The 72,089-nt window shown below is 32.2% G+C and overlaps 3 protein-coding genes across 3 annotated transcripts in view; all 3 read left to right on the top strand.

Annotated features, from left to right (window-relative positions):
* Positions 1–7,450, top strand: part of LOC127701014 (ras-related protein Rab-13-like) — a 21,877-nt gene extending 14,427 nt beyond the window's left edge. Inside the window, exons 4-7 of the mRNA XM_052204773.1 lie at positions 1,521–1,568; positions 2,215–2,310; positions 3,709–3,840; positions 6,605–7,450. Of these exons, the coding sequence (XP_052060733.1) occupies positions 1,521–1,568; positions 2,215–2,310; positions 3,709–3,840; positions 6,605–6,850 (522 nt within the window). The 3' untranslated portion in view covers positions 6,851–7,450. The remainder of the gene's footprint in view (positions 1–1,520; positions 1,569–2,214; positions 2,311–3,708; positions 3,841–6,604) is intronic.
* Positions 7,451–12,200: 4,750 nt separating this feature from the next.
* LOC127701416 (ras-related protein Rab-30-like) lies at positions 12,201–32,408 on the top strand. Its single transcript, XM_052205278.1, has 7 exons — positions 12,201–12,379; positions 15,874–15,946; positions 17,875–17,922; positions 20,234–20,281; positions 21,677–21,772; positions 22,616–22,747; positions 31,458–32,408. Exons 1-7 carry the CDS (start codon positions 12,351–12,353, stop codon positions 31,698–31,700), a joined length of 669 nt encoding a protein of 222 aa, XP_052061238.1. The 5' UTR covers positions 12,201–12,350; the 3' UTR covers positions 31,701–32,408.
* A 4,366-nt stretch (positions 32,409–36,774) lies between these two features.
* LOC127703162 (complement C1q-like protein 3) lies at positions 36,775–43,618 on the top strand. Its single transcript, XM_052207689.1, has 3 exons — positions 36,775–36,898; positions 42,506–42,571; positions 43,089–43,618. Exons 1-3 carry the CDS (start codon positions 36,808–36,810, stop codon positions 43,490–43,492), a joined length of 561 nt encoding a protein of 186 aa, XP_052063649.1. The 5' UTR covers positions 36,775–36,807; the 3' UTR covers positions 43,493–43,618.
* Positions 43,619–72,089: the final 28,471 nt, after the last annotated feature.

Consider the following 72,089-nt stretch of genomic DNA (forward strand, 5'->3'; position numbering starts at 1 on the left):
GTGCTCTAAAACGATTGATATGTTTTTGAGAGTGTCTGATAATGGTAATCAGCGCTTATTACCGGCATTTTACTTGTCATGACCACCACGACAGGTGCCGTTAGTTAAGCAGGAATTGTCTACTATTTCGAAACACTTGTATCAAACTTGGATTTTTGTTCTGTATTAATCAATCTTTGCTGTACAGTGTTTAATGGACTGTTGTTTGTCTTTTAGTCGGTTTTCTTTTCGATCATGGTGTTGTTTGATCTTTTCCGACCACGGTTTCAGATATTTTTCGTGGTGTCGTCTTTTGCATTTGCTATTCTTAATCTACCAAAAATTTGAAATAACCTACCGATTTGATACGTTAATAATTGGAATTTAGAGCTAATTGTCTTCGTTGTTGTCTTTCAAAACGACAAAACATGAAGGTAAGCTTAGTATTGTTGAGTTCAGTATTTTACCCCTGAATAAGTTTAGCACACTTATTTTAAATTTAATGTGATGTTGGTATAGCTTCATACCTTCGATACAGACTAATTCCACAGGTACGAAGGTATGCATGACTTTTTTAAAATGGTAGACCATTTTTGTATCTCTATGGAATACTTGAAATGCTGATAGTCTGCATAAATGATGATTTCATAATGCGAAAAAACATTGGTTAAAACTGATCAAAGACATTCAGTTTCATTTTCTTTTATGCCAGATACGGGTTTCGTATACATAAGACTCATCAGTAGCTCAAATTGAAAAGCTTAGAAGACCAAATGAATAATAAAGTTGGTGACTATTGAATACCAAATATTCAAAAAAATATATATTTAGAAAAGTTATCCCAAATCAGCCTAAGGTGATCAATGCAAGAATTTAAACGTAGGAAACCCTTAGTATTTGGAATAATATTCATATCTTAAGAACAGCAAATTTACACATAACTACCGTATCAGTTATATTGTATGTCAGCTCATCAGAATTAAGTATAGGATTGTGATGACTTCGGGGACAGAACGTACAACTGCAGAAGCATACGTCTGAACATCAAAGACATCAGTAAGTTTGCAGAACTTTCTTCGTCATTACATGGTTTTTTAAAGCATTATGCTAATGTTTTGAATATTTGTGTCTTGTAAGCGGCGTCGTATTGCTCACAATACATGCATAGTTTTCATCATGGCATAGTATATGGAGACATGTGATATACCAATATTATATCACCATTAACACGCCTCTTCTGCTCAACATCAAAAAGGAAACATTGACATTTTATTTAAGTAAGAGACGGAATGGAATTCATTATTGCATATACTCAAACGACCATACTAGTAAATAACGAAATTAATGAATGAAGGGAGCTTATTAATATGAGATTTTCTCTTTAAAATATGAAAACACATGTTTTCATGATAATTTCAATTTCGAAAAAATATATATTTTTTATATAGTTTGAATTCATGAAAGCCAAATATTACATACGAAACTGAAATTAAATAAAAGACTTTAAACATATAATTTTGTTTTGTTTTGTAATTGAATAGAAGTCACATACTGTTGAAGTAAATGGAAAAGAAATTCGTCTACAGCTTGTAAGTATTGCATTTTTTTATATTCAGTTTTGACGGTTGTTGTCGCTTTTTTTGGTTATGTACACGCTGGGCTTATTTTTTTAAATTTCAACCCTAAAAATCAATGCACTATATTATTTTCGGTCATTTCTGTTTAAAAAATGACTTTCCGCTCTAGGACTTAAGTATGCTCCTGTCATGGGACATGCGCATGAAGAATGTAACGGTGGTAAATATGCTTATGAGTGCTAAAGCCTTTTCTAACCTGGAAGATTGGCGTAACATTGATAACCTTTTTAGTTTCTCTTCAAATTACATGGATCGTATGTAAATGTACGGGCTCTAAAACAACATCATCATAAAAATCAGAATGTGATATCTCTATGTTATAGCTCTACACCTAAACAAATATTTGTATCTATGAAAGAATTGAGTAAAAGTTTCAGTAATTTGTGGTTCCAAAATTCCATGCTTAATTATTTATATTTACAAGATTTATTTTGATATACATAGATTACGATCATCCTTACAGAAACGGGCAACTTTCAATTATTAGATAATAATATTTGACAATTATAGCATCACAATTTCAATCATACGATAATTTCAAATAAATGCTTTACACCACAAACAACTTATTAAAAAAAGAACAACAATTATGTTTCAGAATGACACAGATGGAGATAGAAAGTACGAGAACTATTCTATCAATTACTATGCTGAAATGGATGCAACTATTATTATCTATGATATATCGAAACAAGTGAGTTCTGTTAACATTGTGTTCATTTAAGATGGCATGTCACCTAACACAAACTCATTCATCTCTCAGAGATGATCTGTTCATGCTTTTACTCCTAAATGCAGAGCTTATGACGCAAAAGAAATAACTGCCTATTTCAAAGATTAGTTTGACTTGAAGAGCAGTCATAAGCTCCAATACTCGAGACAAATGCTCCACAAGAAGTCCAAAGATACAAAACAAGAAATGATATAATGATTGAGTAAATGTCGTGATAATAATCGAATAATGAATTTATTTCATAAAGGAAAACGTGTCAAAATACTGTATTAATTTTATTTTTATTAAAGCAAGAAAACCGCATACAGCAACATCAGTAAAAATAACAAAATTAATAGGTGTTATATGGGACTCTTCCTGTAAAATACATAAGAAATTGAATAAAAGTGGACCGTTGTTGTAATGTTCATTGTAAAATATATCAATACAGTGATCAATATATACACATAAACACCTACAAACACCTACAAACACCTTTAAACACCTGCAAACACCTACTATATACTTCAAAAAGTGCAGCTTGAATGACAAGAGAAAAATGAAGTAAAGAATTTGATCAGCCAGTGAGATATTATTCGTGTTTTTTTTTTTCAAACGCATTGTATATATAGTTTTCAATGTCCTGGTAACTGTTTTATCAAACACAACATGTAAAATGAGTTAAAATCTTTTGACGGCCATGACATTTTCGATATGCTTTGTATGCAGATCTTCAAAAGGTGACAGCAAGAACCTCCATGCTTTGTTTTCCTATTGTTCGTCTCGCATACCGTTTAGATGATGGTGATTTTAAAAATTATTTCTTAAAAGCCAAGCTTGCTATCATGAATTTTGAAATGCAAATTATGATCACTATCGTTTTTTTTTAAGTTGAAAAAAAAACAACAACAAATAAATAAAAAACAAAAACAAAAAACAAAAACAAAATAACGCCATTTAAAAATAAGGAGATGTGATGTGATTAATAAAAAAAAACAGATATCCACCAGAGTTCAAATAAGTGGATATTTGAAGGTACAAAAATATAGGTCACGGTAAGGCTTTTAACAATATGACAAACCCATACCGTATAGTCGGCTATAAAGGCCCAGACATGAAAGCAATATGAAAAATTTAAAAACTAACGGCTAATTTATAACAAAACAATTTACGAAAAAAAAATGATTAGTTTAGAGTATAAGACCTTTTTGAAAAAAATGTTTTCTCAGTGAAAGGGAAACATGCTGGTGGAAAGAAAGCTTACATGACCAGAAATCATTGACGTCATGGACAAAAGTCATTCCTAATCTTACCAAAGTGGAATTTCATACTCTATGGCATTAACAGCAGTTTTGTTCAAACCAAATGTTTTTCTTTCAGGAATCTTTAGAGATGGCGAGCGATATATTGGGGCGATGGAAAAAATACAATAAAGGGAATAAGAAGGCAGTTGCATTTCTAGTAGGAAACAAATCTGATATGGAACGTGAAATAAACAAACAGGACGTCGAGGTATATTTTAATCGTTCAAACCTTAAAGTTTCTTACTTCCTGAAAGTTAATAATATTTCTTCAACTCCCATTTTAGATTTTCTTAACTAGTCCATGGGCATGGACTTCTGGAGACCTTTGTCCATGTACGCGTCCTCATCCATTAGTGCACTTTCTAAGACACGCATCTGCAACCAATCGACAGAAGACATATACATATTACTTAATGTGCGGATTTATCTTGGAGTATGTAGGTAGGGTGAAAGTCCAAAATTAAAGTTTTACTGACTTTTCACATTTACTTTATATATCACTTCCATTGTTGATTTTTAATTCCTATATGAATCAAAGTACTGAAGTACTGAACATCGGATGACCGCAAGTTCTTGTGGCTGGTCAAAAGCACTTGTCACAGAAAAAAATCACATCTCTATACCTGAAACTGAGGTTAATGTACAGAGATATATTTTTTCTGAGACAAGTTCGTGCATGGATGATGAATAAATGACAGGAAATTCAACCTCACCGTAATAACTATTATATTGTAGTGATACACATCACTATACACTGGTTTGTTGTTATATATTATATTAATATAACAGTTACATGTACATATAATTTTCATCCATTTGTATATCATTCTATTCTACTATTCTAATGATAGTGAAGTGCAAGTGCATGGTGGACACTCTTCTGTAAAAATCCGATTTTCTAAAAGATTGGATATGAGTAGGAGTTCATATTTTCCCACAAAAACAATTACAGAGTTACCGGTCTTTGCCGGGATTGTCGCAAAACGTTCTTGAAATATTTTTCCGCATGCTCTTAACACAATTTTACGGTACGTGTGCATAGATATTATCAATGATTTTTTACTTATATATATATATATGAATACTGATAAAAATATTTTTGTTTAGAACATAAATTAATAATATGAAAATGTTTTGTCGTTATATATATATATATATTATATTAATATAATATATTATTATATATATATATAACGACAAAACATTTTCATATTATTAATTTATGTTCTAAACAAAAATATTTTTATCAGTATTCATTGAAGAGATGTATTTATAATAAACGATAAGGAATGTTAGTTTGCACTAGTTTAATATCCGCGTATTTATCATGTTTATATATCGGTTACAATCCCAAAACGAAAGTTACGTGTGCAAAATTTAGGCGATAGCAATACATCGGAATGACCTCACGGTCATCTCGATTTAAAAATGAAAACTATACGTTATAAACCATGCGTCCAAAGCGCTTTTCGGGATTTAACTTCATCAGGAACGCTCAAAGCCGAATATTTGAAAGCTGTGATATAAACTTTATCAAGATAATTTGGGTCTACCTCGTCCTGTATGTCTTATTATATTTATTCTTGTCTTTTATAAATACACATCTTTCTAATAGGCCTAACAGACAATAGACACAAGAAGCTTCTTAAGTTCAATCCAGAAACGCACTTTAAAGAGTAAATTTGATACTTTTCTGTAACTCTACAAAAGGGAGGCGAGAAAATGACAAAGGGATATTCAAACTAATCCAAAATTAACTGACAACGCCATGGCAAAAAAAAAAAAAAAAAAAAAGAAAAGAAAAAAGACAAACAATAGTACACCAAACACAACATAGAAGACTTAAGACTGAGCAACACGAACCCCACAAAAAACTGGGGTGATCTCAGGTGCTCCGGAAGGGTAGCCAGTGTACAACTGATTCATTCATAAGCTAAATGGATATGACAGAAATTCTAAAAGAAATAAAAATAAAAGAAAGCATTAAGATGACAGTGTACTACTATAGTAATACAAAAATAGGAATAAATTTAGTAAACAATGTCAAACTGCAAATGATCATGAGATAAGAAGTTTAAAATTTGATATTTTTATCTTTTTTCACTCATTTCTTTCTTACGCCATTAAGAATCCTTCTAAAAGTTCAAAAATAACTTGGAGTCAAGTCATTTCCATCTGATTTTTACGTATACTGTTGCATCATTATCCCAGGTATGGAGAGGTTTGAGAGTTCATGAACAAGTTTAGCACCTCCTCGTTATGTATATGTCTGTCCCAAGTCAAGAGTTTGTAATTCGGTAGTTGTTATTGGTCGCTGTTTGATTTTATTGTATTGTGTTTTGTTTATTGTTGAAGGCCGTAATGTGACCTTTAATTGCTGAAATCCATATCATAAGATAGTGGCGCTTTGTCAATCATACCACATCTCGTTATTTTATATGAATTAAATTATACAAATGTCCTCTTCAAAACAATGTGCACTGGTTTGTCGGATGAGCAATTGAGTCTCATTCGAACATCTAGTTTTTATGTGTACTAAGTTAGTGCTAATACTTTCGAATACACGTTTTACAAAATCACTATTGCAAAAAAAAAAATCATCATTAAAACTTAAAAAATATCAAATTTGCCCAAAGTTGTGAACTTTGTCCTGTCGTGGAAAGTTTTGAAATGTGATTTATTAAAAATTAACATAGTTTGTCGACCTTTATACAAGTGTTAATTCCTTGCTAGTAAAAGATAAATCCTAGTAAACGTTTTTACTAATACATTCTAAAATCTTAAAAATATACGTACCACTTATAAAAGGCTCCGTGTTGAAGACCGTACTTTGACCTATAATGGTTTACTTTTATAAATTTTGACTTGGATGGAGAGTTGTTTCATTGGCACTCATACCACATCTTCTTATATCTATGATACATCTCAAATTGTTAGTTTAAAATGAAGTTATTTTCTTTTGTTTTTTTTAGAATTTTGCAGAGAAGGAAAATTTACCCCACACAGAAACAAGTGCAAAAACAAACGAAAACGTAAACGAGATGTTCATGTCAATTATCAAACGACTTACAGAAAATGGCGATGATGGTGATGGTGATAAATCTGCAGACGACAGCCCGTCCGAACGGAAAGAAAAAGAAAATTCCAGTAAAATTGATAACGTCGACATTGTACCTAGTACCACAGCACAAAACAGCAACTGTTGTGTTATAAGCTGATGGATTATCTAACTTTAATTATCAAACGTAAACACTGGAGAAAGAACTGGCAAACAGGCCAAAAGCTGTTCTACTATATGAACATGCATTGTACCTCAATAATGTTTTAACTGAAAACGTTTGAAGATATGATAAATACTTTCTACGAGCATGGAGTAGATTAAATGAAATGATAGACGAGACACTAGTTTTGATCATTGAAAAGCTTGATTTCACATTACTTATACTTGTTTAGTATGTGATTAAAACGTTCAGCTGATTTTTAAAGAGTTAACTCCCTTAGGTGTTCTGTACCATCTTTAAAAGAAACGAAAGAGTGGAAACAGTGAAATCGGCATTATATGTCTATATGATATGTTTTTATATAATGATATGATTTGATTTGAAAAAGGTCCACTGTCTTTTAGTTTATTTATTAGGCTATGGACTAGAATGTAATGTTTTTTAAATACAACTTTTGCAAACACGGGTATTTTAACATAATTATATTATTCTATATATTGTCAATGATATTTTTTTTTACTTTTCTCATATTTCTTGCCAACTTGTTACAAAGATGTAATTGATAAGTTAAGAGAGAATAAAATCTTAAAATAGTTACTCGTCTTTAAATTCTGTGACTGACATTTTTTTATTTCTTGTAATACTTTCCCTGAAATATAGAGAAAAAAAGTCTTTGTCGAAGAGTACATCTTTGAATTTTCTCCTGGGGCAGATTAGTATAAGTTAACATCAAATTGAACCTGTAAATATGCCAAACCAATATTCATTGACATATTTTCAATTTTCAAAACCAAGCATATTCGTATAACATTTGTTTTGTTATTATTATACCAATGACCTACATTGTTCATGACATAGGTAACGCCTTCTATTTCAGCCAATGACAATAATGAGTGTTCTTGATTGAAGGCTGCTCAAAGATCAGCGGCAAATATTTAATGTATATCCTGGACGAAAATATGTTAATATATGATATGAATATGAGACAGACATACCGAGGTGTTTGTACATATATTGAAGGTATGCGTGTGGTCAGGGTTTTAATTTTTATTGATATTTTCTCTTTTGGGAGATAGTTGAACTTTGTCATTTTTGGAGTATATACTTGCATAAGAGGTGCATAGCGTTTCCGAATAACTCCTACAGTAACTACAGTTTGAATGCTAGGAAGTTTTCACTTTGCTGGCTGTTTGTACATATATTGAAGGTATGCGTGTGGTCAGGGTTTGGATTTTTATTAATATTTAATATTTGCTCTTTTGGGAGATAGTTAAACTTTGTCATTTTCTGGAGTCTACTTGCATAAGAGGTGCATAGCGTTTCCAGATAACTCTTCCTACAGTGAACCATATACCTATGTGCTTCCATGCTCAACTTTGTATATTTTAAGATAACACTTTGCATCTGCGGGGGCCTCATTTATGTCTCCCAGACACAATAATATCTCAAAGAAAGTCCAACATTGACTTTGTTATAATACTCCTACTTCAGAGTGGAGTGCGGGGCATCACTTTGTCTAGTTTGCAACCAAATCACATTTTCTTATTTCATAAACATCTTTAAACGTAATTGCTAAAATATCTATCAAGAATTATTTAGTTTGATCTTTATGAAGATGAACAATAAACTGGAATTCTTTAAAGTGATGAAACATATCTGTGAAGTAAAGGGCACAGTAAATCCCTATTGGAATTCAGAGATACTTGTCACCTCAATTTTAATATATATATATATAAAAACGAAAATAAATATTATCCACAAAGAAACTAATTGCTTAAATAATTTCTTCGCGATTCGCATTGTCGTATTTCTTATAAATTATTTAACTAAAAAGGGAATGGTGTCGACAATCATAAATTAAACTAACCAATCTTTCTCTCAAGTACATTTAACTAAATATTTAAAATTATAGTGTTTGATAAGATTACTGTGTAGTGTAGTTTACAGAGTATACAGACTTCATAAATGTAAACGGACACAACATAACTTAGCATATTTATACAAATTAAACATAAGAAGATGTAGTATACTGCCAATGAGACAACTCTCCACAATAGACCGAATGGTATATAATTTAACAACTATGGGTCACCGTACGACCTTTAACAATGAGCAAAACCCATACCGCATAGTCAGCTATAAAAGGCCCCGAAATGACAATTTTTTGAAATGTAAAACAATTCAAACGAGAAAAATAACGGCCTGAACTTAATTACAAAACAATAAACGAAAAAAAATATGCTATACAGCTACAAACGACAACCACTGAATTACAGGCTCCTGACTTGGGACAGGCATATATACAGAATGTGGCGGGGTTAAATATGTTTCATGGCACAAAACCCTACCCCAAATCTGGGACAGTGGTGTCACAGCACGATATAACAACGATCTATAAAAATCAGTTGAAACGGCTTAACTCGTCAGATCAATACAAAGCACATAAAAACCCTAACTAAAACACAAAAGATTTGAGAGTACTCGCAGTTACGGGAAGCTAGTTGAAAGCCAATAAAAACTAATAAAAAATCTAAACCCATAGACCCTAAGACTAAAATATCAATCAGTACACGCCCAACATCCAACGGATTTAGCGTAAAGACGTCACTAACAGTTAACGAAGAACATGGCCTTGTGCAAAAAGAATTCAACACACTAACAATTGATTATGTTGTTAATATCATAAGCCTTGAAAAAAAAATTATAACATGTTCGTTTGCATTTGTCAAAGCACTGGTCAGAAGAACAAGGACAGATAGATTTGTAGTAAAAATTTACAGGATGTAGACAAATGGCTGAAATCATACATTTATTGAATGAAGACTAGTCTTATTTATGAATGTGTAAAGATCCACATTTAAGTACCACAATTATCCGATATCCTCTTCCATGCGGCACCTCCTTATCGAGTTTCTATTACCCATCACCTAACATGAACTAAAATGCAAGAAGATATTAAATACTAAAAATATGGATTTCAATCTGAAAAAGACATGCTAGATCGCTTCCTATCGCATTTTTCAGTTACATAGACAATAACTGTTTAATGTCTTTAAATATCAGCTGTATTTGTACGAGGCTAAGAAACAGGTGTAATGCGAGCTTTAGCGAGCTATTACTCCTGTTTTTAGCCGAGTACAAATGCAGCTGATATTTAAAGACACTAAAAAGTTATTGTCTTCATCCTGCAATTAATTTTGTACATTTTTTTTCCATCCCAATCGTTGAATTTGTTTTTGAAAGGAATCGACACGACTTAAACGCGGACCCCAATGAGGAACCCAAATTGAACTGTGACGTAAACAGTAATTTGACATTACCGTTCGCTCGCAACAGAAACAGGATACCAGGAGACTATAAACGTCTAGTATACGTATATCGCTTCGTGTTATCTGTACACCTGTATTAGTATATTAGAATATATCAAAGTGCTCTCGACCAATGAAATTGTAGGATTTGATGCCTCTTAATTGTGAAGAATGAATGTAAATCATGTTCTTAGTAAGGGATTATCCTATTATGAGGGTCTATTAACAGTTCAAAACAACGAGTTTCTATAAATGAGTTACAACTACCCCGAAACACATTTATCCGATTGAAAGGATTTATCACACAGTGATTGAAACTGACTAACAGTTGAATTGTGAAACAAACAAAAAACTCAAAATAAATTTAAGTTTACTGTGCAGTAAAATTGGTACCGTGAATGTTATTATGAAAATATTAATAACTTCAAATTACTAAATGATTAAACAATATCAAAGCTTTTGCAAAAAAAGAAAAAAAAAAAGCTTTAAAATAAACAAAATACCTTAATCTTTATAGCTTTCAAAAACTTTGATCACTGGACCAGCGGTTTGGAAGAATAGTTATTTCCAATATTCCGATAAAAAAAAACAGGAATTTAATTTACGTCTTGAACATATTAAAAAATTTTAAAGGCATGTTATTTGAACATTTCCCTGACATAATGAAATAGTATTTGGTGTACTGAAAAAGCCGGACCAAAATATTGGCTGCTAAATAAAATTTAGTTGTAAATGAAATGTATCAATTGATTTAAACTGTAAATTAAAAAAAAGGGATAATTCATCACTAAAATATTACATGATTTACATCTATACTCACAATCAGAAAACATACAATTCCTTCATTTTCATTGTTCTGTTGTGTCGCATACATGTAATATGTATAACGCATTTTTAAAAAAATATTTCCCAAATGATAAGAAAGTCCTTACATCACTAAATATAATCCATAAATGAAATGTCTAAAAAGGAAGTCATGCATTAATTATAAACATTGCACTGACAATGAAACTAATTCTTAAATACAACCAATTAAGAGATCATTTGAGCCTTGAGCACTTTACAATATTCTAAGTTTGTAAGAGAATGTTACACCCCAGTTCTATTGTTATACTTCACAGTTTCTATTTCTGAAACAAGTGTAAATTGAATAGATCTATTGTTACGAATAACAATGGATTTTGACCACAGGGTATGACGAGCGGGGTTTCTGGAAACCCCTGCTTCTACATCCCGAAAACACAGTCCATTGTTATTCATAACAATATGAATTGATCTTTTTAATAGCATGACCACAAGAGATTACGAATAGTGTTCACTACAAGTTGTTTCAAGACATATTAAAAAAAATATATATTTCAGGAAATTCCAATAGCGAAAAAAATCTTTAGCATCTATTTTGAATAAAAAAAAATCATTTAAATACAGTAACTCCTGGAACTTGTATGTAAATTATACATTAAATAAAACATATAGTTTACATTTGGACTAAGTCTTTATCATTAAAATAAATTTATTAATTTTTGGATTGTTGAAGATAATGATGGCAACCAGGGGCGGATCCAGCCATTTTTAAAAAGGGGTGCTAACCCAGGATAAAGGGGGGGGGGGGGGGGGTGGTCCAGCCATATGTCTCCATTCTAACAAATTGATGGTAAAAAAGGGAGATTCCAACGCTCGGATCCCCCCTTTTGGATTGCCCCCAAAACGGGGGGTTCCTACATATGCAATCTGTAAATTTGTATGTTAAGCGTGTCCGGTCGTCCAGTTTCTAATCCAGACACACCTATTCCTCCGTATAAATCATGGTTTGATATTGTCAAAAAAATGCTATCCCTTCTTTTTCATTTAATATTCAATGTAAACAAATATAGGGTTTAGCATCGGATGTAAGTTAGTTATACACTTCGGGATACGGTGTGTCTGGATAAGAAACCCCTCCGGCCTCCGGTGTATAACTATTAAATAATCCCTTACTTCATGATAAGTACTCGTTTACGCTCGTACTTAATCACGAAGAAAGGGATTATCATTCTCTTACATATACTTAGAAAGGTCGACTGCAGCATAAATTTGTTTAAAATCCATTCAATGATTTTGTTCATTCTACTGTAACACAGTTCATTCAGATCGATACAAACATGGCCGTTACTTATAAACAAACTAGATATTAACCTTATGGATTTGACATGGATTTAAATCATAAAGCAAAGAAAAGGTAAATTAAAATATATTATGTGTCCATACAAAGTTCTATTATTTCAAATAGACTACATTTTCTGTTATATTATTATTGCAAAGAAATTTTAATATTTTTTGTCACGGAATAGAAGTCGCTTCATAATATAAGTTCCGAATGGAAAAAATACTCTGTAATATTATTTCCGCTGGAACAGATAATACAGTATTTGTTCCTTACGGAATAAAGGTTATGGAGTATTTGTTCCAACAAGAACAGATATTATGACATTGTTTATAACAAAGTTTTCAGTGGAACTTCTGTTAGGCGGAACAAATATACGTTGACATGATATGTCGACAGTCATTTGCATTTTAAAGGGGCACTAGCTACGAGATATATCAAAAATCTAATATATGATTTTTTTTGTTCAATCATTAATGAAAGTGAAATAGTGAAAATATTATTCGCTTTTAGCCGCCAGTATGGTTCAATTTTGTCAAAATAAGCTAAGAAGGAGGGTTGAGATCTCATAAACATGTTTAACCCCGCCGCATTTTTGCGCCTGTCCCAAGTCAGGAGCCTCTAGCCTTTGTCAGTCTTGTATTATTTTTAATTTTAGTTTCTTGTGTACAATTTGGAGTTTAGTATGGCGTTCATTATCACTGAACTAGTATATATATTTGTTTAGGGGCCAGCTGAAGGACGCCTCCCGGTGCGGGAATTTCTCGCTGCATTGAAGACCTGTTGGTGACCTTCTGCGGTTGTCTGTTCTATGGTCGGGTTGTTGTCTCTTTGACACATTCCCCATTTCCATTCTCAATTTTAAGAAACATTGATGATGAATTATTCACTTGCAAGTGAATAATTCGACCTCATTGAATCCGTATTCATGTGAACTTCAATTTAACCCCTTAGCTAGAGATGGATAACACGTGAATTGTATGTGTAAAGTTATTTAAAGGAAAAGAATGTCAACATTGAAAGTGAAACAAAGGTAAATCATTTGATTGACTGATCCGATCCACAAAAAATCATTCTTATACAGGTAAAAACGATGATAAACATATATTTTTAATCTATCATATGAAATTAAACAGACCTAGAAAAATCCAATAGCACGAGTTCACTTAATTTATTTATATCTTTATTTATGTTTACATCGCTTATATGGTCATCGGATGACTTTGGAGGTCAACTCGATAGTTAATTAGATGGCTTTCTGCAGAAAGAAAAAACAATGCCCATCAAAATCCAAAAATGATTTTATCTTTCTGAAACAAAAAAATGCATTTAACTTTAAATTTGTATATATCTAGTGGATGCCAGGCCTTAAAACTTTCCAAACTGGACAGGTAAGTTTGTACAATGAGTAGTTTTTTAGGAGTAAATACAGCCATTTTTGTTTATTTGTTATGATGAACCTTAAATGACGATAATTTATTACGTGTGTTATGTTTGGAGTTAACCTGTTTATTTTTAGCTTGCATGTGGGCTGTTTATTGTACTCGTATAAATGTACATTAACGAGACTGTACATTTTCTGTAAAACAAAAATTTACCAACTTGAGGGAATGTTTCAGGAGACAAAATTCAAAACATCTCAATCGACTGTATCCCCTTGTCTAGGGAAAGATAAGTTTGAATATAGCGATAAAACCGGTCAGGTATATAATTTTTTTCGTTTATTATTTTTTCATAATTTAGGCAGTTGGGTTTTCCTTTTGAAGTGTTTTATATTTTGTTATGTCACGGCCTTTTTAACTGACAATACAATAAGGGTTTTTCTCATTGTTAAAGACCGTAACGTGAACTATAATGTCCGCAATGTCATTAGGACACTGTGGGTTATTAGTCTCATTGGCAACCATACCCAATCTCCTTATTTTATATCTAGCATGGACACTAGCTCTCTGATTGTAATACTAATTGTAGATTGTTTTTTTACACGTATGTTTTCAATAATTCTATCCGAAGAAAAACTCGCCATAGGAATATCCTATGTTATTGTCCAGTAAAATGTTTGAAATGTCGTTATTAAATCTGACATTTGAGGGCCAAAAAGGTTGTTGAGTTTTTCTAATGTCTTATAATTAGTTTAAATTTGATAAAAATTCCTCCATGTTTGTACATTTGCTAGACAGAACTTGATGGACTTTTTAATTGAAAAGATTATTTGTCGTTGCATCATTACTTTTTAAATCTGGTGATAGACAATATTTTGAATAGAGAAATCGTCTCATTTTGAAATGTCTTATGTGAAAATTAAAATTAGAAAAAAGAAAGCGAAGGAACCCGGTTTTAACCTTTAAGAAACAACATCAGATAAAATTTCATGTTTAATTTGACGAAATTATATTTTAGGAGCAAAAGCGGTATTCATTCAATGTGTTCTATCTGTTATGGACATGCCGATTACGACTCTCACATAATTACGACCCTCGTCGATAGAACACAAATTACTTAAAACCATTAGTTATTTTTTCCTTGATAAACATTTTTTTCTTAGAAGTTAGCTGAAACTAGAAATCGTATTACAATCGGGATTTCATATTCTAAATGTTACGATGATGTTATTTATAGAGCTCATAATTAACATTTGATCCATATAAACTCACTTTCGCTTTGAAAAAACTCATTCTTTAAGTTTCAAAATTTAGGACTGTAGAAAGATGTCAACATAATGAATTTATCGGTACTCATCACATTGTAAATATTTAAAAAAAGAAAAGAATAGTTTAGCTTACTCGATTTGTCATTGTTGAAGAATGTACAAGAACCTATACAGGAAGTTGTTAACATTCTTGTCATTTTGTCTCAGATTTTCTTTCAAAAATTCGGCTATGAGCGTTTCGAATAAATATTTCAAAAAAGCGCTTTGGACGCATGAAATTTATAACGTGTTGTTTTCATTTTTTGATAATTGTCTCATTTACAATCATTATAAATCTCCTTATGTTTAAATGTATTTCGATTCAGGTATTAACTCGAAGTCGTTTGTTTCTTCATCAATAGGTCATGCTTATCTCATACGGATTATGAAGTATTAACACTATAGTTTATTCTTCTCTTAAAACTTTAAAAAAACAACATATTTTCAATAGTATGTGTAGTATTGAGTAAAACACATTGTAAATCAATTCAAAAGGGACCTTAGTCCTGCCATGAACACCATAGTGTCCACATAAAACAAAACAACACCAAAGACAATCATTAACAAAGGTACTTAATATATGGAAACAGACCCTTGTACATGTCACGTTGTAAAAGTAGGTTTTAGATCTCAAATCTCAATTTTTCAAATTTCGATTAAAAAACATCCAATAGGTACAAAAAAGAAAACAAGAAATATCAGTATAAGAAAAGAACTTTACTTTGAAAAAAAGCTCATAACGGAATAGAATCATACTTGAAAGGTAACAAAACAAATATACCAAAATATCCGAATAAGCACCTCCATTGATTCAGCGGGCTTATAGGGTGATCTGAGTTGGTTAAAAAAGATTAAAAAATAATAATTTGTATGGTTTCAGCAATTCCACGTTTTCAATACTAGTGGCAGGTTCGTCAGGATGTGGGAAAACAAGCTTGGTCAATCGCTTTATTGTGAGTACAATTATAGTAATTAATAAAGGCAACAGTAGTATACCAATGTTCAAAAGTCAAAAATCGATTAAGAGAAAACAAATCCGGGTTACAAACTAAAACCGAGGGAAACACATCAACTATAAGAGGAAAACAACGGAACAACAGAAACACTGAACTGTAACAAAAACATACGCCAACATACTTAGAAAAAGAACTATTTGATATCACTTGCAATATTCCTGACATGATACAGGACATTTTAAGAAAAAATGTTTGGTTGAACCTGTTTTTATGGCTAGCCAAACCTCCCGCTTATATGGCAATGTTAAAAAATACCGCAAAAAAGACAACACCACATGGCAGGAACACAGTACAAACAAACGCAATAACACCTAGCACAGAGAAATACATAAACAAATAATATAACAGTACATTACAAACCGCAGAACAACAACGAACATGAATTAACGACAGCACAGAACACCACAAACTGCGCGTCACACGAATGGACCAACGCCACAAAAAGTGACGTATTTTTGTGACGTATATGTTATTACAGGTAATCTTGCAATTTATAAGGAACGAGATAAAAAAAATTCACAATTATTTTCACATTACTAGTCCAAATAATTATCATGATTATGACGGTCTTGAAAGGCTATTTTAAATTAATGCTGTGACGACGTCATAACTATTTGGACTAACACAATACTTTATCCATGGAAAATTGAAATTAACTCGACTATACTGACAAATAAGACATCTGTGAAATGTACCGAAAATACAGAATTCAAACCACAAACGATAAGACATAACACAATATTTAACCGTACTTACAAAAGAAACATCATAAATAAAAACATAAATGTTGGATGCATAAATACCGAGACACGTCGTATAGCAATGTGAATTCACACTCGGCAAAACAGTCATATTCGGGAATAGGTCACGTTCGGTACTTAGCGGACAGACGACGTAGATGGTAACATACAATCTAAAACGTGGTAAAAATGTCGTTAGTTAGTTACTACACAGACACATCGTATAGATCAACAAATTTGTGATGGTGTCCATAAAATTTACGGAGTGTCATTTTTAATCTTTCCTCCTCATAACTCTGTTGGAGCAGTTTCTGCGTAAGGAGCACACTCTTGTATATGAAGTCCATATAGTGTGATCATGCACGAGCATAACGTATCAATTGAGATATGTATACACCATACGTCGAGCAGAAGCATCTACTACAAACAGAAGTGATAGAAGAAACTACATACTAATAACTAATACATAAATATAATAACAATTTAACAGTGAGGACACTGAATGTCTGTGTTGTTTATTTTCAGACAAAACGCATTTTAAAGATTTTAAAGATTTTTGTTATGATTACCTGAAGCTGGCAACGCATGCAAAAATGCCTGAAGGACATAACCTCATTTACTAGTATTTAAGTTCTTGTGGGAGACTTTTATACAACATTATATTTCACTGTTACTGCTTTACTATTTCTGATTTGAGATGTCTCAGGCTAGTATTGTTCGACTATTTAAGTTTTCAATCATGTTGGATGTTCCTTTCATTATTGCTATTGTGATCTCGTCTGGCTTTTAAAGGTTTTGGTACTAGGATAATGAGAAATTTTCCATCACAGGAAAACTATCTTAACCTCGCAATATTATATGTATGTATGTGCAAAGTTGGACTGTATAGCATATGTATTGTTATTTGTATCATTAGATTATTATTTTAATGGCATACATTTTCTTTTACGTGTTTTACTTAGTATTCATAAATAAAATCATTCGAAGTCTGTGTACCAAATTTATGCAAAATTTACCGTTTTGACAATGTCCCACGAATAAGTGATTCAAAAATTATTCAAGCCAGCAATATTAATGTAATGAGTATCAATGACATGATTTGTTTATGTGATTTGTTTTCTTCAGGGAGATAAATTCAAGAAAGAACATTTACCTACACAAAGTTTGAACAGTGTAAGTACAAAATGTTAATGCATTCTCTTCTCTTCTTTGTTTTAAGCTATTTTAATTATGAGATCTATTGAAAGTTCTACTATGTTCTATAGATTTAAGATATAGTGAACCTTCTACTATGTTCTATAGATTTACGATCTAGTGAACGTTCTACTATGTTCTATAGATTAAAGATCTAGTGAACGCTCTACTATGTTCAATAGATTTAAGATCTATTTAACGTTCTACTATGCTCAATAGAGTTAAGATCTAGTGAACGTTAAAATAAGTTCTATATATTTACGATCAAGTGACGTTCTTCTATGTTTTATAGATTTTTAAGATCTAGTGACAGTTCTACTATGTTCTATAGATTAAGATCTAGTGAACGGTCTACTATGTTCTATAGATTTAAGATCTAGTGAACGTTCTACTATGTTCTATAGATTTACGATTTAGTGAACGTTCTACTATGTTCTATAGATTCAAGATGTAGTGAATGTTCTACTTTGTTCTATAGATTTAAGATCTAGTGAACGTTCTACTATGTTCTGTAGATTTACGAGCCACCAATGTTACGGAGATTACTTGATTGAACCATGTAGTAATGTACTGCACTTTCGCTGTGGACTGGGTATAAGACAAATGTTCGTTCGACAATATTGTCGACCGTTTATACAAATTTCGATTACAAGAAAGAAAAGTTATACAAAATATTACTTTATTAAATACCAAAATTGACTCCAAAAACCAATACATTGAAAATCATCATGGGCATTTTAATCCACAACATATTTGTTCGGTTTGGTTGATTGATATTTGATATTTTTGTGCTCCAATGGGTAATATTTGTGCACCCCCAACTGGACGATTTTTTGACTTATTAAAAGTAAAATTCATCAATAAAAACTTTTCAAAGACGCAATATGCATCTTGCAAGTTCTTTAAATTCTGTTTTAGATAAATTGATGATGTCCCATCACTCAATGAACGGGTTTTCTTTACAATGTTTTTCCTTTGGTCATGGTTTTGACTTTCTTTCTATGTTTTTTTACTATTCTTAATTTACTTTAAATTGGAATGGACTAACAATTCTTTAGTTATAAAATTATACAGAAGTGTCTAAGATATTTCATTACCTGTCCAGGGAATACATTGATTACTGATAATCTGCATATAGGATGATAGAAAGAAGAAGATGTGGTATGAGTGCCAATGAGACAACTCTCCATCCAAATCACAATGTGTGAAAAGTAAACAATTATAGGTCAAAGTACGGCCTTCAACACGGAGCATTGGCTCACACCGAACAGCAAGCTATAAAAGGCCCCAAAATGACTAGGGTAAAATAATTCAAACAGGAAAACCAACGGTCTAATCTATATAAAAAAACGAGAAAAGAGAAACACTTATGAACCACATCAACAAAAGACAACCACTGAACAACAGAATCCTGATTTTAGACAAGTGCATACAAATGCTGCGGGTTTAAACGTTTTAACAGGCGCCAACCTTCACCTTAACCTGAAACAGTAGTGCAACATTACAACATAATGATCTCTTTTATGGAGAAAACGTAGTAAAACTCTAGTAAAGTCTTTCAAATTGCTCCTAAATCGTGGGATAACTAGCCTCAGGCATGACCATTATTAACTTATCATGATGTATTTTTGTAATATAAAGGGAGTTGAAGGAGTGAGTTAACATATAGCAAAAAGGTACTTTGTGTCTGTTAAAGAATATGCTATCATGAACATGTTGTGTAGTTAGGGTTATACATATCATATAATTTTATTCTCGTGCAGCCAATACATTATATCGGTATAGATGGTTTTGATCGTTAATATTAGAATTATTAAATACACAAGTAAATAAACAAATTTATAAATAAATGGACGAAAAATGAATGAATATTAAAGGGAGGTTTCTTGTGTGGGGCTTGCTCGTTATAAAATACATTAAACCCATTTGTAAATTATAATGCCAATTTTCAAAAAAGAAATGCAAAAGTTGAATACATAAAAAAGAAATTTCCAAAACAGAAATGCAAAAGTTGAATATATGAAAAAGAAAATTTCCAAAAAGAAATGTAAAAGTTGAGTACATGAAAAAGAAAAATACCCAAAACAGAAATGCAGAAGTTGAATACATGAAAAAGAAAATTTCCCAAAAAAGAAATGCAAAAGTTAAATACATAAAAAAGAAAATTTCCAAAAAAGAAATGTAAAAGTTGAATACATGAAAAGGAAAGTATCATATGAAAAAGAATTTTAATAGATTTTAAACAAAATAGTTTCAAAATATAAGTTTTATGTTTTTTATATTCAAATAGACGTCGCATACCGTAGAAGTAAATGGAAGACAGATTCGTATACTGCTTGTAAGTATGATATATTTGTTGTTATTCTTTACAGTTATTTGACTAGGATTGTTAATTTTTCCTACACGTACAGATGGTCGGTTATTCTCTCCGGGCACTCTGGCTCCCTCCATCAATAAAAACTGACCGCTACGAAATAGAACAATAGTGCTGAAAGTGGCGTTAAACAACAACTTATCAATCAATCAATAAAACAAAGTTAATTCTGACGTGTTTGGTCGCTTGTTCCATTTTATGTCTCTTTAGCTTCTGCAATAGTAGTTGTTGGTTTTAGATTTTACCCTAAAAACCACAGTGCATTCTTATATTTTCAGTCGTGTTATTTAAAACGAATTTTTATCCTATAAATATACAGAGTAAAGAAATTACCGAAACTGGAAGGTTTGTTACATGTCTTGATCCTTTACTCGATATCGATATGGATGAACGAGTTCAAACTAAAATCTATGAAAAAATATGATTTCAGCTGCAATTGTAGATTTCCCATTTCACAGCAGTAGCGCATATGTAGCGCATATGCTGCTTCCTCGAGCTCGCATGGCATATTCGAATCTTAATTAGGATGTTCGCTCCTCTTGTTTTTTTTTTAAATTTTTGTTAGATATTCCGAATCCTTTTACCGATGTAGTGCCAACAAAAAATGTGCCCGCTAACCCCTTTTTTTTACATGATTTTATGACATATACATGTAAATAAAAAACCATTTTTGAAAATCTTATAAATTCCTTGTTATTTTTCATAGTTTTTGAAAGAAAAAAAGGTGCCAATATTGAATGTGAGAAAAATCTAGAGAGAATCATTTCCCGCCAAATTTCCAATTGATTATATCTTAAAAACTAGGACAATGACCTATAATTTTTTTCTGCTTTTTAAATTCTGTTATTTGTATACCATCAATTTATTACAATCTGTTGAAAATCTTGTTATTTTAAACAGAGGAGCTAATATCCTTAATACTTTACGCTCGTACACGTTCGCAATATACGGACTTCATTTTTAATAGGGATGTGATCCTAATATAGAAACGGCCAAAACAAGAGTTATGTGGAAAAAAATGACCAAAATCGACCCTTAATAGATTTACCGGACACCATCACGAATTGGTTGACCCCTACTATATGTCTGAGTCTCAACTCACTAGCGAATATAAAAAAAGAAATGCACATATTATTATATCAAGAGGTGTAGTTTGGGTGTAAAATAAAAGAAGATAATCCCTGCCTTCTGTAATAATGCACTAAAAGGGGACATAAATCAGGCCATTTTATTTTTAAATTGATTCACATTTTGTCATATTTGGGCTTTTTATAACTTAATTATGCTCCTCAACATGACCAAATTTATGATTTTCATCAAATCAGATATTATTCAATATGTATAGTAATGATGTTTCAGAATGACACAGATGGGGATAGAAGATACGAGAGATTCTCAATCAACTATTATTCTACGATGGACGCAACTGTTATTGTGTATGATATCTCCAAACAGGTATGTTTTGAAAAAAAAAATCTTTTTTCATTATTAATCATTGTTTTAAAATGTTTTAAATATTATAATAACTAATTATAAAAGTAAGAAGATGCGGTATGATTGTAAATGAGACAACTCTCTACCAGAGACCAAATGACATAGAAGTTAGCAACTTAAGGTCATCGTAAGGCTTTCAAGAATGAGCAAAACCCATACCGCATATATAGTCAGCCATAAAAGGCCCCGAATTGACAAATGTAAAACAATCCAAACAAGTAAACTTAAGTTTTTATTTATTTTAGAGTAAGACACAAATACTTAATTTACCAAAAAAAACCAAAACAGGAAGATATTTATTAGAAGGTACCAAAGACAGTATTGTAAATGAATAGAAAATTAAAGACAAGGTGTGCTTTGTAGTTATGTGCACTGTGAAAGAGATCAGCACAGATTTATATGTACATGTATACACATATTAAAGTAAGGTGATGTGGTTTGATATCCAATGAGACGATTATACACCAGGAATCAAATGACGAGTGTGAAAACAAATGAGGTCACCGTATGGCCTTAGAAAGGAGACAAAGATATGTTGTAAAAAGGCCACAGCATGACAAAGGTGAATCATTTCACAAACGACAACCACGGAATTACTGGTTCATGACACGAAGCAGACACAAATAAATGATTCAAAGAAAGAAAACAGAAATAAGTTGGAAAGGGACGTGGCTAGGCAATAAACTTTAAACAATGTAACAAAATAGCGCTACTCACATATGCCGCGGACAACAAAAATATAATATGTATAACATTTTGTCAACTTTTCCGACTTATCATGTTATAGTGGTCTTTTTCTTTAAGGAATCTTTAGAGACAGCAAGCGATATATGTGAGCGATGGAAAAAATACAATCAGGGGACCAAGAAAGCAGTTGTAATTCTAGTAGGAAACAAATCTGATATGAAACGTGAAATCAACAAACAAGATATCGAGGTATTATATATTGTTTGGTTCTTAACTGAAAGTTTCAGATATCCTTAAAATTATAGATCAGCAAGTTGCATTCCTGTTTAAGTTCGCAGTTCAAACGGGGTTATGGGATTTGAGTACCCTTGACGTCCACGTTGGCTTACATAAGCGTAAATGCGCATTCGCATGCAACTCCCAAGATCCTGTAATATTGGCCAATGGACGTTGCAAACTTCAACCACCAATTTTGTATATAATCTTAAACTTCATCCAAATTATGTATTATTTACAAGGCAGCTAAATTCATGTGCAACATGTACATTGAGCTGCAAAAGTTTCTTATCATCTACATCCGATTTCACCTGGATAGATGCACGCTTGATAAAGCTAGTTGGTCTAGCGAAATATTATTGCGTTTATTTTTATCGTTTTGCAAATATTTTAAACATTCTAATATTTACATACTAAATAGTGTGTTAAAATTACATTGTTAGGCAATCTATATATATATATATAGATTGCCTAACAATGTAATTTTAACACACTATTTAGTATTTGTTTTGCATGCACACGTATAAAAATTGCGGTTTTTATCCAACGCAATCATAGGTTTGAACGTTGTTTTCAATTTAGACTTGTTTATATTTTTTCGTTTGGGCTTGTATTATATTTGCCTTCGGGTTTATATGATCCGTTCATCCTATTTTGACTCCTCAAAATTCAAGAGTCTATCCCAAATTGAGGTAAATTATGTGGCCTTCCAATAACCGTTTCGATTCCTAACATCACTGAAGAGACATTAATTGTCGAAATCCGGATATGTTGTACAAAAAATCTTTGCACCTTTGTTTGCGGTATACCATCTTCGCCGCAAGTTTATTGTTTTCTGTTTGGTATTAAATTTAAAGTCAAGATCCATTTATTACACCTTGTGATCCGTTTATTTGGCAATCGCCAATGGCAGTCAGCAGGATTAAAGAACATTTGTTGTTCGACCTGTTAGTCAAATGCGTTTTGTTAAAATATACTTTTTCACTTTTTTGGTCTTTTGGAAAATGTTGTTTGTGCTGTATTTAGACCCTCTAACAAGAAATTTGTTTTGCATGCACACGTATAAAAATTGCGGTTTTTATCCAACGCAATCATAGGTTTGAACGTTGTTTTCAATTTAGACTTGTTTATATTTTTTCGTTTGGGCTTGTATTATATTTGCCTTCGGGTTTATATGATCCGTTCATCCTATTTTGACTCCTCAAAATTCAAGAGTCTATCCCAAATTGAGGTAAATTATGTGGCCTTCCAATAACCGTTTCGATTCCTAACATCACTGAAGAGACATTAATTGTCGAAATCCGGATATGTTGTACAAAAAATCTTTGCACCTTTGTTTGCGGTATACCATCTTCGCCGCAAGTTTATTGTTTTCTGTTTGGTATTAAATTTAAAGTCAAGATCCATTTATTACACCTTGTGATCCGTTTATTTGGCAATCGCCAATGGCAGTCAGCAGGATTAAAGAACATTTGTTGTTCGACCTGTTAGTCAAATGCGTTTTGTTAAAATATACTTTTTCACTTTTTTGGTCTTTTGGAAAATGTTGTTTGTGCTGTATTTAGACCCTCTAACAAGAAATTTGTTTTGCATGCACACGTATAAAAATTGCGGTTTTTATCCAACGCAATCATAGGTTTGAACGTTGTTTTCAATTTAGACTTGTTTATATTTTTTCGTTTGGGCTTGTATTATATTTGCCTTCGGGTTTATATGATCCGTTCATCCTATTTTGACTCCTCAAAATTCAAGAGTCTATCCCAAATTGAGGTAAATTATGTGGCCTTCCAATAACCGTTTCGATTCCTAACATCACTGAAGAGACATTAATTGTCGAAATCCGGATATGTTGTACAAAAAATCTTTGCACCTTTGTTTGCGGTATACCATCTTCGCCGCAAGTTTATTGTTTTCTGTTTGGTATTAAATTTAAAGTCAAGATCCATTTATTACACCTTGTGATCCGTTTATTTGGCAATCGCCAATGGCAGTCAGCAGGATTAAAGAACATTTGTTGTTCGACCTGTTAGTCAAATGCGTTTTGTTAAAATATACTTTTTCACTTTTTTGGTCTTTTGGAAAATGTTGTTTGTGCTGTATTTAGACCCTCTAACAAGAAATTTGTTTTGCATGCACACGTATAAAAATTGCGGTTTTTATCCAACGCAATCATAGGTTTGAACGTTGTTTTCAATTTAGACTTGTTTATATTTTTTCGTTTGGGCTTGTATTATATTTGCCTTCGGGTTTATATGATCCGTTCATCCTATTTTGACTCCTCAAAATTCAAGAGTCTATCCCAAATTGAGGTAAATTATGTGGCCTTCCAATAACCGTTTCGATTCCTAACATCACTGAAGAGACATTAATTGTCGAAATCCGGATATGTTGTACAAAAAATCTTTGCACCTTTGTTTGCGGTATACCATCTTCGCCGCAAGTTTATTGTTTTCTGTTTGGTATTAAATTTAAAGTCAAGATCCATTTATTACACCTTGTGATCCGTTTATTTGGCAATCGCCAATGGCAGTCAGCAGGATTAAAGAACATTTGTTGTTCGACCTGTTAGTCAAATGCGTTTTGTTAAAATATACTTTTTCACTTTTTTGGTCTTTTGGAAAATGTTGTTTGTGCTGTATTTAGACCCTCTAACAAGAAATTTGTTTTGCATGCACACGTATAAAAATTGCGGTTTTTATCCAACGCAATCATAGGTTTGAACGTTGTTTTCAATTTAGACTTGTTTATATTTTTTCGTTTGGGCTTGTATTATATTTGCCTTCGGGTTTATATGATCCGTTCATCCTATTTTGACTCCTCAAAATTCAAGAGTCTATCCCAAATTGAGGTAAATTATGTGGCCTTCCAATAACCGTTTCGATTCCTAACATCACTGAAGAGACATTAATTGTCGAAATCCGGATATGTTGTACAAAAAATCTTTGCACCTTTGTTTGCGGTATACCATCTTCGCCGCAAGTTTATTGTTTTCTGTTTGGTATTAAATTTAAAGTCAAGATCCATTTATTACACCTTGTGATCCGTTTATTTGGCAATCGCCAATGGCAGTCAGCAGGATTAAAGAACATTTGTTGTTCGACCTGTTAGTCAAATGCGTTTTGTTAAAATATACTTTTTCACTTTTTTGGTCTTTTGGAAAATGTTGTTTGTGCTGTATTTAGACCCTCTAACAAGAAATTTGTTTTGCATGCACACGTATAAAAATTGCGGTTTTTATCCAACGCAATCATAGGTTTGAACGTTGTTTTCAATTTAGACTTGTTTATATTTTTTCGTTTGGGCTTGTATTATATTTGCCTTCGGGTTTATATGATCCGTTCATCCTATTTTGACTCCTCAAAATTCAAGAGTCTATCCCAAATTGAGGTAAATTATGTGGCCTTCCAATAACCGTTTCGATTCCTAACATCACTGAAGAGACATTAATTGTCGAAATCCGGATATGTTGTACAAAAAATCTTTGCACCTTTGTTTGCGGTATACCATCTTCGCCGCAAGTTTATTGTTTTCTGTTTGGTATTAAATTTAAAGTCAAGATCCATTTATTACACCTTGTGATCCGTTTATTTGGCAATCGCCAATGGCAGTCAGCAGGATTAAAGAACATTTGTTGTTCGACCTGTTAGTCAAATGCGTTTTGTTAAAATATACTTTTTCACTTTTTTGGTCTTTTGGAAAATGTTGTTTGTGCTGTATTTAGACCCTCTAACAAGAAATTTGTTTTGCATGCACACGTATAAAAATTGCGGTTTTTATCCAACGCAATCATAGGTTTGAACGTTGTTTTCAATTTAGACTTGTTTATATTTTTTCGTTTGGGCTTGTATTATATTTGCCTTCGGGTTTATATGATCCGTTCATCCTATTTTGACTCCTCAAAATTCAAGAGTCTATCCCAAATTGAGGTAAATTATGTGGCCTTCCAATAACCGTTTCGATTCCTAACATCACTGAAGAGACATTAATTGTCGAAATCCGGATATGTTGTACAAAAAATCTTTGCACCTTTGTTTGCGGTATACCATCTTCGCCGCAAGTTTATTGTTTTCTGTTTGGTATTAAATTTAAAGTCAAGATCCATTTATTACACCTTGTGATCCGTTTATTTGGCAATCGCCAATGGCAGTCAGCAGGATTAAAGAACATTTGTTGTTCGACCTGTTAGTCAAATGCGTTTTGTTAAAATATACTTTTTCACTTTTTTGGTCTTTTGGAAAATGTTGTTTGTGCTGTATTTAGACCCTCTAACAAGAAATTTGTTTTGCATGCACACGTATAAAAATTGCGGTTTTTATCCAACGCAATCATAGGTTTGAACGTTGTTTTCAATTTAGACTTGTTTATATTTTTTCGTTTGGGCTTGTATTATATTTGCCTTCGGGTTTATATGATCCGTTCATCCTATTTTGACTCCTCAAAATTCAAGAGTCTATCCCAAATTGAGGTAAATTATGTGGCCTTCCAATAACCGTTTCGATTCCTAACATCACTGAAGAGACATTAATTGTCGAAATCCGGATATGTTGTACAAAAAATCTTTGCACCTTTGTTTGCGGTATACCATCTTCGCCGCAAGTTTATTGTTTTCTGTTTGGTATTAAATTTAAAGTCAAGATCCATTTATTACACCTTGTGATCCGTTTATTTGGCAATCGCCAATGGCAGTCAGCAGGATTAAAGAACATTTGTTGTTCGACCTGTTAGTCAAATGCGTTTTGTTAAAATATACTTTTTCACTTTTTTGGTCTTTTGGAAAATGTTGTTTGTGCTGTATTTAGACCCTCTAACAAGAAATTTGTTTTGCATGCACACGTATAAAAATTGCGGTTTTTATCCAACGCAATCATAGGTTTGAACGTTGTTTTCAATTTAGACTTGTTTATATTTTTTCGTTTGGGCTTGTATTATATTTGCCTTCGGGTTTATATGATCCGTTCATCCTATTTTGACTCCTCAAAATTCAAGAGTCTATCCCAAATTGAGGTAAATTATGTGGCCTTCCAATAACCGTTTCGATTCCTAACATCACTGAAGAGACATTAATTGTCGAAATCCGGATATGTTGTACAAAAAATCTTTGCACCTTTGTTTGCGGTATACCATCTTCGCCGCAAGTTTATTGTTTTCTGTTTGGTATTAAATTTAAAGTCAAGATCCATTTATTACACCTTGTGATCCGTTTATTTGGCAATCGCCAATGGCAGTCAGCAGGATTAAAGAACATTTGTTGTTCGACCTGTTAGTCAAATGCGTTTTGTTAAAATATACTTTTTCACTTTTTTGGTCTTTTGGAAAATGTTGTTTGTGCTGTATTTAGACCCTCTAACAAGAAATTTGTTTTGCATGCACACGTATAAAAATTGCGGTTTTTATCCAACGCAATCATAGGTTTGAACGTTGTTTTCAATTTAGACTTGTTTATATTTTTTCGTTTGGGCTTGTATTATATTTGCCTTCGGGTTTATATGATCCGTTCATCCTATTTTGACTCCTCAAAATTCAAGAGTCTATCCCAAATTGAGGTAAATTATGTGGCCTTCCAATAACCGTTTCGATTCCTAACATCACTGAAGAGACATTAATTGTCGAAATCCGGATATGTTGTACAAAAAATCTTTGCACCTTTGTTTGCGGTATACCATCTTCGCCGCAAGTTTATTGTTTTCTGTTTGGTATTAAATTTAAAGTCAAGATCCATTTATTACACCTTGTGATCCGTTTATTTGGCAATCGCCAATGGCAGTCAGCAGGATTAAAGAACATTTGTTGTTCGACCTGTTAGTCAAATGCGTTTTGTTAAAATATACTTTTTCACTTTTTTGGTCTTTTGGAAAATGTTGTTTGTGCTGTATTTAGACCCTCTAACAAGAAATTTGTTTTGCATGCACACGTATAAAAATTGCGGTTTTTATCCAACGCAATCATAGGTTTGAACGTTGTTTTCAATTTAGACTTGTTTATATTTTTTCGTTTGGGCTTGTATTATATTTGCCTTCGGGTTTATATGATCCGTTCATCCTATTTTGACTCCTCAAAATTCAAGAGTCTATCCCAAATTGAGGTAAATTATGTGGCCTTCCAATAACCGTTTCGATTCCTAACATCACTGAAGAGACATTAATTGTCGAAATCCGGATATGTTGTACAAAAAATCTTTGCACCTTTGTTTGCGGTATACCATCTTCGCCGCAAGTTTATTGTTTTCTGTTTGGTATTAAATTTAAAGTCAAGATCCATTTATTACACCTTGTGATCCGTTTATTTGGCAATCGCCAATGGCAGTCAGCAGGATTAAAGAACATTTGTTGTTCGACCTGTTAGTCAAATGCGTTTTGTTAAAATATACTTTTTCACTTTTTTGGTCTTTTGGAAAATGTTGTTTGTGCTGTATTTAGACCCTCTAACAAGAAATTTGTTTTGCATGCACACGTATAAAAATTGCGGTTTTTATCCAACGCAATCATAGGTTTGAACGTTGTTTTCAATTTAGACTTGTATATATATATATATATATATATATACATGTATATAACGGGTTTGTACTTACATGAGCAACACGACGGGTGCCACATGTGGAGCAGGATCTGCTTACCCGTCCGGAGCACCTGATATTACCCCAGTTTTTGTTGGGGTTCGTGTTACTCAGTAGTTTTCTATATTGTGTTTTGTGCACTATTGTTTGTCTGTTGGTCCTTTACTTTTTGGCCATGGCGTTGTAAGTTTATTTTCGACTTATGAGTTTGAATGTTCCTTTGGTATCTTTCGCCTCTCTTATACAGTACATTAAATTTTATACATCTTTTAAATTGGCCGAAGAAACATTATACTCTCTGTGGAGCGCTCGGCCTTGAATGTAGTTGAATTTATAATTTCATTCATACGGACGTTTAGTATTTACGTCTTACCACCACCACAGTGTTAGTTGCTTTGTCGGCCGGCGCAAACACAAAACGCTTTGCGAGTACTTGAATTATGTTTTTAATCCTAGAAATGGGCATATTAAATACTCTTTTACTCATTTTTAAATTATTTTCGAAATGTGATATGCGAATATCAACAAATTCATTTAGACATTTTCTTAAATAGGAATCAAGTGATTTTTTGTCAGATTTCTCTCGTTTACACCAATGTTTCCAGTATGATGAAAGAGCATCTTTAATGACCTGGCGAAACTCTGTAATAGTTATCCCTGGAGGCTAGATGGTGATCTTACCCTGACACACCAAGTCAGAATGGGATAAATATTTTACATCCCCGCTGTTCTAGATTAGATAAAAAAACCCCATTTACACTTCATAAAATTTAGTTTAGAACGCCACACTTTATATATTACTATATAGTATATACCCTTTATGAGCCCCGGACACAATGTTTAAATATGTTAAATTAACAGAAAGTTTGTACCCAGTCGTCCAGGTGTAGGGGTCTGAATCGTAGGTCTATATGATAAAGCTCTTAAGTTCGAATCCCAGCATAAACACTGGATTTTTTCTACATAAATTTTGATAGTTTAGTCTTTTCCGTATAAATAATTCTAAGTTTTATTGTGGATTTGACATTACCGCCAAAATGTTACAAAACAAAGGAAAGCACGCAGAACAAAGAAACTCAAGCTAGGGTGATCTGGTAGGGGTGATCCGGCTCAGATCACCCCTGGTAGAACAAAGGAGCTGAGATGTAATTCCAATTAATTTTCGACGGTATACGATATGCAGGTTTGTTTTTCGCAGAAAGTTTATAACCTCTCGGTCTTGAACGATGTTGAGGTCCCCTGTAATTACATAGCCATAGGGGTCATATCTAAACTTTGATGTTTCAATGTCTCATGTTGAGGGAATATTATTTTCAATACTAACATCTAATGTAACTGACGTATAATTACGAATTAAACTTCTACTGGTTTTGTATTATGCGAATGAGAAATTATAGGTGGCTCTATGTTATAAAAATATGGAGGTATAAAATTTTGAAAGGTAGAGTCATCAACAATACTAGACAAATTATCAAAATTAACACCTCTATTAATGTATATATTTGATGATCTTCAGGTTTGTCAACATTAAAATGAGAGACTTTAGTCTTTCATTTCTTTGGTTTGTATCATTTATAGTATAAGAAATTGCTTTTTTTAATCATTCATAGTGTAAGAAATCGATATTGTATCATTCATAGTTTAAGAAATCGATATTGTATCATTTATAGAGTAACAATTCGATGTTGTATCATTGTTAGTGTAAGAAATCGATAATTGTTTTATTCATAGAGAAATTATTCGATGTTGTATCTTTCATAGTGTAAGAAATCGATAGTGTATCATCCATAGTGTAAGAAATCGATATTTGTTTCATTCATAGAGTAACAATTCGATGTTGTATAATTCATAGTGTAAGAAATCGATATTGTATCATTCATAGTGTAATAAATCGATATTGTTTCATTCGTAGTGTAAGAAATCGATATTGTATCATACCTGCTGTTATAACACGCTAGAAGTGATAAATTCATTTTACATTTTAGTCTTTATTTTTTATAAAAAAAGTTCCGAATACCAGTACTTTAAGATAAAAGTATCAACTGTATATTATCATAAGTTATTCAATTATAAAATATCTCAAAATGTAAGAAGCATTATTTTTATCGTGATAATTTTCATGTATTTTAGGATTTTGCAGAGAAGGAAAATTTACCCCACACAGAAACAAGCGCAAAAACAAATGAAAACGTAACCGAGATGTTCATGTCAGTAATCAAACGACTTATAGAAAATGGCGATGATGATGGTGGTGATGTACCGGCAGACGACCGCCTCGCCTTGAGAAAAGGATATTCCAGTATGAGTATGCATGAGGACACAGTGCCTACTACGACGACGCAAAACAGTGCATGTAGTTGTGTAATAAATTAAAGGGTTAAATAAGGACTGCGTAGACACCTTGATGGATGGTTCGGCCCCAAAGACATCAGAACCAGAAGCTGTTCATCTATTTTAACATACCTCAATAGTTAAGCCACAATATAGAATGGTTCCCTGTCCTTTATCTGTTCTGTTTTGGTGACTGAGATACCCGTAAGTTGCAAGGGAGAGGACCAGCCTAAATAGCAGTAATTTTTATTTTTTCATTTTTATTATGGATGATTATTTATTGTTGATATTTATAAAGATATTGATGTTTTATTTGGTGTACACTGTCGTTTACCATGGTCGACGTAGATTTAATATAATGGTGGGTGAGAGAATTGTTTATATTCTTTTAGCCTTATCATTCACTATTTTATAGGAAGTTAGAGTGTTACAGCTATGTCACAGTAAAATCGACATCATAAGTCTATATAATGTATAAAATTGTTAAAAGGATGTAAAAAGTCAAGTTATTTAATATATAACTTAAAGGAGCTTCGCCATCTTTTATCTTAGTTATTAAATTTTGCAGTAGATTTTGATAATCATTTTAAATTTAATTGTGTAATACGAGTGTATCAAAAAATCTATGTAATACTATTTTATGTTTTTTTCGATGATATCTCTTTTAACATTTTTACTCTCATTTTTCCAATTTGTTACAACATGTAAGTCAGCAGTACAAAATAAAATAAAGGATAATTATCATAATAACCATCGTCTTTACATTGTCGGCCAAACATTTTCTTCGCTGATGGTAGACTTTCATTATTTGATAGATTGCATATCAGGAGCAAGTTAAAAATGTTACATTTGAATGCATTAAAAATCCCCCAAGAGCAGAGTTGGCAAGTTTAGGTTCGAAAATATAACAGATTTTTAAAACTAACTAGTCTAATTCATATAAAATCTATAGTATTTTATCATAGAGACGTCGATCGTTCATTTTGTAAGTCATGTTTTGTTAATTAGCCAATTGAATCAATTGATTTATGGCTTCTTAACGATCAGCGGCGAATATTAAATGTAAAATCCATACTCAGGGCTCATAACAATACAATTTTAAATGATGTGAACACGAGAACTATTTTCCACGAGACTTTATCCTGAGTCAAAATCTTAACGTGCCACCTCCTTAAATGAGCAGTGACCTACCCGTACCCAAAATTCTTACACCAAGCCGATCGGTCTTAGCTGTTTCTCCTTAATACCGAGTGTTGGCTGAGAAGCAGCAAAATTAATACCAATTGTAAAGTCTTTGTCTAACCCAATCGGAAATAGAATCAACGACATTCTTCAATTGGGACTATTAGGTGGTTCGTCATTAATTTGACAAATGCGAGGTGGTTCAACATTAATTTGACAAATTATAAATAAAAATGTAACCTGAAGTGGTGTCATTATGCTCGGTTAAAAAAATCTAAATAAAAATAAATTGCTATAATAAAAGTAAAATTTAGAATTAAAAAAAAAAGAAAGAAACGTTTTGATAAATTTGAAATGTTCGAACATTATTTTACAAAATAGCTTTTACAGAGTACAGGGTATTGAAAATAAAATGATATTGTAGTTTTCTTACTTCACTAAGAAAAAAGAAAAATTAAAATACAATCCACCATAAAATTGAATTGTCTGAGTTATCTCTCTTTACAATGTAAATTACCTAAATCTATGAAAGAATAAAAAAAATGAATAAAGGAGATGTAGGATATAATACATTAATTACACAGCAACCTAAAGACATTAAAACCATAAAACCATGATTTTATTTCTAATAGTTTAATAGATATCTGATCTTGTATTGTAATATCTCTATGAAAATTTACGCATTACACAAGTCTATCCTTTCCCAAGACGTGTTTTCACTAAATCCGTTGAAGGTGTACTGATTAATATCTTAGTATTGGAGGAAATGTTTTATTCATTAGTTGAAAAGATCGATATTTTATGACCTTTGACTTATCTACTGTTTTCGTGCTCGTAACCTATCGTGATCCCTGTCCAACTGTTTTACAGCTTGTACTTAGGTTGTGTTAAACCACTGTCACAGGTTTGAGGTAGAATTGAGGTGTGTCAAACTAGTTTAACCCCGTCACATTCTGTATATGCCTGTCATAATGGCAGGACAGTGGTTGTCGTTGGTTGCTGTCTGCCACTGCCATACTTCGTTTACAATTTTTTTTAACATTGTTTAGGCTGTTGGTTTTCCTTTCGAATTTCTACACATTTTCTCATGCCGGGTCATTTACAGAAGGCGCAGGATATTTTGGCGTAAAAATCAGAACAACTGGTCGAAAAGTTATGCACCGTTTTATAGTCCAAGTTACCGCTGGCAATCAACTGTAATTTCGATAACCTATTTTATTTTATTAACCATTTAAGGTTTCAGACTTAAACAATACATATGTGAGTCTATCCCATCCAACATGAGATTGAGATAAAGGTTACAACAGATACAATTAAGTCTGCCACATATCTTGACTTATATCTAAAAATTGACTATGATGGTCTGTTGAAAACAACTTTACGACAAAAGAGATGATTCAGCTTCCCAATTGTGAACTTTCAATCTCTACGTAGCACAATTCCAGCAGTACCTGCATACGGAGTATATATCTCCCAGTTGATACGATATTCAAGGGCTTGTTTTTCCTATTATAATTTCCTTGATAGAGGGTTGCTGCTCAAATGGAAGCTATAAAAACCAAGAATTCCAAGTGGTGAAGATGAAATCGTCCCTTCGTAAATTATAAGGACGCCATTATGAAGTGGTTAACCGTTATGGAATATCCGTTTCACATCTGACAACGGATATATTCCATTTGTCGTAACTACAATCCCGTCCCCTTTTCCCCGAATGTGACCTACTGAATAAGACTTTTTAACCGGGTTTGTACTAACATGAGTACCACGACTGGTGCAGGATCTGCTTACTATTCCGGAGCACCTGCTATCACCCCAAGTTTTTCTTGGGGTTCGTGTTGCTCAGTCTTTGGGTTTCTATGTTGTGTTTTGTGTATTGTTGTTTGTCTGTTTGTCTTTTTTTCTTTTTTAGCCATGGCGTTGTCAGTTTATTCTCGACTTATGAGTTTGAATATCCCTTTGTAATGCTTCGCATCTCTTTTAGTTTGATTAAACATTGAAACACATTTTATCAAAACATTATCAAAACAAAAAGTTGCAATATGTGACGAATCTCATTACCGTATTTACAAAGTACAAGAAACAAATCTTACTTCACTTACCAAAAGTCGATTATGTACAATCAATAGAATAAAAAATCCAAGCTAAAACAGCTGTGTATTATAATTTGAATTCAGAAACGGATGGTTTATATAAGATATTTGGTTTTATGGTGAAACATATTCATATTTTCAGTGCATCATTTTTTTTAATTGTGTGCTGTTTCGGCATTCAATTTATCATTTTGTTATTCTATATTGTAGATGAGTAAAAGTTGTGTGTTGTTTTCGTTGAAATTTTTCTCCTATTTTTGAAACATTTTCAAGAAATCGTCTTACATAATTATATATTAGAGATCAATGAGTAATGACAGTACTTAAAAAAGGAAATAATAAAAAAAAAAAAAAAAAACAGAAAAGGGACACAACTGTCCCGATGAAGCATGATATATTTGCCACTGTACGTTAAGCAATCAACAGTCAAGCAATGACTTAATGACTATAACTGTCAAATAGGATTGTTTAATTTTTCGTATATATTTGCCATAATTGTATGACATGGGTGTTCCTCTCTTGGACATATTTAAATATTTATAATAATTCTTTGTACCGTAATTTTTCATCTAACCAGCTTGAGATACAGATTTAATACATTTTGGTCCTCAATGCTCTTCAACTTTGTGCTTTATTTGGCCCTTTTGAGTCATTTGTAGACGAAACACGTGTCTGGCGTACAAAATTGTAATCCTGGTATCTATACTGAGTTTATTTTCTTATACATGTATCTCTAAAACAGACAGAACCAGCTTGTATAATGCAATTCTTATACTTTAGAGGCTTTTTTTACATTTTCTTGCTATAAAATTGCAAATATTTTATAGCTGTTTTTGAAGTTATGATAAAGCACAAACCACGCCCCCCCAAAAAAAAACAGAAAAAAGAAGAAATGAATAATAAAAAAAAACCCAAACATATAACGTTTCGAGGGCGACAACAGTATGACTATAATTCTATATCAAAGAGTCTTTTAGTCGATACCATTTTTTTTCTAATGAAAATTCCTATATTTATACGGTAATTTTTTAATAATGAAAGCCCTTTTTAAATACCTGCTGGTTGAATCAAAATAAATCATAATAAAGCCAAATATATAAAATTTAGTAAATGATTTGATCATTTTATGATATCTGTATCCCTGCTGTAAAAGCTATTTAGTACATAGAAATACAAGACTTAAATAGGCACACTTAGAACCTCTCGGGAAATGTATCTTTTATAAGAAGGGGACAACGAAACATAATTATCAAGGAATCAAGGAAAGGCAATTTGACAATAGAAAATGAAAAGTCGTCCCGTTTATCATTATCAATTCCCATTTCAAGGTCTAAGACAGGACATCAGTTACAATTAATGTTATACTTAGTTGGAGTATTTATAATTGCATGAATTTCATTTTTATATTTGAAAAAAAATCAATTGTTTAAAAAAAATATAGCATCCAAATACCGTACAGATATATAAAATACGAAAAATATATATCAAGTCGTTTTTCGTTTGATCTTTATAGAGTTTTGCCATTAACTGTGATTTGAAACAGCAAAGGAGTAAATGTGTAAAAAGACGCAATCACATCTTCAGTGGAAAATATCCAGGAAGAATGTATAGCAAAAGTTCTATTGCGCAATGAAATCTTCCGTTTTGACCTTGTTACCAAACGACAGCATGTTCCTATGAATTACGATAGGCTGCATGTACAAATGTATAGAGTGAAATTCAACATTAGAAGGTGAAACCTTATACAATTTTTAATCTGGTCGATTCGTGTCATTTATCACGCAATACAGTCATCAACGATCAATATAAAACAAAAAATTAAAGTTTCTTTTCATAGAAGGTGTTTTGTATTACGTTTTGTAAAAATTCAGTTCTAAATGTTTTCCGCGGGAACAGTCATCTTGTTTGCGCTAATCACTGCTATCAATCATGTGGTACAGTCAGACGCTAAAGGAAACTGTTCAAATGGTATGTATTATATGCTATACTAAATAAAGGAAATGTAGTATGATTGCTAATGGACAATTTCCACATGAGAACAAAGAACGAGAATGTAAACAGTTGTAGAGCAATAAAGCGTTTAACACTAAGCATAACCTGTATCCTATAGTATGCTATAAAGGCCCAAAAGGAAACATAATTCGAGAGAGAAAACTAACGGCCTGACTAATGATAGAAGCATGAAACGAAAAACAGATTACACACAGCAACAAACGACAACCCCTGAATTACAGGCTCCTGACAAGGAATAGATACACACATAATGATGCGGGGATTTACATTTTTGTGATATAGCTAAAGCATCGATGCCAATAGTTTTCATGTCAAATTTCTAAACGTTTCGCCTACCAAGTAGCTTTGGAATTTTGACAATGCCCAATTGTTAGTGTTTTGAAGAAGTATTTTCTATTGGTGAGTGGTATGTTGTTGCTTTCACATCCTTGATCGTTGGTTTCGTGAAGAATAAGAGTTTCTTGGAAAGGAGTTTATTTTATTGTAATAGACCATAATTGTTTATTCCATATTTTGCAAGCTGTTGAATACATGTAGCAAATGAATACAATGAGATCAGGGGTTTCCGTCAATATGACAAACCAACGATACAAAATGCCAAATACTTCTAGCGGTCCTATCCGAAAGTACTCCCCAACCTGTTAATTAATGTGACAGTTTGCCGTCTTATGTATACATTGTTATTTATTGAAAATATATGCATTTCGATATATATGTCGTCTTATATTTTAATCATTAAGGGAATTCGCAGTCCGTGGCAAATAGTTGATAGTATATTTAATTTATTTACAACTTTTCTAGACTTCTGGTGATGAAGAAAATTACATATTATATAGACATATAGGTGTTGTTGAAGAGCGATAATTGACCTCTAAAGTATTTTTTTTTTCGTTTTTGTCGTTGTGAAGCTGTATTGAATTTCCTTTTATTGATAAGTATTTGCAGATATGTTGAATATATGTATCATAGTGTTCCGCTAGATTTGATATATTTAACCATTTTAAAATGTGGTTAAAAAGTTACGTAACAGATACAAGCAGTTTTTATTTTATTGCAACCCCTTAATAGTGCTTCGGTTATTTTTTGTTTTGTTTTCATTGGTTAAATGTTTCAATTGTTTTTTAAACATGTCTATTAGGACTTAGAATTTTATCAATACTACAGTCTAAATACATGTATTTTATTTGTAGATAGATAAATAGATAGTTTATTAACGTCTTACCATTAATATACACAATAACATATATACATATATCATAAAAACATAAATAGATATATATGCCATTCTTAAAAGAATTATGAGAGACAAAAAGTAACAATTCACCAAACATTAAAGGTCTTTATAAAACTGTGTACTTATTAAAATTTCTAAAAATTACGAAAACTTTACAGTCTAAAAACGTCTCCTTCTGTCTAAAATAGATTTGCAGGTTTTGGCACATTTGTATATAACATTAACGTTTTGGCACCCCAACACAAAAGACAGTTTCTCACGATTCGTAAACATGTTAAAATTCTCATCTTCACTGTTTATGTATTCATAAAGTTCGTTCCTTAAATCGTCATAAAGCGGACATTCAAATAGTACATGTTCCTCAGTTTCCATCTCACTATCACACATAAAGCAAGTCCGTTCATGCATTGGTAAACGTTCGTAGCGCCCGGTTTCGATTCGTATAGGTGCAACCCCACACCTGAATTGTGAATACACTCTACGTTGAGCAGGAGATAACAGTGTTTTTAGATAAAGTTTACATCTAATTTCGGTTTTGAATGTTCTATATGTCCTTAATTTATTACCACCACCATCCATATGTCTTGCAGAAACTCGATGGAAATCATCCGTCCATTTATGTTTAAAATTGGTTAAAAGTTTATCTTCTATTTTAGCTAACACTGTAGTTTTATGAATGTCCGTGTCATTATACCAGTCACTAATATTACACGATTCAACCTGCTGATAAAGTCTATAATTTGAATTTTTACATGCTTTATAACGTCTAAAACTATTTTCCGCCCAGTTATGGATTCTTTTATTTAGTCAATCAGTGTTCACATACCTTAGACGATTCCAATGATTTATAACGGTTCGCCTCTGTCTTACACAAGGTGGTTTCCAGGCTGAATCTCCAGTCACTGCTACGTTAAGTGTGTACCGTCCCACTGCCACAAAAAAAAACGAATTGCCTTATTTTGTATCGAATTAATACAGGAAAACGTTCTATCGCCCCACTTTGCCGCTCCGTAGCTAATTGTACTCCAAACAATCGAGTCGTATAATTTTGTGAAAGAATCAAACGGTAGCCCTCCAAAGGATTTATATTTAGATATCACTAGTCCTAAGGCAGATTTGCGTATGCTTCTACGTGTTTCGCCATAATTAATTTTTGATAGTCCAAATGCTCCGTTGACACTAAACCTAGGTACATATATTTGTCCGCCACATTTATGTCAATATCACCGCATTTAAAACTATTTATTGTCCTTAGAGTCGAATTTGGTTGGAAATGCACAACATTTGACTTGTTATGGTTTATTGTCATCTTATTCTCCGCACGCCAGAGATGAAGTCCATCTAGCAAAACTTGCAAGTCTGATTCCGAGTCAGCTAATAATACAAGGTCGTCGGTGTAAAGTAGAATCGATACATTCTCCTCGTCAAAGTCTATTCCAGCATTTAATGAACATATATACGTAACAAGACCGGTCACGTACACTTTAAAAATAACGGTGAAAGTAAACATCCTTGCTTTAGACCACATTGAACATTGAACCAGTCCGTTAATTGTCCATTTATCAGAACGAAGCACTCTACTGACTTATATAACGACACGACAGCATTATACATATTCCCGCATATCCCAATATCAAGTAAAAAGTCTGACATAACAAATTACGGTCTATCCCATCTTACGCCTTACGAAAGTCAATAAAAGCTGTGAAAGTCGATAAACGTTTTAGCTTTCTTGTTTCAATAATTAACGACAATGACTTTATATGATCAATTGTACTACGACCCTTCCGGAAACCGTTTTGACAACCAACTAAAATACTATTTTCCTCCTCCCATTCGTGCAATCGGTTATTCAATATATGACAGTTCAGCTTGTAGCAAACAGGAACAAGTGTTAAACCGCGGTAACACATCGGGTCTTTTGGATTCGACGTCGACGACTTAGGTATAGGATTGATAATTCCTTTTCGCCAGATTGTTGATATTGTACCACTGAAGAAACATTTATTAAACAAACTTAGTAGGAAATTCAACAAACACGGATTCTTGAGGACTTCCGATGGAATTTCATCCACACCAACAGCTTTGTTAACTTTCAAATTGATTACTGCTCGTTTAACTTCCTCAAGAGTAATGTCATTATTCATCGTAGCACCATTATCTGTACTTGTGTCCGTTGTCAGATTATCAATATTGCCTTCAACAAACTACAGAAAGATCGTTTCCTTTCATTCAGAACTGCGTCTCGATCATGTGAAATACTACCATTCGGTAGTTGCACAGACATAGGTATAGTTTTTCTTCTCTCTTCTTTCTTTAGGATTTTTTTTATTTGTCTTTTTGAATATTACTTTTACTGCTAAGTCTATTTTTGGTGATATCCATTTGACGTGGCTCGGTACTTATACATCCCGTCATTGTGTTATTGTGCTATGGTAAATTTTTGTATTCTTGTCTTTCATTTTTGCTTATGTGCTTTGTCTATATGCCTTTTTGTGTTTCTTTGTTACATATTTGTTTGTTTTTATAGTGATTAAGATTATAACACAATGTTGACTGTTGTACCCCTATTTTGACATTTTTTACCTATTATGTCTCTTTGTTTTGTTCACACATCGTTGTCAATATAATGGAATTTGATGCGACTGTCATACAAGTGAGAGGTTTAGCTAGCTATAAAACCTGGTTTAATCCACCATATTTTACATAAGAAAATGCCTGTACCAAGTCACGAATATGACAGTTGTTGTCCATTCGTTTGATGTGTTTGAGCTTTTGATTTTGCCATTTGATTGGGGACTTTCCGTTTTGAGTTTTTCTCGGAGTTCGGTATTTTTGTGATTTTACTTTCGCCTACTCCGACCCGTCCGATCATTCTTCCAAAATTCAGTTTAATTTGTTGATTCCAAATTGTCAATTTCATTCAATTAGTCTCTCCAGTAACGTTGCTTCGAACGTTGTGTTTCACGATCGAAAAATTTCCGTTTGCATATGAATTCTTGTCTACACTGACGTTTCCTAGTATCCGATTTACTTTTAAGCATCTCTTTTTCCATATAGCGCACACATCATTCCATAAATTCGTAAGATAATCCTACCACCAAGGTTTTCTCATCCGCCGTTTTTTATCATTCGATCTTAATGACACTTCAATAACTTTATAATCCATCTTTTCTAACATTTCGTTTTCCAAAAGATTAACAAAATTTTGGTAAATTATATCCATGTTATTTTGGTTGACATTATAAGGATATTGCTAGCCATTAATTACTAAATTAAAACTAAATTTATATCATTCTTTAGTGTACAATAAGACATGAAAAGAAAAACAGGAATTACCCAAACTATCGGACAGGTCATAAGTAACTGTTTTTGATCTGTTTTGTTTTAAGAAATTCTCAAAGAAGAATATACACTTCAAATTAACACGAAGTGGAATGAAAGGTTTTTCAAATTTCTGTGTTTGATTTTGCTGTAAAACATTATCTGCGTTTAAACAGTTTTAACTGATGTCAATGTTTTAACGTAAACATGGACAGGGTAATATTATCTTGCATGTTTACAAACGAGAGGCGAAAGATACCAGAGGGATACTCAAACTCATAAGTCGAAATTAAACTGAAAACGCCGTGGCTAAAAAAGAAAAAGATAAACAGACAAACAATAATACACAAAAAACAACATAGGAAACTAAACACGCAGCACCACGAACCCCACCAAAACTTGGGGGTGATCTCAGGTGCTCCAGAAGGGTAAACAGATCCTGCTCGACATGTGGCACCTGTCGTGTTGTCCATGTTAGTACAAACCTGGCAATAAGTCTAATTCGGTAGGTCACATTCGGGAAAAGGGGACAGGATTGTTGTTACGACATTAGAAACACATCTGCGCTACCATCTGTAAAACGGATATTCCATAACGGTCAACCACATCGTGATAGCGTCCGTAAAACTAACGAAGGAATGATTTCAACTTCACCACTTGAATCTCGCGTATTAATAGCTTCTTTGTGAGCAGGAAATCATGATAGAAAATAGAAGCCCTGGAATATCGTATCAACTGGGAGATATTTACTCGTTATGGAAGCGCTGTTGGAATGTTGCTACATGTACATAGAAATGGAAAGCACACCAGTGTAAATATGTCACTGAAGCAGAGTTGTTGTGAAAAAATATGCTCCTTTGATTTTGCCTTGTTCAGCAATTGTTTTTGGTAAGAAACCAAGACAGAAACTATTCGCCAAAAAAAAAAAAAAAAAAAAAAAAATTCTATGGCATGAAGGTGACTATCAAACTTTTGTTAGTTTATTATACATTTATATCTTTCAGATCGAACAGAAACTGTCATGGAAAAGCTTTTAAATTTTGTTAAAGAAATCAAACAAATAAGTGCAGGTAACTTTTATCATAGTTTTAAGTCCAAATGTTTACTAAAATAAAAAAACCATATATTTACAATTCTATACTTACTAATGCGGAGGATTTCAAGTATACATCTTATAGGTTTTAACAACAAAATATATTTTATATCACAATTCAAATGTATTCGTAAATATTTTCAAGATATGACAACCCCTCAAATCACAAATAATTTATTTGTCTAATATATTTATGTTGAGTACTTGTTTCTTGTGTTTACAAAACACTGCTTCCAGCTTATATACCGGTAGAATAAAAAGCTGTTTAAGTTCGTGATATTGAACTTTTAAGCTTTTATACTCCCTGTGAGATTGTTACTCCGAGATCGATATCACAAGATAGCTGCATAAAATATTAATAAAAATTAATATTGGACAATATCATTTTTCTACATTACCTTGAGAAGTAATGTGCAAGAGTATAAACTTAATTAGATTTTTTTTAACTTAAAATAATAATTTTAAGCTGTATTTGAATTTCTGCTTTGTTTAAGGCACTGGCTGTAGAAACCATAAACCGATAGCATTTTATGCCGTGTTGACAAAAACATTGACAGTTTCTGGATCGGCGACTGTGGTATTTGATAAGGTATTCACAAATACAGGTGATGCATACGATTCTAAAACGGGTATTTTTCGAGCACCTGTCAAAGGACTTTACTACTTTGACTGTACTTTTATGTCGATTGGAACCCCATTACACATTATACTAACGAAAAATAACAGCAAGCTGACCAAAGGACACAGCGTGAATAACCGTGATGCTGGTGCGATATCTGGAACCCTAGAGCTTGAGATGGGAGATAAAGTCTTTATACAACATTACTCGGCTGCTGGATCAGAAGCTATCCATGGTGAATACACTAGCTTCACTGGGTACCTGATTTCAACCTCTTGACGATTTTAAAACCTTTCAAAATGCATATAATATTAAAAACAGTATATTTACGTACCAAATTAGTTGTTATTTTCTTTAGTAAAATTGGTTACTTTCTTTTGTTTTGCATAAAGAACTAGACTTCAACTATGAAATTTTACGAATTTTTTCTAGTTTGATGATCAGTTCATAGTTGACCGCAATTGTGTTCTGTGGGGATAAACGTTCAGTGATTTATTTTTATTAAAATAATATTTGTCATTATCTATATTTTCCTTTATTTATCTTTGGTATTTCATGCTCATGTATTACAGAACCACATAAGGGGTCTCGTTGTAATGTATTCGCCTTGTATGTTGGAGTTCCTTGTCGTATCTTAGGCTGTGTTAAAATTAACTATTTTTTTTCTCCAAGCACGTACAGTATTTAATAAAACCAAAGAGCAAAACAACTCTAGTTTTACAAAAAAAGTCATGCCGTTATATGTCAGACGTGATAACACGGAAACTGACAAAACATGAAAAATCCCAAATTTCTTTTTAAAGTTTTTCGTCTCCTCAGCATAATAATGTTTACAAAAGCTAAAAAACGAATACGAATACGAAAGTTTTATTTTGATTCGGTACACAAAAAGTCATATAACAATACAAACATAAGCTTTTGAGAGCGTCAGTAGTTATCTTTAATAATACTGTAAATATTGTTCATGCGTCAGTAGTTATCTTTAATAATACTGTAAATGTTGTTCATTCGTCAGTAGCTACTTCGTAGCTATCTTTAATAATACTGTAAATGTTGTTCATGCGTCACTGTGGGAGTTTGGATATTTTGTTTGGTCTCTATGTTTTATTGGTTTGTGTTTTGAAATTACTTTCTTCTTCGTGGTTCTTAAATTTATTTGTCAATTTTTGTCTATTCTTTTTTGTTGTGCCCTTTATTTTGCACTGATTGCCCATTATTCTCTATTCTGTTAACCCCACCCAGACCCTTTACTTTTGAACATGTGTTCTGCTTATCTCTTCATTTTTTGCAACAACAACAAAAAACCAAACAAACAAACAAAACAGTTAGCCTTCACATATTGAATCCGATTTTTCTGCACTTTGAAGAGAAAGAAAGTATTCATGATAGACATATGACGGTGTTCTGTTTGTGTTTCTAGATATTTAGTTGCATTTCTTTGGTTAGTTGGAATTTCTTGTTCGTTAACATTCATCCTCTTTGTTTTACAGCAAATTGCATGATATTTGCATTTAAATTGATATTATTCATTTTAATTTGAAATATTTATTTGTTTGTTTAACACAGTTAAATGGACTATCACCAGAAATGGACAGGGAGTGTTAACTGTCCACTTAAACCATAAAGAGGTTATACCTATGATTTATTTGTCTGTATTTGATTTATTTTTACTAAACAGAGAATCTTTGTATTATTGATATATATAATCCCTGTAAACATTCCAGGGAATTTGTAAACTAATTCTGGAAAATCACTGGTCATTTTCAGGGATTATATAAAATCACTAATGATTTAAGTGATTATGCAAAATCCCTGAAAAATCGGAGATTCTACATAATCCCTGATTATATAAATTCACTGTAACATATATACATGTAAATGCTGTATGTAGTTTCTTTTATTTTTTATTTTTTACAACGGTTCTTACAACGTTTAAGGATTTCATTATAAAAGATTGGGGCAAAACTTAATATGTAAATTGTAGCATTATCTATTTCTGTAATATTAAACATATTTAGAATATGACTAATAAAGAAGTCTTAAATAAACTGTGTCCTTTGAGTGTTAGTTTGTTTCTGTAGACAAAAAAAAATTCTCTAAACTTCCACATAATCTTATCAAAGATTAACTTTCTTATAGTAAATTGTTTTCCAATGTTATACTTGCATGTAACTAAATCTCATATGGCCATAACAACTTCTTATTTTGTAGTTAAACGTACAAAAGAATAAACTTCTTGTAAGGATAAATTGTGGTGAAGCAGTCAAATGCATTTGATAAATTTACCAGTATTATATTTGTAGATATAAGAAGATGTGGTATGAGTGCCAATGAGACAACTCTCCATCCAAGTCAAAATTTATAAAAGTAAACCATTATAGGTCAAAGTAAGGTCTTCAACACGGAGCCTTGGCTCACACCGAACAGCAAGCTACAAAGGGCCCCAAAAAGTACTAGTGTAAAATTATTCAAACGGGAAAACCAACGGTTTAATCTATATAAAAAACGAGAAACGAGAAACACTTATGAACCACATCAACAAACGACAACTACTGAACATCAGATTCATGACTTAGGACAGGTGCAAACAATTGCAGCAGGTTTAAACGTTTTGATGGTACCAAACCTTCACCCTTATCTAAAACAATAGTGTAACATTACAACATAAAAAGACACACAATAAAATATCAATTGATATGGCTTAACTCAACCAAAAGACATATTAACACCAGTGAACATACACTGAACAAATAAATTTGATCTATGATACAATGTAAATACAAAATAAATAAACTAAGGGAAGAATAATTAAAGAAACATGTTATACCGCTCTGATATGTTAAACAATTTAAGAAAAACAATATGCTTGAACAAAAATATCAGCCATTTGCAATTACTTTAAACACAGGTAAATGAAAATAATGTTGTTGTTAGGTATACGTGTACAGTTCAAATGGAGAAAGGAAATATTTTTACAAAATAAATAATTTTGATGTACATAGTACGAAGAAGTGAAAATTTTTAGTAATACCAAACACTTATCAAAGCTGGTATAAAGACCAGATATAACCCTGAATAACATTAAATAACAAAAAAGCACTACAATTAGTTGTGTTCATTAATGCTGTTTTTCATTCTTAACAGAATCGAAATAAATAGCTCTCTCGAAACTTTCTGAAGTAAAAGGTAATATACAACATGTTCGTATTGGCCTATTATTACTTTTATATAAAGCGTTTTCTTTTTTTAATAATGGTACTTCTTTGGCCTGCTTCAAACTTACAGCGAATTTAGATGTTTTAATGCTTTTATTAATCATGTTGGTAATTTGTTTGGCTCTAACTGGTTTGACAATTTTTGGAAATATTCCCGCTGTTTTATTTACGTTAAATAACATATTTACATAATCCTCATTAACGTCTTCAAATTTTAGATATATAAGTTTTCATTTTGACAATGTCATGTTGTTGTTTTTTCTTTATTTTGGTGTCTATGGTAGATACGGGTGTGATATTAAAAAAGCCATATGATATTTTCTACAAAAACTACTTCTTTTCGTCTATGGTTGGATAGTTTTCCTATTGTTGGAGTAGCATCCATTCAATATAAGTAGTTGAAGGGGTATTAGCTACAAGATATTGAAAAATCAAAATATGATTTTTTTGTTGTTGTTCAATCATCAATCTTTTTGTTAATGAAAGTGAAATACTGAAAAAATTATTCCCTTTTAGTAGCCAGTTTAGTTCAATTTTGTCAAAATAAGCTAAGTAAGAAACGCTGATGATTTATCAAGTTGCAAGTGAATAATTCGACCTCACTGAATCCGTATTCATGTGACCTTCAATTTAATCCATTAGCTAGGTATTGGTTACGCATGTATAAGTCGTGTTCAGTCATTAAAAGGAAAAGAATGTCAACATTGAAAATGAAACAAAGATGAACTTTGGTTGACCTATTTGATCCACTAAAACATCATTCTTATATAGGTAAAAACGATGATTAACTTATTTTTCTAATCTATGATATGAAATCAAACATACCTAGAAAAGTCCAATTGAACGAGGTTGCTATCTATTTATATTTATGTTTATGATTATATCGGGTAATGTGACCGTCGGCTGTCTTCGGAGGTCATTTCCACGGTTAATTAGATGACGTCTAGACTAAAATTCACATGAAATGCTGATATATATTATCTAGTCCATGCATTGTTAATTGTTTATTTCAGACTTTGTAATTTAGATATACGTGTTAGTATATTATAAATCAAATATGAGAAATTGAGTCAAATCGGTGAACATGAAAACAGAGAACTCTTTTTGTCAGAACACGCTGTCAATCATCCAAACATACTACCCACACTGATCTGAGTCCACACTTGTTAGAAAACAAATAAATAAACTCTTACATGTACAGCAATACTATGACCCCTCTAGATTTTGCTTACATCAAAGATTGACACATTTTTCTTTCAAAAACAATGAAAACATAAGAATTTAATAAGATTTTTAAATATGGCGTTTTAAAACTATATAAAATAAAATTATGAAAATATCAGAAAGGTTTAGCGGGCATTTTTTTTGACGGCACTACATAGTTAAAACAAGAGGATTCCGAAAATCTGACAAAAAATCAAAAACAAGAGGAGCAAACATCCTTAAACCCCGGTTTGCTATCATTTTCACAGCCTCTTATCATGTTATGAATTACAAGCTACCTCCCATTAAGGGCTCCATTACTTAATAAAGATAAAGAATGCGTTATAATAAATACTGAAAATACAAAACCTATATTTATATGAATCCGTTATGTAAATCATTATCAATGAAAAAACAAATTTCGTTGTTGATTTAAAAAAATTAAACTGACGTTACTAGTTGATATCCTCGTACAAATATTTACCAATGCTTCACTGATTTTTCCAACAATTTAGTTGCTTATTTTGTACATGGACCAAGACACCAGTATATAGCGATATCGTTGCGCATGCCATGCCGTTTACTTTAATGGAGCATTGTGACGTTACGTAAAACCATTAGCTACCACTATCGTCCAAGAATTGACAAGGAAAAAAGCAGTTGTGTTACTGTTCTTTGTATAAAATTTGCTTAGCAATAAGCTAGTATGGCTGTTATTTTGTTAGCTAGCATTGTTACTATGGTCCTAGTTCAACCGTGGTCTGTTAATAATCCTACTGTAGAACTGTAAGTATCTAAATTTGTCATCTTATTTTTACAATAGTAAAAAGCTGTCTGAATTATAGAATAGAGAATGGAAAAGGAGATGTGTCAAAGAGACAACAACTCGACCAAAGAGTATATAATCCAAGGCCACCAATGAGTCTTTTGTGACTGTACTTTTTAAAAGATATGATATGGCGGACTACAAAATGTATAAAAATTACTCTGATATTTATCTTGATATTTAGGTTTCAAATTTATTCCTTGATAGATTTTCCCATTCGTTCCATGTGCATCGTGTAAGTAAAAGAAAATGTAAAAACGTGACTTAAAAAATGGTGCGTTTCTTCGTTCGTTTAGCATAGTAAACATTCATAACCATAGTCCGAGATTATAATAATATATTGTGAATTGGATAGTAAGAATTATAGTTTTAAAGATATGGTTATTTCTTTGGTTTATCACAGGTCGAAAAAGAAGTTGATGCAGACTTATGAACAGGCGCTCGGTGAATCGTGACCCCCCCCCCCCCCCCCTTTTCCAAATACATTTGTTTTAACAATTGTCCTGGAAAATAAGAAAAGAAAGCGTCATATTTAATCTACCGTTATTGTAATATCGTAGTGATAATAGCAAGAACTCATTAGATATGTGAAAATAGGATAAAATAATAAAGAATATTTACCGAAAAAATATATTTAAAAACGGAGGCCCGTTTCCCAAGCGCCTGTGGTTGTATGAAGACACACACCAATGAATCACTTTGACAAATCACTCAGAGGCAATTTTCAAAGCTCTTTTTAGAGTAAACGAAAATTTTCTTCTTTTAGCAATGAACCAGAATTTGTGTTTGATCCGAATGATCTCGACTTTATTGATTTTGAGGTAAGTTTTCTTACTTCGTTTATCTGATTGAAATTCTGAATGCACCTCGAACGCAACAAAACATTAACTTGGAATATTTAAACGTATAACTTACATTATATATATTGATACACGTTTGCAGATGTAGGTCCTTAAACATAAATTTTGATTATAGTCATGCATGCTATTCTGAAGAGTTTTACTTATATCGGAGTTTCAATAGGCATTTAATGTAACTATAAGATTAATTTAAGTTCGTTATCATGGTTATCGAATTTGAGTTTTAAACAACTAAGAATAAGTAACAGTTCGAGTTCGAATTGAAGTCTGATATCGTGCTAAACTTCCGAGTTTCTTCCTTTATGCTATAAGGAGAAACTTGTCATTCTCTAAAATATATTATGTTCCGAAAAGCCAGAACATACTAATGTATACATTATATCTTAGTTAGAAATTTAACTAATAACAAATTAACGGACCCAATTTAAAAACGATCTTTCTTTTTTGCAGGGTTATTCAGTAATATTGATGCTGTTTGAAAACTTTCCACGGAAAACTAGTTCTGACGTTGATCGCCACTTATGTAGTGCTCCGGATATTATTGAAAAGGAGAAACATATGTAAATATATGTATTTGGTTTTTTATCCATCGGCTCCAAAGGCAAAAATAACTCTTTTTCTCTCACTGTTTAATATTCAAAAGAAACGTTCAACATGGGTTCTATAGTGATCCCAAGCACTTAAGCTTTTATTTGATACCAAAAATTACCCAAATATATTTCTGATTGACAAAGTAACAGCTACGCGTAGAAACTATTTTATTTAACAAGCGTAACACTTTCCTGTACGTTCTTTCTGACAAAGTAACAGCTATGCGTAAGAATTGTTTTGTTTAGCATGTGTAGTATTTTCCTGTATGTGCTTTCTGACTGGGCCCTAATTAGTGTTTCTAAATGTTATTTCAGATAAAAATTATGCCCCAGGTAAGTTGATATTTATCCAATCTAAACTTGAAAAAACACATTTTACATTCAACATAATTCATTATTATTTTTCATTGTAGTACGCCAATGGGACGTAATAATCTTCTATGAACCCCTGGAAGATCCATTGAAAGAACTTTTAGGACATCCATTTGCTATACCAAAAACTGTGATAAGTTTAGTACGAAAGCCTATTAGGGTCACAAAAAAAAAATATATTTATCTCGTAATTACGAGATAAATATATCGTAATTACGAGAAAACTATCGCGTAATTACGAGATCGTTATCGCGAAATTACGAGCAAACTATCGCGTAATTACGAGAAAACTATCCCGTTATTACGAGATAATCATTTTTTATCTCGTAGTTACGAGATAATCATCGCGTAATTACGAGATAATTATCGCGTAATTACGACATAACTATCGCGTAATTACGAGAAAAAAATTATCTCGTAATTACGAGAAAACTATCTCGTAATTACGAGATAAAATTACATATATATATATATATATATATAGATAGATATACAGATCATGATTACCCTTCCGGGGCACCTGATAAAACGCCCGTTTTTATTAGCTCATCTGACCCAAAGGGTCAAGTGATATTTTCCCATCACATGGCGTCCGTCGTCCGTCGTCGTCCGTTAACTTTTACAAAAATCTTCTCCTCTGAAACCACTTGGCCAAATTGAACCAAACTTGGCCTTAATCATCCTTAGGGTTTCTAGTTTAAAAAAATGTATCCAAAGACCCCGCCTACCAACCAAGATAGCCACCATGGCTAAAAATCGAACATTGGGGGTGGGGGGGGGGGGGGGGGGTTAAATGTAGTTTATGGTTTATATCTCTGAAACTCAAGCATTTAGAGCAAATATGACAGGGTTAAAATTTTCCGACGAATCAGACTTCCCGTTGTTGGGATGCTGCCCCTGAATTGGTAATTTTAATGATTATTTTTCAGTTTTTGGTTATTATCCTGAATATTATAATAGAAAGATATAAACTGTAGGAGCAAAAATGTTTAGCCAAGTAAGATCTACAAATAAGTCAAATGACCAAAATTGTCACTTGACCCCTTAAGGATTTATTGCCCTTTAAAGTCATTTCTGCAATTAAGTAAATTTTTCTCCTCTTAATCTACTTGGCCAAATGAATTTTTATCTCGTAATTACGAGACAGTTTTCTCGTAATTACGCGATATTTATCTCGTAATTACGCGATAGTTATCTAGTAATACGAGATAAAAAACTTCTTATCTCGTAATTACGCGACAGTTTTCTCGTAATTACGAGATAATTATCTCGTAATTACGAGATAAAAAAACTTCTTATCTCGTAATTACGAGATAGTTTTCTCGTTATTACGCGATAATTATGCAGCAAAGATTGGCACTTTTGAAATTAAGTTACTAAGCAAAACCTTATCTCGATGTAAACATTGAATGTGAATAGATCGAGAAGATCGTAAATACTTGTACAAAACTCGAGACGACCTTTTCTTAAAATTATATACATATTAGTAGAAAGATACCTACTTTATAAAAATAGTTATTTTTATTTTTTTAACCTGCACATTCAGACTTTTAAATGTTTATATTCAAGAAAAGACATTAGTTCTCTATTGAATGTACATGTGACAAGAGCAGACCAGTGTGCTCGATAACTTAGGTGTAAAAAAATAAACATACTTTGGGAAATTGTAACATGCGAAGGACTTTTTGGAAAACTCAGAAAATTTGTGACCCGAAAGATCATTCAATTTTGTATGTACATGATTTTTTCAATTTTTTTTTATCAATATGCAGCAAAGATTGGCGGTTTTTAAATTTCAGTTTCGCAAGCTTCTAAAGCAATTATTTCGATAAATGCTGAACATAAAACATCGTGTATTTGCATGTATAATTCTAATAAAACAGTCTAACAAATAATTTCTTTAAAATGTACCATTATTATTTTGAAATAACTTTTGATCAGTCTCGTCACCGGTATTGTTTTATTATTGACTTTAGTGATTTTTCTTTTGTTTTCGTTCACTGGATATTCCACTGTATTTGACTACCTTCATAATGTTTTATTTCTTATGAATAAAAGGAGATGTGCTATATACGCAAATAAGACATCAAAGAAACAATAAGAAACAACCGAAATATATCTTCGGGGTAACATACAATACGTCAATGGGACAGAAAACCAACGACAAAAATAACTGCAAGACATCTTCATGTCAACATGTAGTCACCCATACAATTCGTCAATGGGACAGAAAACCAACGATAATAATAACCAAAAACATCTTCAGAGCAAAATACAGTCACCCATTCAAAAAGCCAAGCTTCGAATCGTCCTGAGTCTATAAAAAGTTGTGAATAAATTTAACAGATGCAAGCAAAAATCTGCCATTAGCCTATAACTGACTGTTCCCAGAATGTTTGACTTGGCTGCAGAAGATTAATATTCTATAGGCAGAAAATATGAAGTGTTTGAAGCAGTATTATGTGCAAACAAACCTCCCATAACCATGTTTGCTTTTAATTTCAGGTGATTTCAAACTTTTTCAAATGACAGCAGCAAAATGGAAACATATAGGGCTACGCAATGTATGAAGTAATGCAATGGCATGCCCTTTTCTTTACATTTGCTTTTGATGATGCATGCATTGCGATAAAGAACAACCCTTTTGGCATTTTGTTGTTGTTGGTGTTGTTGGTTTACATATTTCTATCTGAATATTTATTTTTTCTCACTGGGTAGTTCGGTAAAAAAAAAATATCTTAAAACATAAATCCGAATAACGCATTTCATAATGTGTGGTCTCTTGTTGTTACCAAAGCGTATAACCAATCGAACCTCCTTCTACACTTCACCCCCAAGTAAAAAAGAGAGAAAAAGTTGTGGAAAGAATCAGATCAGAGAGGATCAACACATCACTTAGTTTAAACTCTCTCTCTCTCTCTGGCTGATAATGACGCCTTTACACTAAATCCATTTGTTGGATGTGTTCTGACTGATATTGTAGTCTTATATATAAGATTTTTTTTCTTCATTTATTGTTGTTGGCTAACTAGCTGTCAGTAACTGCTAGTACTTTCAGATCTGTACTTAGTGTCTTTTTGGTGTTAGGGATGAGAGATGGATAAATACCCTGCCACGCCCGGTCTTTGTTTTTGTTTGATGTTTTTCTGCTTGTTATCGATCGGATGAGTTAAGCCCTTTTCAACTGATTTTTATTGTTTGTTTTTATGTTGTGCTGTTACACGGGTGTCATTTGGTATATCGAGGGAAAAAAATCGTGAAAGACTACATCACTGTGGTCAAGTATTGCGATTGGATCGTGAAAGCTCTGGTATAGGATCGTGAAGGAAATCTTATCGAGAAGACATTTGCAAGGTCAATTACTAATCTAATTTAATGACCTATACGGACAAATTAACAAAAAAATTAAACTGTCTGTCAAAATGGTCCAACATTATGATCAGTATCTGAGAAAATCAAGGTTTAAAAGTAAACCGTTTTTACAAAACTATAAAAGGCAGATTGCTCCACGATATTTCAATGACTTTAAATATGTAAACAAACAAGATTTTTTTCATAATTCGAATGACTAAACAACTTTTCTTTGAAAAATGGCATTCCATGTTAATGATTCAAATGGTTCTTAAAGTTATTTTGTGTAAGCATAATCAGAAATTTTGCAAAAAAATGATATATTAGCAAAAATATTATTTTTTCGATAGTGAAAGATCGCGTACCGCTTTTTGAAGATCGTAAAAGGGAGCGTGAAAGATCTGATGCTACGAAAACGTTCAAATCATTATTTAATTATATGATAATTTATGTTTTTAATTGGTAAAGCAAATATTGGATTTGCATGACTCATTCCAGTTCTCTTTTTAATGCCATTGGATATAATTTTCTTATAATACCACAACGACTAGGTGCTTTATAGAAATATCAGTCTATTTGTCCGTCCTCCGTAAGTTTTTATTTCTTGTACAAATTTAAGATTGAGAATAGAACCTAATCGGCTAAATTACAGTTCAAGCATGGCATCATGCAGAATCGATCTAGAGGTATGGTATTGGATTGGTAATTTTCCCACTAAGTTGGTAAAATGACGTAAAGCTTTGTGAACAGACTGATTAAACAATCGAGTACTGGTAAATTATTAAGTCAGTGATTTCGTTACCACAAATAACTTAAAACCTTTACTAAATTCTTCCATAGATATAAAGATTTGGTTTTGAAGTTTGATTTTACCTGTAGAAAACTTATTTCAAACGGAATAGCACATCCTCATTTTTACGGAGATGTTGTTTACCGTGCCCGGAAATTTAGAAACGATCCAGGTAAACTTAACGATCCTTTAAATAAACTTATTTTAAAAGGTTACTAATTCAACACTGTAATTAGATCTTTGAATATTGTTTTTATTGGTATTAATATTGATTTTGTTATCAGTAAATTAAAAGCTAACTAATTATTATTGTTATATACATATGCACATTCATGGATCTACAATCTGTCGATACCTGTATCTTGTTTTTCTCTGACAGTTTATGACGTCTTTTCACTAAATCCATTGGATGTTGGATGTGTAATGATTGATAATTTAGTCTTAAATTCATGATTTTTTTATTAGTTGTTATTGGCTTTGAACTAGCTGTCAGTGACTGCGAGTACTCTCAGATCTGTACTTAGTGTCTTTTTGTTGTTGGGATGTACAAGTACCCGGCCACGTCCACTCTGTGTTTTTGTTAGATGTATTTCTGTTTGTATCCATCTGATGAGTTAAGCCTTTTTCAACTGATTTTTATAGTTCGTTCTTATGTTGTACTATTACACCACTGTCCTAGGTTATGAGGAGGGTTGGGATCCCGCTAACATGTTTAACCCGGCCACATTCTGTATGTATGTGCCTGTCCCAAGTCAGGAGCCTGTAATTCAGTTGTTGTCGTTTGTTGCTGTGTTACAATGTAGATATTTGTTTTTCGTTCATTTTTTGCACATGATAAATTAGGCCGTTTGTTTTCTCGTTTGAATTGTTTTACATTTATCATTTCGGGGCCTTTTATAGCTGACTGTGTGGTATGGGCTTTGCTCATTGTTGAAGGCCGTACGGTTACCTATAGTTGTTAATTTCTGTGTTATTTGGTCACTTGTGAAGAGCTGTCTCATTTGCAATCATACCACATCTTCTTTTTTATATTATATTGGTACATTTTTAGTTTATGTCAGCGCAGTAATATATAAATAATCCAATATTGTCATACGATGTACGCACGAACGACACTCTTTAAAACTGAAGCTAGGTAACAACCCTTTCAGTTACAAAAAATGCGTACACATCGATATATTTCCAGGGCGAATGCATTAAGCATTACAGATACATATTTACTTTTACTTTTCAAAAATTTACGCTCCTGAAGGTCTTTTTATCTTGGAAATCTACTTATCTTGACACGTTTTTAGTTATTTTAATGTGTTGAATAAAACAAAAAAAATGATAAACAAACACTACAAACCAGTAAAAGTCTGAAATGGCCTATATCTGTACTCGACTGTACTGATTTTTACTCGACCAGTCTGAATTGGTCTGAATTTTACTTAATATTACTCGACCAAGTCTTAACCATACTCGACTATACTGATTTGTACTTAACACTCATCTTTGCTATTGAAAATAGTCTGAACTATTACTCGACCAGTCTGAAACAGTCTTAAGCCATTCTCGACCTGTACTCGACCAATACTTGACCAGCTTTCGACCTATTTTTTCAGTCTGAACCATACTCGACCAAAGGTCTGAACAATACTCGACCAATCTGAACCATACTCGACCAAATAACCTCTACTTTTTATAATTTTAATTGTTAAAAAAACTTTCTTTTTAACTGACAAGCCACTATAAAATAAATATATATATATAAAAACAGATTTTTACATCCTTACATGATTCTCAGATTGATCAAATCGAGATAGTTAAATAGAAAAACTTTGACCTGAAAACCACACGTATACTGAGGGTAATAAAACCTTATTAATGTGCTTATTGTTTGGCATATGTTTTTTTTAAACAAAACTTGATTTTCCTAAATTTCTAAATAAAAACTTCATAGGTTTCATGTTTACATACAACAGTTATATAACTATCTTTTTAATGAGGTAACAACAGCCAACAAAATCACTGACATTGTTTAACCTTAATATATCAGAAATATATCTATTCTATATAATTTGGGATATAAATATGTTTTAAAAAGGGATAAAAAATTAAAGAAATGAATAAAATTTTTCTTCTGATTAGGGGTAAACTATAAAGTAATACATCCTGCTTGGGGCACACTGATTAAAAAGATCACACCTGGTCAGAGAGTAATAAATTTTTAATTACATCCATTGAAAATTACAACATCCTGTAAAATTTAAATCCCAAGGCCTTTTGAATTCACTAGATAAGTAATACACGAGTTTAAGAAATAAAGGGTTTTCTTTTTACCTTGAAAACACAATTGTACTAAGGTAATTAAACCGTAATAAAGTGCTTCAAGATTAGATATAATGCGTTTCAGACTTTTACTGGTTTGTTTATGTAATGAAAGCATTAATGTCCGTTCTTATTCAAATAATTACACGCTTCAACTAGTTGCAAGTATATCAATTGGTAAAATAAATATTGTTTCCTGAATATTAAGTCTGGTCCGGCTTGGGACGTTTGCGCTTTTAAATAGGACTTTTGCACTTTTATTAATGGATATTTGCTCTTAAATTTTTAGGACATTTGCGCTTTTTCAATTTGACATTTGCGCTTTATCAACATACCACAATTTCTTATATCTATAACATGCAAAAAATCATTTTATATATAAAAAAAACAAACCCACAAACATTCATACATTTATATACTACTAAAAGCATCAACCTTTCTCCATCATGCCTGTGTCAGATGGGCGATAACACTTTTAAAAGAGCAAATGTCCATATAGTGTTTGAAGCGCAAATGTCCTTTTGTAATACAGGTAAAAAAAGCACAAACGTCCTCCTGCGTCCGTCTGTTCACGCCTGTCTTTCACGATCAAGATAATGCGTTGCCCGATCTTTCACGATCAATTTTGATGAAAAAGTCAACAAAATGCAATATTTTCAGAAACATAATGAACGATTTCAAGAGAAAAAAAAAAACCCCTTTTATTTTACTGTACTATTTGACAAACCAAAGATTCAGTTTAAAATAGATCATTATATATATTGGAATGTGACCATCATAGGCACAAAACGTGTTTTTTAATGAACCCCATAGACTTGTGTTGCGCCTTTTGTGTTTTCTCATAAAGTACTGCATATTTTCTAAATCTTATTGCACAGTATTATTGAGAGAGTTAAATCATTTTGACAGACACAAATTTTTTTTTGGATTTGTTCCGCGTTTTGAAAATACAGCAGTTTTTTTTTTTACAGATTTTGAAGTAGAATTACAATTAATTACATTCACAATCCGATACCAGGTCTTTCACGGTCCGATCGCAATGCTTGACCAACGTTAGGTATTCTTTCACGATCATTTTTCTCGATAAACTGAATGACAGCCGTGTGTTACACCACTGTCCCATATTAGGGGAGGATTAAGCTCTCAAAAACATGTTAAACCCCGCCACATTAAAATGTGCCTCTCCCAAGTCAGGAGCCTGTAGTCAAGCGTGGTTGTCGTTGGTTCATGTCCGTCATATTGTTTTTCGTAAATTGTTTTGTTATAAATTAGGCCGTTAGTTTTCTCAAATGAATTGTCTCATATTTTCATGTCGGGGCTTTTTATAGCCGACCATACGGTATGGGATTTTCTCATTGTTGAAGGCCTTACGATAGCCTATAGTTGCTTACATCCACTTAGGATAGTTGTCTCATTGACAATCACACCACATCTTATTATCTTTATGTAAAAATATCAATGAAAAAATAAATTTTGTTGTTAATGGTAAAAAAAAATAAAATATAAACTGACGCAATTATATGGTATCCTCCAACAAATATTTACCAATCCTTCAAAAAAGTCAAGTTAGTCGTTTGCAGTTTAGACTTTTCTACATGGACCGCGACGTCTACATCGTTGTCGTTGCGCATGTCGTTGTTTTTACGGGGGGATTGTGACGTTGCGTAAAAACCATTAGCTACCAATATCGCCCAAGGCTTGACAAAAGTGGAAAAAAGTAGTTGTGCTACTTTTCGTTGTATAAAATTTGCCGAGCAATACGCTAGTATAGCTGTTATTTTATTAGCAAGTCTTGTTGCTATGGTCCTAGTACAACCGTGGTCTGTTAATAATCCTACTGCAGAACTGTAAGTATCTAAATTGGTCATCTTTCTTAAAATTGTAAAAGCTGTCTGGGTTAAGCATTTTTATAAGTAGAATTTATAATTCAAAAAAATTCTAGAAACCATCATATTAAGTTGATTTTTTCACGGCATTCTATCATTTTTTTTATAGATTAATTGATATGCAGCGACGGGAATGGAATCCACAAAAATGTACAATTATTATTAGTGCAAGTGATTATATTTGATGTTGATTATTTCCATGAATAAGAATAACAATTCAAAGTTTTCGAAATATTTTAAGCAAATACAAATAATTTCGAAACAAGATAGATAACTGATATGAATTGACGCCTCATTTGTGTTGTTCAGTATACCAGGTATTTTTAACTTTCGCTGTTACTTTAATGGTTTATCCATAACAACGGTTGTGTAATAACTTCTCTTATCTTACCATCCTATACATTTCTTAAAATATGATTGGTTAAAAGCAACCGCGTGGAGACCGTGTATATTCCATATTGGGTTAGTACGCGGGACTTATTTCAATACACGGTTAGTAGTGGTGTTACGTTGTCACGAAATAGAAGTTCCTTCATAATATAAGTTCCAAATGGAAAAAAATATTTTAGAATATTATTTTCACTGGAATAAATATTACAGTATATGTTCCTAACGGAATAAATGGTATAGAATATTTGTTCCAACAGGAACAGATATTATGACATTGTTTATAACAAAGTTTCCAGTGGAACTTCTCTTAGGCAAAACAAATATACGTTGACAACGTCCCTTTATAAAAACAGACTCAATTTTACAGTTTTGAAAAGGTATCATTTGCGCCACTCTCTATTTGTCTGATGGTATTAATTGCGCCAATAAATGGAATCAAATTGCGTCACATTTACCTGTATATAGTTTACCTATATCATACGTAATAGTAAAAGTTCAATGATAAGTTAATATTGATATTAAAAGACCTCCGAACAAAAAGGGATTTGAACATCCCTTTTTGTGAGGAGGTCTTTTAATGTCAATATTAACTTAATCATTGAACTTTTACTGACTTACAAACCGTCAAAACATAAGAAAAGTACACAAAAAGCACTTGCAGAAACCTAAGTTCCCCTGAATTGGACGAGTCTAAATATGTTCAACTTAAATGATAGTTAAACAGTACACACGACAGACTGATATATACAATTAACAGTTACCAAATTGCAATGGAAACGGACCGATTAAATGGCAGTACATCATTTAATTATTTTTTTATCATAATTTTTTTAGCACTAAAATAACACCAAATGATAGTTTTACAAAATTAGGGGGTAAATTTATATTTTTGAATCCAGATTTTCAAAATAACGATTTCTTATATTAAATGAGGCAATCAAAACCCTATACAGACCTCATTTATAACTGACCAATGAATATTCTGCACAACAACTTCTTGTTATATATATTTGATGCTTTTAATCTGTCAGTAATCATGAAATAGATTCGTAAAGACCAGACCTTAGAAAACAGTAAGTAAACTCTTCCAACAATTAACTTTTTAAACAGTGTGTTTCAGAACTTCTAATCGAACAGACCTAGATGCATAAGGTCCATCCGGTAAATGTTCATTTTGTTTTTGATTCGGTAATTTTCCTACACTACGTTACATGCGAATGCAAAATAATTAGTGTTGTCTGTTCAGTCCAATTAATAATAGATCTTGCTTTGTTTGTTTTTTTTAAAAACGATCAAAACGTGTTTAGGTGAGATATTTTCGCAAGTTCAATGTATTATATGAAAAAAAACTTTTGATTTAATCGTTCGTTATCCCCTTCTCATGTCTAAATGAAGCAAAAACACCGGAAAAACTTTTACCTTTCTTAGTTTTATCCTTGCCTGACAAAAAAGTCATATGTTATAAATCGTATTAAACCAGTAGACAAGAATCATAGAAAAAAAATTATTCAAAACTCTTTTATAAGCAGTCAGTTATGATAAATTGAAGGAAAAAAAAAAAACACAAAAAAAACATAAAAGTTTAAATTGAAATTGTACATTATAGCATTTTACAAGATCTTGTCTTTGTGTGCTTAAGTACTAGTACATGGAATAATTCATGAAGTTGATTGATTATTGTTTGCTTTACCTCCAGTGGCAAATATTTCATGCATGTTCATGACTATAACACATAAATTTTGAATACAATAGGTAAGTCGTGCAATAGGTCGACAGTGAGGTTGGACGTGAAACTTTAAAATACCACTGGAAAATGAGGGTATATTGAATAAGGACAGAAATTTAGACTTGCAACAGTGGCCACATTCGGACCACTCAAATAATAGGTGCAAGAGTTTTTAATTTGCAGAGAGCGTTGATCCATGAAATCTACTCTAAAGTCGTTCATCGATGTTTACGTGTAGTTTACAGTATCATTTCACGCATCCAATTTAGGTTAGATACTTTTAGCTCGCTTTAGTAACTGTGAGAATTCTGTGAAACTGTATTGTTTATTGTACTTGAGTTTTTGGTATGATATTCTGTACTACCGCTCTCCTGGTTGGTATCATGTGAGGGTGTTCTCCTCGAGAGCGGGAGGTCATTTGTTCGAATCCCGACCGGGTCAAACAAAGACTTAAAATTGGCATTTACTTTTTCAGCGCTAAACTCGTGGCATCATAGAGTAAGAGCACAGACTGGTCGTCTCAGAGTTAGAAATGTGTCCTGGTTGGGTGACTTTTCTTCCTGCAAACTAATATTTTGTGAACTTACACGTTAAAAAAACCGACTCAGCGTGTCAGTCTAGTAAAAAGCGGGGTTAATACTCATATTATATTTACATGTTATCGTCCTGAATATTCATTTTATTTGCCGCTGGTCGTCATCCATTAATATCATCATTTATTTTACCGTTATATTATACAGTGAAGTGTTTTTCTTCTACTGGTTAACATTGCAGCTTCTTAAATTTTCACCGATCAAAATTAAAAAAGGGCAGGTGAAATTTTTCAACCAAACACTTGTGATTGTTGGAATATCTTTGACGGTAAATAATATTAAATCAAATGTGCCTTTAGGGATATATAATATTTGAATGTAGATATTATTGAATTAACTCCGTTTAACTATTATTTAGTGATGAGGCGGTTTTGAGCTTATTATTCTGTATAGGCATCTTTCTATAAAAAAAGACTGAATGTTGACTCTAAATATTTTGATTTGTCTGTGTCTTTAGGTTGCTGTCGCATTAATATATATCCTTATCTCTTTTTATTCAAAACCAAATGATTCACTTGGGTATAGAAATATTGACATCTCTGGACCTCTCCCGTCCCACAGTATACCTTTGCTATATGGATGCATTCGTTTGGCTTATCGAATTTATAAATACGCAGCTTTGTCCGATCGAAATAGGAATGTATATCCGATGCCTGGTGTAGTGAGAATTTCACGCTATCAGGGTCCGTATGCATAAAGCTACTTAAGTTAAGATTTGTTCCGAACGGACGGACTTTTCGTCATGTGCAACGATAAATTAGTACTACGATTGATTTCTTAACTTAAGTGGTTTTATGCATACGGGCCCTGTAGGTTAAAAAACATTAGAGGGAAATATGATCTACGCACGAGTTGAATGATTGAAATGTGTAAACAACAAAAACGTCAGCTAAATCTTTTAAGATAGGTCGCATGGCTGATTTTAACACATTTTTTTGCGACTTTTGTTAGGACAAGACAAGACAAGACAAATACTTTATTAAAGTCTCACCACTTGTTACATATAAAATATACAGCTTTTTAAAACACAAGTTAACAACAAGAGCCACTCTATAAAGAGTTATGAGAGACTATAAAACAATTTTTCTTAAATTATAATACAAATACAAGTCAACTATCATGAGTATAAAATACATTTTCGCTTTATTAAAATTTCATAGCAGATTTTGGCAGTATAAAATACCATATTTTCATTTGTAAAAAGAAATATAAATTTTTCATTATCAGACATATGTAAAAAATTCTCATCAACAATACTAGCATGGTTAAAAATAACATTACGAATATCTGAATACAGGACAGTTTAACAAAACATGTTTTTCATCTTCAACGTCATCAATACAGTTAAAACATAATCTATTTTCAATATCAATATTTTCATAACGACCAGTTTCAATTCTGATTGGTGCTACGCCACATCTAAATTTGGCTAAAGCACTCCTGTATCTACCTGGTATATTAAAAATCAAATAATTTTCTACACCATATACATTTTTAAACATTCTATATGTACGTAATTTATTTTTATCATCTGAAATAATTTTGTCATACCATTCTTCCTTAAATTTTTCAAAACATACATTTTCAATATTCTTAATTAAATCCTTGTTCAAAATATCACCATTGCACAAATATTCCATATCAAGTTCTTTAAACTTATTTTTTACTCTAAAATGCCAATTTTTTACTTTTTTACATGTGTTACCCCATATATACACTTTTTTATTTACTCTATTATCATTCATTTTATTAAATCGTGTCCAGTTTCTAAAAACACTAGTCCACTGTTTGATTTTGCACGGCATCCAGCCCATGTCACCATACAAAGACATATTAGGTGTGTATTTTCCTACACCCATGAAAAAACGCATGGCTCTATTTTTAATACTATTTATACATGAAAAATCACGTGTTCCCCATATAGAGGCACCATAATCTATTACAGACCATACAAGTGTATCAAATAATTTTGTAAATGTACAATATTGAAAACCACCGTTAGCTTTACATTTAGATATCAACAGACCCAACGATCTACTAGCGGCTTTAGCAACTGCTTTTGCCATATTATCATAGCTTAAATGCTCAGTAAACAATAAACCTAAATATGTGTATTGGGAAACAATATCAATATTGTTACCATTAAACAAAAATGAAAAATTTGATCTAGATACAGACTGTGTTCTAAAATGTACAATTTTTGATTTTTCTAAATTGACAGTAAGGTCATTAGTACAACACCATATATTCAAAACATCTAATATTTTTTGTAAATCACCCTCACTCTCAGTGATAAAAACAAGATCATCTGCATATAACAACATGTTAACTTTATGATTTTCAATGTCTATACCTATATTCAATTTCTTAACCTCATCAACAAGATCATTTATATAAATATTAAATAACAAAGGCGAAAGGATACACCCTTGTTTTAGACCACAATTTACATCAAACCAATCTGTTAAGTTACCATTTACTTTAACACAAGACTGTACATTGTTATAAAGAGAATAAAGTGACTTCAACATTTTAGAACTAATACCAATTGTTTTTAATTAACAAAATAATAAATTTCTATTTATCCAATCGTAAGCTTTTTTGAAGTCAATGAATGCCACATATGTTGATTGTTTACGAAGCTTTCTAGTTTCTATAATAGTAGACAGTGTACTTAAATGGTCGACAGTACTACGACCTTTTCTAAAACCGTTTTGTTCGTCACATAGGAAGTCAATATCATCAAGCTTATATGTTAGTCGTGAGTTCAATACTCCACAATACAGTTTGTAGGAAACTGGTGCCAAAGTTATACCACGGTACGACAAGGGATCCCTCGGATCTGATGTTGAGCTTGTCGGAATAGGCGTTATAATCCCTTTTGACCACATTATTGGAACTTTACCAGAGTCAAAACAAATATTGAAAACTCTAGTTAGTGCATTTAACATAGTTTGGTTCTTGTACAATTCAACTGGTATTTCGTCATATCCAGGTGATTTACCATTTTTGGAACATTTCAAAACATTAAATACTTCTTCCACAGATATTTCACAATCTAACATATCATCATATAAAACATCTACATCATTTTCACATATATTTACATCACTATCATCATTTCTATTAAACATATTAGAGAAATCACACTTCCATTTATTTAAAACTTCATCTTTATCACTAGAAATTTGACCATTATCTAATTTTACTTCCATGGGAATATAATTTTGGCGCTCACTACCTACACCAATTTTTCCAATTTTTCGCCAAAAATCTTTTGGATTTCCACACGAATTACTCAATTCTTCCTGCACGGAGTACCAATATTGGCGTTTTGCCTTTTGGACCGCTTTATCAAATAATTTCCTTTTATTAATAAATACTTGACGAAATAACTTTTTCTGATTCCGAATTTTACATTTAATCCATATTTTTTCGGATGCACAAACGTCGTTCCATAATTCAGTTAGCTCCTCGTTCCACCAAGGTTTCTTACATCTCCTTCTTTTATTATTTACACCGTCGGATAAGACAATCACTTTAGATGGTAATTTTGTAGACATTTCCGTTTTAATAACCTTCACAAATTCATCATACATGTTGTTAATCTTGTCTTGCGTTACATTTGAAATTTCCAAATTTTGAATAATGCTATTAATATCATTCACAGCGGATTCCGAACTGAGCCAGTCTTCTGGTAAATTTTTGATATCATATTTGATTTTAGTTTTACGATTGTTTTTTGGTGGCGCAGCATTTTTATTACTTTGGCTTAATTTCAACGTTATTTCCCAAGTAAGTAGAGAGTGATCTGGGATAATTTTCTGAAGGTCAAATTTACCATTTGCACAAATTTGCTCTATAATTAAACTAGTTCTTGTAACTTTAAAATTGTTGAAAATATCCAGCATTTCGTACGGTACTACGCAGTAGTCCACAACACTCAGACCGCGGGTTGATACATAGGTGTAGTCATTTAATATGGTATTTCTTCCATTTAAAATACAACAGCTAACATCGGTAAGAAATTCACAAAAAACCTTCCCATAACTGTTACACTGAAAGTCTACAACATGTCTGTTAGGAAGATCATCAATACCAGTGATTGAATCCGCAAAGTCTGAACATCGGCTATTCCAGTCACCACACATATAGAAGGCGTTTCCTTGAGGAACAGTGTATACTTTAGTCATTAAGTTGTCAAAGAATTCATCAACGTTAACTGCACGTGTGGAATTTTCGGGAGGAAGATAAACAACACAGACATAAAGAACGTTATTTGCACAGGTTTTATTCTCAAGTTTAATCCATAAAATTCCCTCCGTGTCATTATCTGCAATTGTTACATCAAATTCATTACATATACCATTTCGGATTAAAATTCCAACACCACCCGATCCGGATTTTGCTCGGACATGAACATGTTTACGATTAAGACCAAACCACTGATAACCTTCAACGTTAATAACTTTATCTCCAGTGAGATGCGTCTCCGCTAGTCCAAGTATATCCAAATTATAATGTTTTACACATGAAATTAAAAACATATATTTATCGCTATTTACATCAGAATTCCAACCATTAATATTCCAAAATCCGCAATTTACCTATTTATGCCCACCACGGCTATTCTGGTTTTGACCTCCGTTCTGACCTCTGTAATTTCCTCGACCCCGACCGTTCAAGTTCCTTTCTGACTGATTATGGTTATAAGAGTTTGTATTGCAATTTTCAGTGGCAGATTGTCCATTTCTGTATGTTGATCTTTGATCCGTGTTATGGCTATTTCCACCTCTAGTGTTTCCACGACCACGATCATTTCGTCTGTAATAGCCGCGATTACCACTCTGTGTATCATTATTGATTTGCGTATCGTCTCGGTCACCGCGTCTTTGTGTATTGGTGTCACGTGTACTTTTACTGTGTCTAGACCTTACCACTGATCCTCTGATCTCAAGCTTGTCGTTACCAATCGCTTTAACAATATTCCTTAAATTAGAGTTCAAAAGGCGTTGTGCGTTTGGAATGGCATTATTAATATAGACATCTTTATAGATACGAGTGTTTCTTAATTCCCGTTTTTTCTCCATAACTTTTGTTAGGACAATAGTAGGTGAAAAAAAAATTAACAAAACCGATCAGCAAGACAGTATCTAAAAAATAGATAAATGAAACGCCCAAAATAAGTTGAATCCTTATATAAATTGTTGTCGACATTTTTTTTTATCCATTTTTGCTTTTATGACAACTATTATGTATACCAGTCTGAGATATAAATAAACTTGAAACAGCAAATGTTGTCACCTAGAAGAGACAGCAGTCATTGTACGCTTCAATATATGAGTTATTGCCACTCAGTGAAGATTGTTTTTCTGTTCTTATTCCCTCTCCTATTAGTTTTGCTGGATAGGATACAATGTAACCTCTTATGTGTGCTACGACAACGTTTTTTAATGTTAAAAAAAAAAATAAATGCAAAGAGAAAAATGATGGAAGAAATGCTAAGATTTACGCTTAAAAATTCAAATGTTAATAAAAATGAAATATATAAAAATTGGAAAACTGTTTGAGACAATTATCAACTGAAGACAAATGATTCTACATCACTAAATGAAGCTGATTAATTAATTGCTCCTTTATGTCCAGTGGCAAATATGTCATGCATATTCACGATGAGATGCAAAGTGGATCAACCTGAAGCAAATGATTACAAATTTACAATAAAGAAGAGCGTTCGCTAGAGGTAAGTTTACTTCCCACGGTAGACGAATGCCAAAAAAACCTAATACGATATATATGGGGCCAGTAGTTTCCATATGGGGATTCGAGCATCGCTCTCATACCCTCAACCCATATGGAATTAAATGACCCCATATATATCGTATTAGGTCACAAGCACGCTATGTAACTAATATTATCACCAGGTTGAACAAAATGAGTATATCTTTGTACAAATTAAAAAGGATAATTGCTATGAAAATTAAACAGCCATTGTTGGACACATAAGATCCGAAAAACTATAAGCAGCCACAGAAACTTAATTAATAACAAGACATAATTATATTATGTTTTTATTTCTTTCAGAAAGGAACCCGAATATGTATTCGATCCTTGTGAATTGGAATTTATTGATTATGAGGTGAAGAAATTTTCTCATCATAAAAATAATGGTCAATCTGATAAAAGTTCAGATTTATCGTAGCACGCTTAACTTGTCGAAGCTTAGCAAAGCGAAATCACAGATCGATTGTTGTACCATTAAGTAAGAGTTTGAGTTCGAGTTAAAGGCTGAGTCTAAGTTTGCGTTATACTTCGGATAGAGTTCCATTTCAATTTCTCGACTTCAAGCAAAGATTTGATTTAAAACTTGAGTTACAGTTTGCTTGAAAACCATTGACCTGTAATACATGTAATAGTTTCCTTTTTTTATAGGATTCTCCACGGTTTGGAATTGTATCGTGGAATCATTTTTATAAAGTTTCCACGTTTTTCGTTTTAATCGGTTGTGCTGTGGTCTGGCTACTAGTATTATGGAAAAGATGCAATGAAGGTAAATATATACATATATTTGAATTACATTTTGAATATTTAATCGCATTTTTGTAATGCTTAAAAGTTCATGATTATTTGATAACAGTTTTGACGGTACCACATACGAGTTGCAATCATCTATGGATATGAAATTAGCGCTTACATGTTTCAAATTTTGCATCTTAATAAATCTAATAAATATTGAGCTAGCTAGTTTGTAAATTTAAACAAGCTGGCACGAAAAACTATTAATCATAAAATAGAACACAAATTGTTGCCCTAAAAAGAAACTCAACCTTTCCGTATTATCTCTTTTTTAGAATTCTGGGACAGTTTTGACTATTGTAACAAGAATAATGAAGAGCTAGATATTGAAGGTAAGTTATTCAAGAATTGAATGATTTTTTAATATTTTTATTGGGATGTAAAAGCGTTGACCGAAGCACATTTTGTATGAAAGACAGAAGCGCTTCATATTAATTAAAGGGGCATTAGCTACAATGTACGAGATATGAAAAAAATTGGAATATGATTAAGGTTGGTTCAATATTAATAAAAGTGAAATAATGAAATAATAATTCGCTTTTAGCAGTCAATCTGGTTAAATATTATCAAAATAGCGAAGAAACATCGCTGATGAATTATTAGCTTGCAAGTGAATAGTTCGACCTCATTGAATCCTTATTCATATGACCTTCAATTTAACCCATTAGCTAGAGATTGGTTACGCATGTATTAGTCGTTATCAGCCATTCAAAGGGAAATAATGTCAAAATTGAAAGTGAAACAAAGGTGAACCATTTCGTTGACTGATTCGATCCACAAAAAATCATTCTTATACAGGTTAAAACTATAATTAACTTAATTTTTTAACCTATAACATGAATTCAAACAGACATAAAAAAAAATCCAATTACACGAGGTCGTCGTTATCTATATTTGTGTTTATGTTTATTTCGGGTTAAAGGACCGTCGGCAGTCTTCAGAGGTAATCTCGATAGTTAATTAGATGGTGTTTAGACTAATAAACACACGAATGTCTGATATAAATTATCGGGGACATGCATTGTTTACTGTTTATTTCAAACTTATTGTAATTTAAATATACGTTTTAGTATGTTATAAATAACATATGACAGCTAATGCCCTTTTAAATGTGCGCACGATCAACGCTTTTATACCGCTATAAAATTTATAAAAACACGCATTAAATTCTTATAATTACATTTTTATGCTACAGCCATGAACTTAAAGAGTTATATCAAGCTTTTCGTTTGTATTTCTATGCATTGCTTTAACATGGTCACGGATAACACGGACAGTCATATGATGTTGCATATGGAGTGCCTCGCAATTGTTGTTAGCATATCAAAATTACAGACTCTAAAGAAACCTACATGTATGATAATAAGGGAGAATTTCAGCCTTCGAATTTAACGAATGCAATGAGAATCTCAACACGTGGTAATAAAGGGGCATTAGCTGTAAAATCCATGTTCACTGATTTGACACAAATTCTCATATTCGACTTATAACATACTAAAACGTATATCCAAATTATAAATAGTCCAAAATAAACAATTTACGATGCATGAACACGATAATATGTTTCAGCATTTCGTGTGTATTTTAGTCTAGACGCCATTTAGTTAGTTAATCATCGAGGTTACCTCCGAAGACTGCCGACGGTCATATAACCCGATATAAACATAAACATAGATATAAATAGAAAGCCAGCTCGTGCAATTGGATTTTTCTAGGTCTGTTTGATTTCATATTATAGGTTAAACACATATGTTAATCATAGATTTTACCAGTATAAGAATGAGTTTTAGTGGATAGAATCCGTCAAACAAATTGTTTACCCTTGTTTCACTTCTAATGTTGACATTCTTTTCCTTTCAATAGTTGAACACGCCTTGTTCATGCATTACCCTTCTCTAGCTAAGGAGTCGTCTTGAACATGCATGAAATATTTGCCACTGGACGTTATGCAACCAACAAACAATCAATCTAGCTAAGAAGTTAAATTGGAGGTCACATAAATACGGATTCAATGAGGTCGAATTATTCACTTGCAAGTGAATAATTCATCAGCGATGTTACTTCGCTTGTTTTGACAAAATTGAAACAAACTGGCTGTTAAAAGCGAATTATTATTTCATCATTTTACTTTCATTAATGATTAAATAAAAAAAAATCATATTTTTATTTTTTTTAAATCTCGCAGCTAATGTTCAATTAAACGGATATAAGAGGAAGCTAAAAACAACAGCTCACAGATATATGTTCTCCGTAAAACATGGAGAAAAATAATTCAACATGCATATTATCAACTGCATGTACATTTATAAGTTATCTTTTTTGCTTAAATTTTATGTTTATATTTTCAGAGATAGAAGGATATGTAACAAGCTACTTTTACCTCCTTGAAGACAACTGGGATGTCATTATGAGAGATATTCAGATGATTATAAAAAGCTATGGTAGGTTTAATTGAAAATTAGACTAAAATATAGGGATTTAATTTCTCGTCGTAAACCAACACATCACAATAACTGGTCTATTCACAGACCATCTGCCCCTGTTCAACTTACCATTTTCCAGTGGCAGTCCAACATTCCCGTCCTTTCCTTAATCCCTTCATCTACTTTCATCTACTTTCCTGAATAAACTTGTACTCGTCCTGAATATGCCTGAAACATTTGCCACTGGAGGTTTAGCAAGCAGTGATCAATGAACCAAAAATAATGTTTTGCGAAACCAAGCACTGATAAAAGGAACACGTGTGAACATTTCAATGAAAAATGTTGTTTGCCTTAATTCTTTCAGATTAATGAAGAAGATGGGTATATATGACAGTGTTGATTTCCATCTTTTTTTTTTTCTTTTTTTTATGATTCGATAATAAACTCTGTAACACTTGATTAGGTCTTGAACTTTTTCATTCCAAGGTACAGCGGAAAGATATCTTTTTAATTTGACATCATTTGCGTGAATATGAATTGAAAGAGATAAAGGAATTAAAAGAGATATAGGGTACTATATAGTCAATGATACAACCGTTATGCATGTTAAAAAAAACAAAAAAACATGAAAGACATATATAGCTTAAACCCAAAAATCACTATTCAACAATAGACAAGCTTTAAATCGCTGAACTATAGTTTGATGATAAACATAAATTTCCATAACACACACAAAGCCCTAAAATCGTTCTAAATGTAGAATAGTTGTAAATAAACTCAATGAATATTATCATAGATCCATTTACGATACCAACCCATTGCTCAATAAAATCTAGCTCTGAAAAACCACGTATTTAAACTCAATGAAACCAGCATAACAAATGACAGACACACCAAGAAAACTACAGTAAAAATGTGAGAAACACCTACAGGTGAGATTATTTTACCAAAAAAAATCTGCTCAACATCAACGTATGACATCATGTAGAATTTCACTCTATTATTGGTCACTATACTTCCATGTTATTTAGAATCAGTAGCGCAAATAAGTCTTTTTTAACTGATTTTCAAAAAACATATCATCCTAATCCTGACGTCTGAAAATAGGATCACTGTTAAAGTTCCAAACAACCATACTCTCCTAACAACTAATCCAAGTCCAGAATATTGTTTAATAAGCACGAATAATTACTAAGCAAAATACTTCATTCAAAAATCTTAAATTGATCACTGGATAATTAAAATGAGACCAAACCGTTAAGACTGATTGGGGCGTATAAATGGAGACAATATCAAATGGCAATGTCAGATGGATACCTACTTGCAACAACAATCCACACAATAAATATTGTTGACCTTCCATGCATAGTTTCTGAGGAAATGATTTCTTGAAAACTTATCCTTACAGACAACTCGAGGGAAATTTGAGGCCAAAGACATTTAGATACATGCTTCTTAAAAATAAATTACACAAACAATATAGTTGACCTATAGTGTAGGCACTGGAGAACAGTCCAAATCCTGGAAACGTAACCCAATTGTCCCATTGGTATCTTCTTTTTTTATTTATATATTTAACTAGAATACTAAATACAAATTGTTTTCTAAAGTACCAGACTAGGTGCACAAGGAGCCTGAATTGATCAAATGTCAAATTTGTAAATTTGTAAATAAAAATCAATAAAGGACTATCACTCCTATAAGGAGTAAAGTAATCGTTTCAGTCTCAATTTGTACATGAATTTTTATAAATCTCACAATGCGG

This window comes from Mytilus californianus, unplaced genomic scaffold (genome assembly GCF_021869535.1).
Source record: "Mytilus californianus isolate M0D057914Y unplaced genomic scaffold, xbMytCali1.0.p SCAF_5, whole genome shotgun sequence".
Taxonomy (NCBI): Eukaryota; Metazoa; Mollusca; class Bivalvia; order Mytilida; family Mytilidae; genus Mytilus; species Mytilus californianus.

What these genes read in the sequence shown, in the direction of transcription:
- LOC127701416 (XM_052205278.1), top strand. Translation starts at nt 12,351, where the DNA reads ATGGATTTAAATCATAAAGCAAAGAAAAG. An exon ending in AATCATAAAGCAAAGAAAAG is followed by an intron (nt 12,380 to 15,873) that starts GTAAATTAAAAT and finishes GTATGGTTTCAG; the next exon opens with CAATTCCACGTTTTCAATAC. An exon ending in GCTTGGTCAATCGCTTTATT is followed by an intron (nt 15,947 to 17,874) that starts GTGAGTACAATT and finishes TGTTTTCTTCAG; the next exon opens with GGAGATAAATTCAAGAAAGA.
- LOC127703162 (XM_052207689.1), top strand. Translation starts at nt 36,808, where the DNA reads ATGTTTTCCGCGGGAACAGTCATCTTGTTTGCGCTAATCACTGCTATC. An exon ending in TAAAGGAAACTGTTCAAATG is followed by an intron (nt 36,899 to 42,505) that starts GTATGTATTATA and finishes TATATCTTTCAG; the next exon opens with ATCGAACAGAAACTGTCATG. An exon ending in AATCAAACAAATAAGTGCAG is followed by an intron (nt 42,572 to 43,088) that starts GTAACTTTTATC and finishes GCTTTGTTTAAG; the next exon opens with GCACTGGCTGTAGAAACCAT.